At 45.7% G+C, this 71478-nt stretch overlaps 6 protein-coding genes and 1 pseudogene across 6 annotated transcripts; 1 reads left to right on the top strand and 6 right to left on the bottom strand.

The window, feature by feature from the left end:
• Nucleotides 1-7503: 7503 nt before the first annotated feature.
• On the bottom strand, nucleotides 7504-9833 carry LOC136538992 (uncharacterized). Its single transcript, XM_066530916.1, has one exon. The coding sequence runs from the start codon at nucleotides 9716-9718 to the stop codon at nucleotides 7820-7822; it is 1899 nt and encodes a 632-aa protein (XP_066387013.1). The 5' UTR covers nucleotides 9719-9833; the 3' UTR covers nucleotides 7504-7819.
• Nucleotides 9834-23102: 13269 nt separating this feature from the next.
• LOC136536640 (uncharacterized) lies at nucleotides 23103-23564 on the bottom strand. Its single transcript, XM_066528864.1, has 2 exons — nucleotides 23422-23564; nucleotides 23103-23337 (listed from the first exon to the last, which is right to left on the bottom strand). Exons 1-2 carry the CDS (start codon nucleotides 23562-23564, stop codon nucleotides 23103-23105), a joined length of 378 nt encoding a protein of 125 aa, XP_066384961.1.
• A 2440-nt stretch (nucleotides 23565-26004) lies between these two features.
• LOC136538991 (NADPH-dependent aldehyde reductase-like protein, chloroplastic) lies at nucleotides 26005-26727 on the top strand. The gene has a single exon (XM_066530915.1). It carries the CDS (start codon nucleotides 26005-26007, stop codon nucleotides 26725-26727), a length of 723 nt encoding a protein of 240 aa, XP_066387012.1.
• A 90-nt stretch (nucleotides 26728-26817) lies between these two features.
• On the bottom strand, nucleotides 26818-33348 carry LOC136538990 (plant intracellular Ras-group-related LRR protein 8-like). Its single transcript, XM_066530913.1, has 10 exons — nucleotides 33129-33348; nucleotides 32950-33044; nucleotides 32486-32650; nucleotides 31901-32011; nucleotides 31708-31808; nucleotides 30778-30915; nucleotides 30159-30207; nucleotides 30006-30071; nucleotides 29171-29290; nucleotides 26818-27177 (listed from the first exon to the last, which is right to left on the bottom strand). The coding sequence occupies exons 1-10, from the start codon at nucleotides 33283-33285 to the stop codon at nucleotides 27055-27057; spliced, it is 1125 nt and encodes a 374-aa protein (XP_066387010.1). The 5' UTR covers nucleotides 33286-33348; the 3' UTR covers nucleotides 26818-27054.
• Nucleotides 33349-37629: 4281 nt separating this feature from the next.
• Nucleotides 37630-38417, bottom strand: LOC136538989 (NADPH-dependent aldehyde reductase-like protein, chloroplastic; annotated as a pseudogene).
• A 923-nt stretch (nucleotides 38418-39340) lies between these two features.
• LOC136536639 (uridine 5'-monophosphate synthase-like) lies at nucleotides 39341-41204 on the bottom strand. Its single transcript, XM_066528863.1, has 3 exons — nucleotides 40941-41204; nucleotides 40771-40821; nucleotides 39341-39418 (listed from the first exon to the last, which is right to left on the bottom strand). The coding sequence occupies exons 1-3, from the start codon at nucleotides 41202-41204 to the stop codon at nucleotides 39341-39343; spliced, it is 393 nt and encodes a 130-aa protein (XP_066384960.1).
• A 22059-nt stretch (nucleotides 41205-63263) lies between these two features.
• On the bottom strand, nucleotides 63264-64311 carry LOC136538988 (NADPH-dependent aldehyde reductase-like protein, chloroplastic). The gene has a single exon (XM_066530912.1). The coding sequence runs from the start codon at nucleotides 64243-64245 to the stop codon at nucleotides 63460-63462; it is 786 nt and encodes a 261-aa protein (XP_066387009.1). The 5' UTR covers nucleotides 64246-64311; the 3' UTR covers nucleotides 63264-63459.
• Nucleotides 64312-71478: the final 7167 nt, after the last annotated feature.

Below are 71478 nucleotides of genomic sequence, written 5' to 3'. Positions count from 1 at the left end.
GTATAGGGGGGCTGAGACTTAAGATCGAGCGGTAGTGTTGTTCAGTCCCCCCTAAAATATTTCTTGGATCCGCCGCTGCATACCAGTGAATATACTTGGCCATGCAGCCCGAGGCCCGGTAGCCCGGCCCACGGCCCGCTAATTTGACCCGACACGAGTCTGGCCCGGCACGAGGGTCTCTGGGCCCGGGCTGGCCCGGCACGCAGCTACAGGCCGTGCCTGGGCCGTTGCGCAAGCCCACGGGCTGGCACGGCCTGGCACGGTAATAAGCCGTCGGCCCGAGGTCGGCCCGGTAGCAGCTCCCGGCTCCCGCGCGGCCTGCTAGCGGCCCAGCGGCCAACGGTGCTTTGGCCTCCCGGCCTCCCCCTGTCATATAAGCGCGAGGCAGGCAGGCAGCCGGCGCCCGCGCCCCTCACAAACCCTAAACCTAAATCACTCGATTGACTCCTCTCCTCTCCTGCTCTTCACTCTCCAGTCCACTGCGCCGCAGCCGCCGCTCACACTCTCGCCTCGCCATATGACCGTATCCACTGTGCCGTCGTCGACCCCGACTCCGGTGACCTCGAACCGCCGCTACCGGCGTGCTCCTCACCCTCTCTACCTCTCCCTTCTCCATCTACCTTTCTCCCCTCTAGATCTCGGTGATTATGTGAGTTTGTTGACCCCGTTTGTCCCTCCTCCGTCGGTCACCGTCCTTGCTGACCTTGTGTCGTCTTCTCTGGCCGTAGGGCCGTCGTCGTCTTCTTCTCCGGCACCGGGCTCCGGTTGCGAAGGTAAGCACCTAACCCTAACCCTAACCGGCTAACCCTAATCCCCATCTTTCTTCTTTTTTTGATGAGATCTCTAACTGATCTATTCCTTCCTCCTTCGTAGGTCGGTAGCCGATGCTTCAAGCTCTAGCTGCGGCATAGAGCGAGGAGCAAGGCGGCCACCCGCACCGTTGAGGTACGGTGCTGGAGAGGCGGCCATGGCTGAAGACGATGGCGAGCTTCTACCTGGCATGGCCCCTGAGGGCGAGAACGACGACGACATCCGTGATGACGCTGCTGCGTTGTTCGGTGTCGATCTCAGAGACGGCGATGGTGGTGAAGGGGCGACGGCGTCTGCGAACCCGGTCGGCTCCAACTCCAACGGCTCTGTTCCATCTGTTGCTGCTGCTGGTAATGGTAAGGTTGGTAAGCGTAAATCTCCTGTCTGGGATGATTTTGAAGAGATATTTGAGACTGTGAATGGAGTACAGATTTGCACTAAAGCTAAATGTAAAATGTGTAAGTCAACCTTGTCTGCTAGATCTAGTGCTGGCACTGGTCACTTGAAGAGGCACCAGAACTCTTGTAGGCAGAAAACTGATCAACGTGATAGGGTTCAATCTAGGCTATCTTACAATCCTGATGGTTCTGTGCATAACTAGGATTATAAACCTGAGGTAGCTAGAACTGAACTCTACAGATTGATTGCTAGGCTTGATTTGCCTTTGGGTATTGGTGATACAGATGCATTTGAGGAGTACATTCAACGTGCTCATAACCCTAGGTTTCATAGGGTGTCTAGACAGTCCACCACTAGAGACCTTCGTGCTCTATTTACTGAACGTCGTAATATGCTTAAGAATCATGTTTTGTCTGGTGCATCATCTGTTGCTTTGACATCTGACATATGGTCTGGAAATGCTAAGGAGGACTACATTAGTGTAGTTGCTCATTATGTGAGTGCAGATTGGGAGCTACAGAAAAAGGTAATTGGCCTCAGGTTGATTGAGGTGAAGCACACTGGTGAGAACATTTCTGAAAAAATTGCTTGTGTGGTTCAGGAATTTGGTATGATTGACAAGATTTATTCTGTTACTCTAGATAATGCTTCCTCCAATGCTAAGGCAATGGAGACTTTGACACCCATGTTTGCATGTTATTTAGGTTCTGATCCAACACCTACTTCATCAGATCCTAATAAGCGTAAATATAATCTTATGCATCAGCGTTGTGCTTGCCATATCATTAATTTAATTGTGAAATCTGGTTTAAAGAGATTTAAAACTTACACAGAGGATTTTAGAACTGCTATTAACTTCTTAAATTCATCTAATCACAGAATTGCCATGTTTAAGAATTATTGCAATGCTCAAGGTGTTAGACCTAGAAAGTTTGGTTTAGATATGGATGTGAGATGGAATGCTACATACCTTATGCTTAAACACTTGCTACCTTACAAGGAGGTTTTTTCTGTGTTCATTAATGCAAATTTTGGCTGCACATTGTTGACTCCAAGACATTGGCTCATTGCTGCCAAGATATTGGAGTTCCTGGAATTATTTTATGAATCAACATGTGTTCTATCTGGTGTTTACTATCTAACTAGTCCACTAATTCTGCACCATATGCTTGACATTGCTCATCATTTGCATGAAAGTGAAAAAGATTAAAATCTAATGGCTGTTGTCTATCCTATGAAGCTTAAATATCTTAAGTATTGGGAAAATATACCTCTGTTATATTCTATTGCTTTCATTCTTGATCCTAGAGCTAAGTTGAGAGGTTTGTTTAATGTGCTGGTAATACTTAAAGAGAACATTGGTGTTGATTATAATAAATATTATGCTAATGTTAAAACTGAAATTTACAAGTTATTTGCCAAGTATGACAGCAAGTATGGTTCTACAAGGTCTCAAAGGCCTGTACATCCTGCAGTCAACTCAGGTAAGAGGAAACAAGCATGGGGAAGGATCTTTGGCGGCCCTGGATCATCAGCTGTTGTTGGTCATCCTCCCCCTGCCTCTGTCTCCACTTCAACTCAATCTGCTGCCTCTGTTGCTTGTGAGCTCACAACTTATCTGGATAGTGACAATGTCACTGCATATGAGGATGATTTTGATTTGCTTCTCTGGTGGCGTGACCACAAACTAACCTATCCTATTCTTTCTATAATGGCAAGAGATATTATGGCTGTTCCTGTTTCTACTGTCTCTTCAGAATCATGTTTCAGTTTAACAGGAAGGATTATTGAGGAGCAGCGCCGAAGACTTCTGCCTGAACATGTGGAGATGCTTGCTTGCATCAAGGACTGGGAGCTGGGTGATAGAAGACTTCAACATTCTGCTGACAACCAAGAGCTGGCAGAGTCCTTTGAGAATCTGTATCTTGATGTTCCTGAAGATGGATCTGGGCCTCCTTCTGCTAGCACATCTGCAAGTGCTTCTGTTGCTTCTGCTTCTGCTGCTACCTGAGAGCTGAGAGTTGAGAGTTCAGTTTGAGAGAGTTGAGATTGAGACCTGTGAGGCTTGAGAGTTGAGACATAATGCTTGTATCTGGTATTTGTATTGTGAACATTTGAACATTATAAGAGCTGTGCTGCACTTTTTTTCCCTTTTTGGGGTTTCTCACAAGGGTGAGTTTTATCCAAAAAGGTTTTTAATGAGGCAGCATTGCACACAGCTCATTTCTATCTTTAAATCTCTGTCTTTTGTTGTGTTTGAGTCTTGCTGTTAAGTTGTTAAATAGTTAAGTTGTTTTTGTGATTCTGTGAATGACTTGTCAAAATTATGAATGTGCTGTTGATTAAGAATCTGATGAGCGGTTTTCTACAATTTGGGTTGTGGGCTGGCACGGCCCGCAAGTTTTGGCCGGGCTGTGCAGGCGGCACGGCCCGAATTTCAGCCCGAGGGGCCGTGCTTGGGCTGTCAACGGGGCACGAGGCCCGGTAAGGCACGGCACGGGGGGGGGGGGGGGGGCACGGCGTGCCGTGCCGGCCCGACACCAGCGGGCCGTGCCTGGCCCGTGCCCGGGCCGTGCCGAGCCGGGCCGGCCCGATGGCCATATATACCAGTGAAGCATCCCTACATAGCGACATCCATTGCCCAACTGTTCATGGATACAGTGGTTAAACTCCATGGTTTACCTTCCTCTATTGTAACTGATAGAGACACTGTTTTTGTCAGTCATTTTTGGAAGGAGCTCTTCAAGCTTTACAAAGTGAATTTGCAACTCAGCACAACATATCACCCACAAATAGATGGCCAGACCGAGAGGATGAATCAGTGTGTGGAAATGTATCTCAGATGTGCTGTTCAGGATGCTCCCAAGACCTGGAAGTCATGGCTTGCCCTTGCTGAACTGTGGTATAACACCTCTCTCCACACCTCACTGGGTTGCTCTCCATTCAAAGCTTTATATGGGTATGACCCCAATATTGGTGCAGTGCCCACAATCCCACCATCAACTTCTCCCACAGTTGCTGAAGTCATTGAAAGCAGGGAGCTTCATCTCCAGTCACTCAAGGAACATCTGGCCCGGGCTCAAAACAGAATGAAACTGAATGCAGATAACAAACACAGTGATGGTCACTTCAATGTGGGTGATCAAGTGCTCCTGAAGTTACAGCCATACACCAAATCCACAGTAGCAAACAAACCATACCCAAAGCTTGCATACAAGTATTTTGGACCTCATGAAGTTCAGGAACGAGTGGGCTCTGTCGCATACAAGCTGAAGTTACCAGAAGGCTCGATGATCCATCCAGTCTTTCACATCTCACAACTTAAACCATTCACTGCAGATTACACTCGTGTTTATGATTCTCTTCCAGGCGTAACTGACTCGGAGGCGTCGGCAACTAAACCACAGGCCATCATTGATCGCCGGCTGGTCAAGAAGGGCAACACAGCTGTCCCACAAGTCAAGCTCACCTGGGTTGGCCTACCATCATCGGCTGAAGACTACCACGTCGTCAAGCAGCGCTTTCCTTACGCTCCAGCTTGTCCTGGGACAAACTGCATCTCCGGCAGGGGGAGGTGTCACACCTGGAGCCGAGCAGTAGAAGGGTGTGCCACGAGAAGATGTCTTCGTTCTTTGCTTAGCGCATTTACCAGTTTACGTTTTCATTCATGCACTGCTTAGTGGGGCCAGTTGGCCAGAGACTGTAAGCGGCATCTAAATGCCTGAACCTGTAAGGGGATCGACATCCAGACATTCAGTAATAGATATCGAAAGGCAGAGGGGTTAACCTCGTCCGCTTCCTCCGTTCTCACGCGTGCGCTCACGTCGACTGCGATCGCCGGTGCGCTCACGTCGACGGTGATCGCCGGCGGTCAAGGGTGTTACAGGAGGTCGGAAGCTAGTGAGTCGTAGCTGCGCCAGGCACGGTCTGTTCACTCATGGCACGAGTCTATATAATGACTACGATCAGCACCCAGTCCTTTAAACTCAACAATACACAAGTCTGAAAACACTGCCGTTTCAAAGCACAAGCCATATTTCTCGTGTTCAGGTGCGTCCACAGCACAGATTGTCCCAACATTGCTGCTGATTCCAGATGCTGGAATGGTCCAGGTGTTGAACACACGGAAACGAGGAAAGCCGATGGCGATTTCTAACTTGTATCAATGAATTTACAGATTATCAAAAAAAAAAAAAAAATCAATGTGTTTAATCGATGTAGTTTTTGCAGGATTAGGCTAAAATCGCTATGAAGTCGTGTGGAAAACGGGCTCTGGGAGTCTGGGTATATCACAAATTCAGAACCAACCATTTGCAATTTGCAAATTGCAAATCACACTAATCGGCTCATCTCATGTTGTGGGCTTGTGGCAGAGACACGGATATCTGCAATTCGGCTGAGTAGCCTACAGGACCAGAAATTGCACTTCCCAGGACAATGAGAATACACTCCACACTAAAAGCACAATTGGCATCTCAGTCGGGCACATTCCATTGCTGATGCGAGCTGAGAAACCAACTGACCAAAACAAGGTCAACGAGCAATCAAGATGACAATCACTAAGTACCCGGCGAGCTAAACAAAGGATGGTTCTTCGTGATGGCTTGGACTTTGAAGATGCTCAAGTTTAACAGCATAAGGTACAGAGGCATGAAAGGTGAGCAATGCAGGTAAACTCCACGAACCAAATCAGAACCAAAACGACTAGGTATGGCCAAGATTTGGCTTGCCTTGTTAAGGTCAAGAACCAAACTGGCACTGGCCCAAAATGCACTGACAGAGAGATCGAGGGGCAGTAACTTGCTCATTTCAGAAAGGAGGAATGCAGGGTTTTGACATGGACAGGGTAAGTTTAGCTATAATGGCATACACTACTGACAACTTGCTATAGTTTCAGATGAAGATGCGTGGCAAAGACAGATTGGTTTTGAACAGATGCGTCACAGTTGAAGTGTAGAAATGGGGACGACCAATCCATAACTGTGTACGTGGAAGTAGCACTGCAGCTCAAGCCTTAAGTAACCGTGAATGCAATCGACTGGACATCATAAGTTTCTAGGTTTCCAGCTCACAGATTTATTGGTTTTCAGCACAGACAAGAAACTTTTAAACAAAGGAAAAAGTTTACATAAACATCCCCCAACTATTCAGGATGGACTACTTCACCCTCCAAACTATAAAACCGGATTTTCTACCCCTGAACTTTCCAAAACCGGTCAAATATCCCCCAAGCGGTTTTGGACGGTGGTTTTGCTATAGTGACGGTGGTTTTGTCCTTTTCTTTTTTATTTATTTCCGCTGAATTTTTGAAAAATCATAGTAAATCATAGAAAAATCATAAAATAGAAAATCCAATTTTATTGGACTCTACATGAGTAGATCTATACTTTTCTATAATATGATATACTTTAGTACAAAGTTTTTGTTGTAACTTTAGATCTATGCTTTTCTATAATTAATTGGAATAATTCATAGCTACAGCTTCTATTGTCCACTTATGGTAAAATTTTTATGGTGGACTAATTATTGTATGTTTGGACTCTAGTAAAAATTTCATACTCATTAGATCATGTATAACTTAGTTATAAATAAAATAAAGATTTAACAAGCATAAACCTAAATAAATCTATAACTAAGTTATACACGATCCAATGAGTATGAAATTTTTACTACAGTTCAAGCATATAATAATGAGTTCATGATAAAAATTTCACCACAATTGGACCATAGAAGCTGCAATTATAAATTATTTCAATTAATTACAGGAACTTTGTACTAAAACATATCATATTATATGTTCACTGTGTAGATCTACTCATATGGAGTCCAACAAATTGGATTTTCCATTTTATGATTTTTTTTTGTGATTTACTATGATTTTTCAAAGATTCAACGGAAATAAATAAAAAAGAAAAAGACAAAACCACTGTTGTTGTAGCAAAACCACCGTCCAAAACTGCTTGGGAGGTTATTTGACCGGTTTTGGAAAGTTCAGGGGGTAGAAAATTCGGTTTTACAGTTTGAGGGGTAAAGTAGTTCACCCTGAATAGCTGGGGGGTTATGTAGACTTTTTTCTTAAACAAATTAACATTTTTTTCACTCACCTAAAAGGAAAGGGTAAGCCATCACATGAACTTAACTGGTATGAATCTCATTATCTAAAAATGCTGGTACCGATCCTCACATGATTATCAAATACCAAGTGTTTCCAAACCAGGTGTACAGAATATTGATGTTCGTGTTAGATTGATTGAACTGAATTTATGTTTGTCAAAGACAACAAATGTGAAGAAAACACACAATTCATAGAATAGAGAATGGAGAGTAACACTGGTCGTGGTGGCAAAAACCAATGAGCTATATAGAAGAGATACAGAAGACAGCTGCAATAATGCATGTTCGTCTAATTGTTTCAGCACAAGCCCAATGCATGAACTGAATGTACTAATGTAAATCTGGAAACACAAAACAGTGGTATAACAAAAAGTGATACCGTCTACTTAGCTACAACAAGGCTAGTGGTGGCATAAGAGACGCCAACAACACAGTGGAAAATATCCTCTGAAGCATAATATTTCATAGTATCAGCTCAGCTTAGCACACCAAATGTTCAGGAAGAAGCTGGGCATGTATTCACGCCATCCTTGCAATCACGCGTAAGCTCGTTGAACGTCTCCACATGCCTCTTCCCCCTCAGGAATACCTCGGTGTCAACAGCAACCCTCATGTAACCATCAAATTCTACTGGCTTACCATTGCTCAGCTCCTTAGTTTCAGTGAACCACTCACTATTCTCATCCCACAGGTACTTGAAATCATCGAGGAAGTGTGTTTTATACTTTTCCTTAAGTGGGTCAAAGAACGATTTGTCAGGCTCATTGGTAGCAATGTACAAATACCGGCCAGCACCAACCTTATCGTTAAGTGACACAAGAATACTGTCTGGCGAGGTATCTCTATCAAGGTTTGGCCAAAGTTGTGTGTTCTGCGCTTTCTCCCCTCTGACAACATGGACCGAGTCAAAGTCCCAGTTCATCCGTGAGGCAATGGCAGATACAATCTCCATCAAGCGACGAGATTTCCAGAGGAAATGCCAAGGGCGCTTGATTACTCCCTCAGTCTCACCCTCACACACACGTGACCAATAGTTATCAGGCTCAACACTCCCAAACTTCCTCATGATCAGTGTGTCCTTGATGTCACGAAGTTTCATTGGGGTCATCCTGATGTCTTCAGTGTAGAAGTTCTTGAGCCTATCTTTCTTGTGCCACTTTCCCCAATCTTGCCAGAACTGGCTCTGGTCGATCACCGATGCCGATTCCTTTAAATGCTCAAAATCAAAGTAGAGCCTGAAATCTCTGTCTTCATCCTTGCCACTCGAAGTATACCATGCATTGAGGCAGACATTCAAGTCCATGACAAGAGTCCGGTTCAAGAACTGTGCCTCACCAAGCGCACACAAGAACCCCCAAATGAAATGGTTCATGCTCTTGCACCTCTCGCCACCACCAATGTAAATGAGGTACTTTCCACGGCTGAAATCGGACTCAGAAGCAACCACTGGCAAGCTGTCATTGACAGCCTCACCGACAACAAACACTGGCTCCGCTGCGGCCCCAGCAGCCTCATTGTTGGCAGTGTTCTCGTCCAGCCTAACCTGTGTCTTCGCAGGCACGAAGTCGGTCACTGGTGCATCCTGCTTCCCCTTCTTCCCTTTCTTCCCCTTGCGCCGTCCGTTGCGCTTGGCACCCACACCCGAGTGGTACTCACCCACGGAGTCGACGACGAGGGTGCAGGTGTTGACGTCGCGGGTGAGCGTGAACCGGCGGTAGTCCTTGTAGTATGTGGTCCGGCCGGTGCCGATGGCGTCGGCAGCGGGGCGGAAGCGCCAGGCGAGGTCACACTCCATGGGACTCCCCGGCACCGCCACCGGACGGCCGAAGCGGTAGAAGTGGAGGTCGGGGAACCGCTCGATGGCCGCGCGCATGAGCAGGTTGAAGAGTTCCCTGTCCCCCGTGCAGTCCACGGGCGCCTCCGTGTCGCAGGAAACCGCCTCCTCCGCCACCTCCGCACCCTCGCCCGTGGCGGCATCAGTGTCGACGGTGACGGCCCGCTCCGTCACGGGCTCCGTCTTCTCGGCCTCGGCGCCAACTTCGGAGAGCTTGATGAACGGAACGGCCTCCGCAACGACTTCGACACCCCCAGCGGCGGCCTCGCCGGCGGCGCCGGTGGACGAGGAGTTGAAGTCCTCCCCGGTGCGCAGCACGGAGTCGTCGGTGAGGAAGGTGGAGGTGGATGTGGAGGAGGTGAGGAAATCGGTGAGCTGGTGCGAGGACGGGTGGAGGAGCGGATCGTCGGGGCTGTGGACCGCCGCGAGGAGCGTGAATGCGAGCACGGCCGCCACGAAGAGCGCGAAGAGGAGGTTGCCCCCCGACCGCAGCGCGGCGCGCAGGTCCGGCACCCCGCCGCGCCACCGCGGCGCGGACAGTGGCGCCGCCCGCCCCAGCATTCGCGCGGATCTGGGTTCAGATTGGGAGTGTAGGGGGGGGAATGGGAGTGAGGCGGACGAGGGATCTGGCTGGATGGGGGCGAACGCCGACAAGGCGAGACAGGACGCGAGCCAGGGGCCGTGGACCGTGGAGGCCACTCCGTTGTTTTTTCCTTGTTTTTATTTACTGGGCACGCGGCCGCCGGCCAGCGGTAGCTTAACGGAGTTGCAACATTTGTCGGTCGGCCGGCCGGCCTGTTGACTGTTGCGGATTGCGGCCCAGGGGTTTCGGTCTGTTCTTCGGGGTTTGACGGGCTGCGTTGGGCCTGGGTTATCCATGGAACTTTTCTATTGCACCACCTTATAGCAAAGCTAATAATATAGCCGCTTTGCAACCTTCTCTCAGCTCACCTATATAGTAGTGAGCTCTTCACTTTTAATACATGGCCAACTTGTCTCTTTCACAGAGTTTCTGGGTTCTTGAGCCCAAGCTGGCTTACAACCCGCTTCTCATCTCTCTCCTTCCTTCTCTCCTCCACCTCAGCATTTAGCCAGCTTATAGCATGTTATTATACTCGCTCTTAGCACTGCTCACATGCTGCAATCCCCGAACTATTTTGTGCTATAATGGCGAGACTTAGTTTCTCTAGACCTCTGCCTCACGTACTGCAGTCCTCGAATTGTTCCATGCTCGGGGCTGAGGCCTTGGTGGGAGCAGTTAGGGTTTGTGTGTGCGACCAGATGTGATCATGGTGAAAATGGTAGCAGAATCACCAAGTTTGAGATTGAAGAGGAAGGATGTTGATGTGGACAGTTTGTTCCGCAACATGCATCTCATTGAGTGAAAAGAGATGGCATAGTGTTGGCGAAGGAAGAATGGTAAAGTCTGTCGGAGGTGAAGTCGATGGTGGCGAGATTGCATACTGAGAAGGCTTTCGGATCTTATTCTGCATGATGATAGTTGCTTGGAATACAACGTGGGAGTTCTCCATTCGCCCTTTGGGAAAGAACTTGTTCATAGCATATACAACTTGCTTAGGAGATTAGAAACATATAATGGAGGAATGGCCATGGATCTTACGTGGTTGCGCATTGATGTTAGAGGAATACAATGGAGCAATGTGTAGCGCTACTATGGTACCAAATCATGTTCTGGTGTGGATCAAAATCCACAAGATCCCTGTGTACCGCACTAAAATGATCCTAAAGCAGTTAATGACTAGGGTTGGGGAGGTGTTGAGTGTGGAGATGAAGGCAGTGAGTACCATGAAGGGCGATTTCCAATGGATGCAAGTGATGTATGTGAAGATGTCGTGCTTCTGCGCTAACTGCGAAAAGATTAGGCATGTGCTTCTGGAATGTAGCATGAGAGAATTTGTGTTGAAGGATCTGCAATTTGGTTTGTGGGTGCTAGCGAATGAAGACACATGGTGCCCGAGTACACCTATCATCTGTAGTACAATCTTTGATCATGTGGACAACAAGGGTAGCTGAGGCCATGAGAAACGCATGGAGGCTAGACTGCTGGTAGAGCGACCAGAGGTGGCCACATGTGGCGTGGATGGGACGAGGTGTGGTTTTTTTATGGGAGAAGGAAGCTAGAGATGAAGACAATAATGAATGCCACAAGATAAAATCTGCAAAGTTTGACATTGAGAGTGCATCTGGGTCCCCTAGTGGGTTTTGGTGGTTGAATGACAAAATAATTAAAGAACTAATGAGTTCAATGAGTCTCTAAACAGGTTTCACTACTAACTATCATATCAAACTCATGTCATATCTTAAATGGATAAGAAGCAAGCATATCTGATAAGCCAAAAAAAGACAGAGAAATGAACATGGTTTGGTCTCAATAATGATTTGCTTTGCATGAACAAGAGATTGATAGTGGATGGGTATTGATCAAGTATTGGAGAATGAGTCAGTAGTGGATAAGCAAAGAAATGACAAGCGGATGTAAAATGACAAAGGAGACATTATATAATGAATATAAGATGGTGTTAATATTGGCTTGCTTGTATGGACAAAGACTTGGAAAATCACTATGCATTGAAATTGATCAAGTTGGAAGAATAAAGAAGGAAATTATCAAGAGCAATGCTATTATGAAAATAGTTATTGAAATGAGTATTAAGGGTGTCAAGCCAAAACAAAGAGGATATAAGGAATCATGAATTGGCTTGACCATATTTGGAATATGACTTGGATATGGATAATGTTGATATGAGGCTTCTAAATAATGCTTAATGTTGATTCAAGATATGATGCAACTTGAGGGTGCCTCTATAGGGTGAATATAGCAAAGAAAGAGCTTCGAGAGACTAGGCGAAGGTGAAGAACTAGCAATGACTTGGTGATAGAGGGACCATGGCTAAGTTGAATAAGAGGGTACTTGCATTGAGTCAACGTACTAATCGAGCTATGATGAGTCTAAGTGCTCAAACTAGCTGAACTCTAAGTGCTAACATTGGAGAAACATATGGCACGACACTTGTACTTGTTGATCTTGATGCTTATTCTTAGTTGGGAAGGATAGCCCTCTAAACAATCTTTCTAAAAGGTCCAAGATCATCGAAATCAGAGTTTATAGCTAAAAATTGTGTTGTCTTTTTGTGAGGTGACTTATGCTATTCTGGACAGTTGTGAAGGTTTTTGCGCCCAAGTGCAAAAGTTCTGCACTCTGCGGGCCTAACGACTAGTTTTAGAGTTCTAACACCTAGTTTTTTGGGAGGTGGGTATACCCATCCCATGCCTCATAAGTGTGTTGCTGACTTTGTGGTGGATGAGATCTCTATCCTAAGCTTTGTGAGGCACTTCTCAACCCTCTCTTTATGAGATTGAGCTTTAGTTGAGAAATCAAAATGTTGGGTTGAGATATTTGAGTTAGAGAGTAAAATAGAGTGTCGACAAAATATGGTCGGTAGTCTACCTAGGGGTATGCCTAAGGTAGTAGATTATCGATAGACATATGCGCAAGCTACAAATAAGATGGTGACGCAAGACAGACACGAGGTTTTATCCAGGTTCGGCGGCCGTGAAGGCATAATACCTACATCCTGCGTCTGATTGTATTGATGTATGTCAATAAGAGATAGATCCTGATGGAGATATCAACTAGGGGACCCCCTGCCTCTCCTTATATACTCTGGAGGGGCAGGGTTACAAGTAAAGTAGCCTATTTGGTGCTATACAATGTCTTGCGGTGCACGCCGAGCAGCGCCGTGTACGTCGAGCAGCGCCGTGCACACCTTGATCTTGTGGGCCGGGCCACCTCCGATGGTGCGGCCCAAGTCTTAGGGGCCATACCCCCACAGTTAGTCCTCGAGCCTGACAGTAGGTGATGCAGTCACGTGGTGCTAGGGTCATAAAGTAGAAGACCAGCTGAGCAGGCAACCAGTCCTCGGGCGTAGCCTCGAGATGAGAATAAGCACATTCACCGCAAGGTGAAGTGTGCCCACTTAGTCCCCGAGCCTACTAGAAGATGAAGAATGAATCTTGTAGTAGGGTCAAAGAAAAAGAAGTCTGAAAGCTTGCCGACGTCTTTCGACATGCGCGTATCAAGACCCCAGACGTGCTGCCCAAGATCAGCACCCTGATCCGAACAGCATGGAGCAGCTTGATAGCACACCGACGAGACATAGCAAGATGCAACCACCAAGGGAGCACCGAGGAGTCCTTGGTGTCGCTGGCGATGTCCGAGCACCGAGGAGCGAGGAGTCCCTGGCGTCGCTAGCGATGACCGAGTACCGAGGAGCGAGGAGTCCCCGGCGTCGCTGGCGATGACCGAGCATCAAGGAGCGAGGAGTCCTCGACGTCGCTGGCGATGACCGAGCACCGAGGAGCGAGGAGTCCCCGGTGTCACTGGCGATGACTAAGCATCAAGGAGCGAGGAGTCCCCGATGTTGCTGGTGATGACCGAGCATCGAGGAGCGAGGAGTCCCCAGCGTCACTGGCGATGACCGAGCACCAAGGAGCGTGGAGTCCCCGGCGTCGCTGGCGATGACCGAGCACCGAGAAGCGAGGAGTCCCCGACATCAGCGGCGATGACCGAGCACCGAGGAGCGAGGAGTCCCCGGCGTCACTGGCGATGTCCGAGCACCGAGGAGCGAGGAGTCCCCGGCGTCGCTGGTGATGACCGAGCACCGAGGAGCGAGGAGTCCTCGGCGTCACTAGCGATGTCCGAGCACCGAGGAGCGAGGAGTCCCTGGCGTCGCTGGCGATGACCGAGCACTGAGGAGCGAGGAGTCCCCGGCATCGGCGGCGATGACCGAGCACCGAGGAGCGAGGAGTCCCCGATGTCGCTGGTGATGTCCGAGCACCGAGGAGCGACGAGTCCCCGGTGTCGCTGGCGATAACTGAGCACTGAGGAGCGAGGAGTCCTCAGCGTCGCTGGCGATGTCCGAGCACCAAGGAGCGAGGAGTCCCCAGCATCGCTGGCGATGACCGAGACCCGAGGAGTCCCTGGCATAGGCGGCGATGTCTGAGCACCGAGGAGTCCTCGGCGTAGGCGGCGAGGTCCGAGCACCGACATAGTTGATGACGTCCGTGTGGTGAAGTGTGCCCAATTTGTCCTTGAGCACGAAGAATCCGAGCGCTGAGGAGTAACCGGCGTAGCTGGCGATGAAGCACGAGCGGCGAACAGTCCGATCAACTGGTCGATGATGGAGTCTATGAACCGAGCGGTCCGACCAGTTGATTGGTGGAGAAGTCTGAGCACCAGGTGGACGATGATCCTATAATACAAACATGTAGAACGGGTAGTACATGATGTAAAAATAAATGAACTCTAGAGAAAAATCAGCAATGGTGATGAAACGGCGTATGCAGTTCGGCGATCAGTTGGCATGAAAATATATTTATGTTTAATAGAAACCACCCGAACAGTTAGTGTGTAGCTAAGTCTCCAGCCCTAGCTAGCCCATAGTCCATAACGCCGAGCGCAGAGCCCGTGCACGTGTAGGAGGAACAGGCGTGACCAAGGAGCCGCTGCCGACCACCCATAACATAGAGGGCAGACGCTCGTGCACGTGTAGGGAGGAGCCGGAGACAGGGCTGTCTCTAGAGGCATTCGAGCATCAATGTGACTATTCGAGGGTTCACCTTGGACTTAGCTGTATGCCATCTTTAAGATGGTATACATGAAAGAAAAACGTTTGGAGAGCAAACATAGAGAAAATAGCTCGGAGAAATATTATGGCGATTAACGAAGATCGGAGAATATTTAGAAAAATATTAAAGCATCACTTAGCTTTAGATAGAACGTCTGGTCGGCGGCGTATGGCATTATCTGGTCGGCGTTGATGAAGTTGCCCGGCGCTCGAGCTTTCTGAACCGTCATCATGGCGACAGTCGCGGTTGTCATGGCGCCGTTCTTCGCGGCGATCATCATTGCGACGTGGCAGGTGGTCGGAGTAAGTAGTTCGGGCGACGTTGCCCTTGTGACGCTGGTCGGCGACTCGGGCGGAGTAATCGGTGTGTATGATGGCTCGGATGGCTCATTTAGATGGCTCGATGGCTCGATGTGCGCGTGCGTCACGTTTTATGCCGGCGGAGTGGGCTGTCCGCGATTTGCTTCCATGTTTTCACATGTTGATGTCACAGTCGCAAGGAAATTATTTCCATATATGCTTGATGCCATATGTGCGTGTGCACATGCAGGTGCCGTAGCAATCTGTAGTTGGCCTTCCTTCCATGTAGATGTATATACGCAAGCACATGCAATTAGCTTTGCATGGCTCTAGTAATTGGCTTGCATTCGTGGCATGACTCTGTAGATTAATAAGCATCTCGATCTTGGCTTGTCGTGAAGCTCTGGTCCAAGGCAAACATGGTGATGGCTTTCTCTGCATGCAGTCGACGCATGGTCTTGATTGGATCTGCTGGAATACTCCCATGCGGATGCCGTGTATTGGGCGTTTTAGGCTGCCGTGGAGGCCAAGCTGCGGGGTCAAGCAGGATATCTTGTGCCGGCTAGTAGATGGAATGAGTTCGTAGGGTGTAGATCGATGCTGTCGATTCGAGTCCACCGCTTTACTTCCATGAACGTCGGTTGCCGTCACAGGTTGCCTCGAATCATGGAGCCCATGACCGAAAGCAAGTCGTCGCTGGATGTTGAGTTATTGCAGACGACGTTGGTATGATTAGTGATCTTCCTGTACCACTTTTGCGATCTTCCCACCTGGTTCCGCATGGATCAGCACACACAACCCCTATCTGAATATGGTCGACAGTCTACCTAGGGGTATGCCTAAGGTAGTAGATTATCGGTAGACAGATGCGTAAGCTACAAACAAGATGATGACGCAAGATAGACATGAGGTTTTATCCAGGTTCGGCCGCCATGAAGGCGTAATACCTACGTCCTGTGTCTGATTATATTGTTGTATGTCAATGAGAGATAGATCCTAATGGAGATATCGACTAGGGGACCCCTGCCTCTCCTTATATACTCTGGAGGGGCAGGGTTACAAGTAAAGTAGCCTATTTGATACTATACAATGTCTTGCGGTGCACGCCGAGCAGCGCCGTGCACGCCTTGATCTTATGGGCCGGGCCACCTCCGATGGTGCGGCCCATGTCTTGGGGCCATACCCCCACATAGAGCAAGCCAAACCTTGCAAACTCGGTCTTTGTCAAGTTCATGAAGCATTTTTTACTCTTGGTATTTCCCAAAGAGAGATTTTCTTGATGTTGGTTTCCCCGTCTCACATATGGAGTGTTATGATGGAAGGAGAGTTGTGTTGGTGTAGGGATTCATACATCGAATATGCCAAAGCTTGATATTTCCCAGAGATATTTTCTTGATGCTGAATGTCCTCGTCTCACGTCTGGAGAGCTATCATGGAAGGAAAGTTGTGTTGGCGTAGGAACTCATACATCGAATAAGCACCAACGTCCTTCGCTCTATCATCCCTCACTCTCAACATTATTGGATTGAATTTAGAGTTACAAAACCTTCGTTTGTGCCACGTCACTCATGTCATGGTTTGGCTATCTCATCCTGTTCGTGTCGCGGCGTGCACGTGAGTGTGTTGCTCGCCTTTCACATCTCTTAAAAACTCATATGTGTAAACAATAGTTATCTATTTAAGTCAAGTCGATATCCTATCAATTTCTCATACAAAATTAATTTTTTTATTTCACTAACATTTAGTATGAGCCATGAAATCTATTTGGTTTAAAGTTAGAATAAGTCTTATTAAATTCAACAAAAAATAACTAGCTCATTACCATTGACACAAACGCTACACAACAAATTGCACATTCCGTTGTGATACACAGTTATGTTTGCTAATAATTAATTAAATTGGAGATTTATAACTATAGATTTTCTAGGTGTAGAAAAAAAATCGAGTGCAGGTGGATATCACGGGACCGATCCGAGTTAACCGTGCCACCACCAGTCCGTCACTCCCCATGTCATCGTCTTTATTATTTAGAAAAAGGCGCTTCCAGTCTCGACCTACTGAAACTGGTCAGTTGCCAAGTTGCCAAGCCGCTTCTGACGAGAGCCGTGACGTCCGAGCACCTGCAACAACCTATATAAAGAGCCTTTTCCATGTGTGTCATTATGAAAGATGCTTCATTTCTATATATCACCAAAAAGTTTACACGGACCCTGGTGTCATAATGCTAAACTCTTTTATCCAACACGCCATTCTGTCTAGTTTTGCTCCTAACGGTGGGCAACAGCGCAACCAAATGACTTAGATGCCCTTAGGCTTGAGAGGCTCTATGAACTAGTTGGTTTGCTTCTGTGCCATTCCCAGGCCAGTCCCAGGCCAAGCATTTTGGTGCCAAAGCTAGGGTTGTTGGCGCCAACGGAGCCCCTAGGCTTCTGCTCCTATATAGGTCCACTACCCTATATGTTGCCACTCATCCAACTTGAGCTCTATCTCCTTCACCTCTCTCTTGCCACAGCCATGTCTCAAGCTTCTAGCAGCTATGGTGGTAGGGTCAAGTGGATGATTTGCCCCAACTATCATGTGCTTGCCAATCGGTTCATCTCGATGACCAGGAAGAACAGCAACCATGTCTTTCATAAGTGCCCCTATTTTGTAGTTTGTGTTTCCTTCTCTGCTCATTTTTTCCTTTGCCTATTTTTTTGTTGTTGTTTGGTGACAATGTGTTGATGCTTTGGGTTTCATATTGGAGGCTGTCAGTATTATTAGTGGGAGGATGAAATGGAGGACACTGAAGTACAGACACCTATAGCCTCTGCTCCACTACAGGCAGTTCCCTTGTAGGCAGTGGCACCACCGGGTGGTTTCCCTACTGTAGCTCCTCTGGCCATCATCCAGGAAGGTTCCTAGGCTGCTGGAGTTGCACAAGTGGAGAATATGATTTACAATAGGGTTCTACAACAGCTTAGGTGGATTGAGAAGATGGTCTATGTTTGCATATTTCTTGCTTTGTATGCTATTTTGAAGTAGGTGTCTATGTGTGTGTGAGTAGTCATGGATGAATGGATGTATGTATGGATGGATGAATGAATGAATCAATGTTGAATGATGAATATGAAGATTGTTCATTCGTCCAGAATGCAACAACATATGAGAACAATATAACAACAATTAGAGTACTGCAACAGTAAACAAACATTCATCACATAACAGCAGCTACCTTACTGTTTTTCATCACAAAGATTTCATGTCACCACCATTCATCACATAGCAGCTAAGTTATTGGTTTTCATCTATAGCTAAGTACTGTCATGGCCATCACAGAACATTCATCATAGAGCAAAAGAACAGTCATGCCATTGTGGCAGAACCACCTAATCTAATGTCTCCTAGGAGTGCTCGTCTTCCATTAGACACTAAGTACTCAAGGGAGAACACCAAATTACGCGGTCCCATCAGGCACACCCCAAGGGAGAACCCGAAAATCCACATTTTCCATTAGAATCACAAATGAGAGAATAAAGCTTACATCATTCTTAACCATTTGTAACATCTCTTTTAATACAATATCAGAGTATAATATTTATTGTTATAACAGTGAAATGTAATCATATTATCAGAATTGTGAACAATTTAATTAAACGACGGAATCTAAATATGTGATCAGAATTTACAGCGAAAATAAATAGCTATCCATGACATAACAAAATATTGATATATAAACTATGACAACAGATTATAAAACTTTCATTTATAAAAATATTTAGTGAGAGTTATAAATAAAAACTATGATCACAGCGTAAGGAAATCCTCTCTGAGCCCACCAGGAGGAATCCACACATAAGGGTCAGCTCTAGCATCCACCTGTCACCTGCAATAGGGAGAAATAAAATCCTGAGTACTCAATTGTACTCAGCAAGACTTACCTGACAGAAGGAAAGAAAAGACTCCAAGGATATACAAATCTATCTGGCTTGTGGGTTTATTGCATCTGTAGGAGCATTACTAAAAGTGTGTCCTTATATTCGATTTTTATTAGTTGTGCATTAGTTCATTAACTAATCATTCTATGTAAGCACTTATGCTACTTTCAAGCAGTGGTAAGCAATCAGATTTCCACTTCTTTACATTTCCTCTTTCAGTTCTTACTACGATGCTAGAGTTTAGACAAGTCATACCGGATCGCCCGGTGATTCATGAATCAATGCCCCCAGCTGGGTACCCAAAAAACACATACTCCGCTTGTACCCCAGGCACAAGCAGGACCAACCTATCACCCTCCTATCATGGGGTCTAGGTCCCCATCCAAACTTGGACTCCAAGCCCCCGCTTCTAAGTCTCGGACTTAGTGCGGTGCAAGGACCTCTTCCATCCACGTCTCCAATCAGTCAGTTCAAAAAGAGCCGGAACCCACGATAAGAGAGCAACAAGTCTTTCAAGCGCCCATACCCAAGTATGTGCTCGGGATAATAAGTCTGTGACTTGCCTAGCGTCTTATACAACAGCCGGTCCTTAACCGACACAGATAGGGAAAGCAGTGTAACCAAGCTATGCCCTGTGGCCGCAGGACACAACTTCTTACACCCACCAATACCCAAACCATATCCCTGCCTAGTCACCATTTTCCTTTCCACCATTTTATATATTCCAAGTGATAATAATACAGTAATATATTTCCTATCTCTCGCGAGTGACAGGCAATCACTTGACTTCTATCAGAGTCCTGTAGCATAGCAATCTACACGATCCTATCATACTAGTAAGACTCATAGGACAAATATATATATATATATATATATATATATATATATATATGCAAGTGGGTTTCATTCAACTCCTTAAACTTAATGCACAAATATAATTTAAAGTGCGGAAAAATAGGGGTTATGCACTGAGGCTTGCCTGAGTAAAATATAACCAAAAGTTAGCTTTCCATCATGGCGACACAATCTCCAAAAGTACCATTTCTCTAGCAACTCCTGATGACTCCGTGATCCATCGATGTTTCTATTATGATATGCAATGCAAAGACATAATAAATCGACTGCAACCGTGACTCGTAAAATACGATTTACGCCTTTCAAGTTAACGAGCTAGTTCTAATGACTAACGTACTAATCTACGTATCAACATCATCGAGAAAGATATCATTTCCCCATAAGTGTTTTAATTATACAATTTCAAGGTGTTTCTTTATTCTATTCTATCGATTTAATCTTTATTCGAAATAGGACATCATTAACTACTATAGTAAACTAATTATTCTGGTGCTATAGAAATTACATTGAGCAGCTAATAATATTAGTAATTTACTGTAAAGTTTTTAGAGTCAACACTATCACTGATTTATCAGGGAAATTCCTACAAGTTTACATTTTAATGATATTAAGCATGTTAAAATAATTAGAGCAACCTTGGAAACATTTTAAAACTAGATGAACCAATTATGCTAATAGATAGATTATGATTTTAGGAGCCTAACAAAATTAGTTTTATAATTTTTGGAACCCTATACTATTTTATATTGATTTTACAAGTTAAACTAGAAACCTAGATTAGAAAAGCATTTAGAAAATGGAAAGGGCCGACGGCCACCCCTTTCGGCCCAGCGGCCTGGTCTAGCCCAAGCCAGGGCGGGGCTGCGCACGGTGCAATCAGCCCAAGGCTAGGAGGCCCGCGTGGGCCAACGTTTTTGTAGAAACAACCCTAGATTTCAACAAAAATAACCCACAGTCCTATCCACTATTGCTCTCTCTCTCTGACGCTTTCACCTAGCCCCCTAGGCTTTCTCATAATTCGAGCATACCAACCCTTGGTGACTCCATGCATGACGACGTAGCTCTGGCTGAGACTACCATGCTACGTCAGTCAACAAAGTGAGGCGTCGACTAAAGGAGTAGGTTGATGAGCACCGCGGAGCCAAGACAAAACCCTAGGTGCCGATTAGGAGCCGAACGGTGACTTCTAATGCTCTGACCACGCCGGTGGACTAAAAGCTATGGCGGCACGACTGTTCCAGCGACCTGAGACCTCATAGACGGAAACCAAGCTAGGGCAAGGCTACGCGTGGCGCAATCGGCCCAGCGACGACCCAAGGTCGGGAGGCCCGCGCGCGCTAACTTTTTTGCAGAAACGACACTGGATTTCAATGAAAATAACCCACAATCCTATCCACTATTGATATCTCTCTCTCTCTCCCTAACACTTTCACCTAGCCCCCCAGGCTTTCTCATAATTCGAGCGCACCAACCCCGGTGACTCCAGGCGCGACGGCGCAGCTCCGGCTGACACTACCCCGCTATGCCGGTCAGCAGAGTGAGGCGCCGACTAAAGGAGCAGGTCGACGAGCACCGTGGAGACAAGACAAAACTCTAGGTGCCGATTAGGGGCCAAACAGTGACTTCTAACGCTCTGACCAGCGATGCGAGCACATACACACATGCAAGTGGAGTCTCGGTGCAATGCACTTGAACCAAAATGGCCAAGCCTAAACAGAGCTCACCACCATCGGCTAGCGAGACGGGGTGGACAGGTAGCGCAGAGCAGGGAGTCGTCCCATCGCAACAGCGGGCAGGACCAACGACACAGTCATGACGCCTTGGCGCACGCCCCAGGACTATGCGTGGTAGGTGGAGCAGACAGCGAGGGCAAGCGCCATGTCGGCCAAGCAACAGCGACTGCGACGTCGGGCTCGACCCCACGTGATACGGCGGGCAGCGCACGCGCGTGGGCTCACATGGCTTGGCAGCATGGCAAGGAGCGGATGTGGCCAACTCAACCCGGCACGGGGCCAGCAGCCGCGGGGCCGACCAGCGGGACAACGGCTTTGGCCACAACCCCAACCAGGGCAGTAGCACATGCACGGTGACCACACCCCTAGCCCAAACAGCTAGAAATGGTGCTACGCACGCTTTTTAAACCAAAGGAAAAGGTACTTAGTATTTCGATTGAGGTTCAACCATAGCCATCAACCTAAAGTCGACACTAACAGCTAACTAGCGAAGTAAACCTCATGACCAGAGGGCGACCAGATAGGGAGATAAGGAAATGCCAACTTGAGTTCATCACTTGGGTGCCAAATCATGGACTAGGTTCCAAAACCTGTTTCACAGCGCATTCTATGGAGGTTTGGGCAATTTTGGAGAGTGCATCGCGACCTCACACACCACCTCAATCTACACCACGCTCACAAGCTCACTTAGAAACAACCAATAGTGCAAAAACATGAGGCGAGTATTTAACGTTTTTGTTAGAATTTAAATGCCAAAGATAGCATTGTCAACTACCCTTTTAGACAAGTTACCGGTCGTAGTTAGAACTAACAACCACTACACTTTTGCCAACCTTTTTAGGAGATCCAAACTCTACTAACTCCAACCAACAAACACACCATGCAAAGGTCCATACTTTATACTAAACCATAGGAACAAGACATTTAAGCACTACCTAATAATTTTATGTAATATAATTTGCCAAAGAGAGCATTTTAAACAACAACTCGTTGTTTGCCGACTTAGCCAAAAAGGGTGGATTTAATTTCCAATTTGATTTTCAAGCTTCTAAGAAAACTAACTAACAACATTTATCCTCCAAAATTAAAGTGACATGTTCCTCTACATATCTTCCCCATCAAACTTAACTTAAGCAATATGCACAAGTTATATTATTTTTGTTTATCAAAAAATGTTTTTCATGCCAAACAATTAACACCACTTATTCTATTTTCCTTATTAGGATCTTATTAGCATATTTTTACATTAAGTAAACTAACTCACTATATTCATTTGATTCCTTTCAACCACAAAAGCGAATCATGTAAGATTCACCTTATCATTTCATGTGTGCTAAAATTTAAAACTTCGAGGAACTCGTTTCGTTAATTCCTCCTTGGCCCTAAACTTGGTGCTAAGTAAACTCATAACACCAGAGGGGTTACAGCCATCACATAGCAGGTGTTTTTCTAGAACAACATCACCAAAAGAACATTGAGCAGGCACCTTTCACTATAGCTGGAGCTTCTTCTTGCTTCTGGTATTTGAAGCAGGACTGGCTAGGCTGGCTACTACAACTTGGAGCTTCTTTGGTGTAAGCTTCTTCTTGATCCCTATCTTCCTCCTTGGTGAAGCCCAGGGCAGCACAATCTCTAGTGGCTCTGTGTCTATTGTAATGGAGTCTTCATGGAAAGGGGCCAGGTGCACAGTTTGGATTGGAACTGGGTAATTGGAACCAGTTCCAGACCTTGTGGCAAAAAGACAGAGTGTGCTTTAGCATTAGCAGTTATAATAGAATTGTTGTGATCAATTAAAGAGCTGGTAAACATACCTATTAGACACACTGTTTGAACCTGAGTTTGATGTAGTAGTGGTAGATGCCCCCTTGCTCTTCTTGGCACCAGAAGAAGAAGATTTCCTTTTCCTTTTCTTGTGTGTAGCATTGACCACTGCCTCATTGTGTGGGAACACCATCTGGGATGGAGTAGCAACCAAAATGCTAGTCTCTGTGTTATAGCTTGCTGCTTTTTTCAGCCTTTTCTTTGGAAGACCCTTGCATAGGAAAAGTTATATTAGTTAACTAAGTTATTAAAGTTGTACATGTATTTGCAAAGTAATTTAGTTACATAGTTTACCTTTTAGCCTCCATTGCAGCTATATCTTCTGGATTCTCATTCTTGCAAGTGTACCAGTGATGCTCTAACTCATGGCAGATGGGGCACTCATGTTTCTTTGCCCTCTTCTTGCTGCTGTCTCCCTCAAGTGATGATTTTATCCTATTCTTCCTTCTACCTCCTATGGACCTAAGACAGAGAGGGTGCATGAAAAACCCATGAGTAGCTTTGGCCACATGCTTTTGTCAGGAATTCAAGGGATGGAACCCTCATATGTAGCTCTGAATTTGTTGACAGAGAAGTAATCATCCACATGGTCTTCTAGTTTTTCACCAGGAATTAAAGTAATGTAGGCTATTGCATGCTTGTATGGGATTGAAGTAATGTATGCATCATTCAACCTCCTTTGCAGTTCTATTGCACCTAGAGTTCCATCTTCCTTCAGCCAATCAATCACCTGACTACACACCCAGAACTATGTTACACCTACACAAATTCCTTGCCTCCTAGTGCTCTGACACTCATGAGGGTAGGGGTTCCTTTTTACCTACAAAACAGTCAAGTAATGCACTTATTACAAGCCACACAATGTAAGAAAAATAGGGAACAATCAATGCACTAACACATTACCTTAATAGTGTGCCCATCCCTTAGAGTTAAGGCATGAAGTCTCCACCTGCAGCCCTCACTCTGCTATGAGTAGTTCACCCTATACCTCCCTATATCACTCTTCTCAATGTCATAGTTTAACTCATGTTTAACAGCATGAGTAGCTAAAGCAATCTTAAAAGCATCCATGTCTGAATACATTGTTCCTACTGACATAGGAGGGTCCTTCTTGTCATAATCAACATCAGGCATATGTTCAGGCTCCCTATCTTTAACCATATCATCTATGTCTTCTACTTCATCATCAAAGGATTCATCATCAGAGTCTGTCTTAGAGGATTTATCGGCACCAGAACTCTCACCTTCCCATTCTTTAGTCCCACCTTGGCTTTGAGGACTGGGAGGAGGTGGGGGGTATTGAGGACCAAGGTCAATATACAACCCTTTCTCATCAACATCCAAATGCTCATTCATTGGGTTTGGGTTAGCCAAATATTTAGGTTCAGCAGATTGAGTGTGTGTGGCATGGCTTGGTTCTGCTAAGCTTGGACAAGCAATTGAAGGGGTGAATGGGGGTTCAATAGAGTTCACAGTGCTACAAGAATCCCAATCAGGAATCACAGGGGGCTCACTGCTTGGGATATGATATGCAATGGTCAACAAGCAGCATTTGAAAGCCTTATGCTTTGCAAATATTTCAACTAAATCTTGGTTAGTGCAGACTTGGATGTTCACTTTACTATCCATGTAGAAATAAAACAATCTCACTATGTCACCGTAGTTACGAGGATACTTGTCGACAACTTCAGCAACTAGGTCTGTGAAGTTAGTGCGGTTAGCATCCATGATATTGTTCAATGAAAACCACTGCGCACGAGAATTGGGAGCAACAATCCGGATTTCTAAGTTGTAGTTACTTTCTGCGTCCATCCTACAGATGAACAAGGAGCACGCGATTACAAACACGGGGCACAAATGCAGTGCACTAAATACCAATCAATACTGCAAACACGGGGCACCACGAAACCAAGGGGGGAAGCAGTCAACTCACTCGTCCCGAAGCCAATCCGGTCGCTCGCCCACGCCCTTGTTCCCCGCCATGCCATGCCTATCCTCTGGATCCACGCTCTACTACCCCATTCGTCGCCACAAGCACGGGGGATTCGTCGTCTTCTCTCCCAGCCGCCGCTACAGCCTTGGCCGCCAGATTCGTCGTCGCTAGGGTTTCTCCGCCGCTAGGGTTAGGGAACTGAGGGAGTCGAGCGAGAAGAGAGAGTGGGAGACTGAGGGAGATGCCGGTCAATATCGGTCAACACAGCATCCACATATGCCCGTGGCTGAAAGGGTAACATGGACATTTTTCTTGCCCGGTTCCACGTGTAAGAGCTACCAAACGGTTAAAACTAAACAGAATGGAGATGGAATGACGTGTTGGATAAAAGAGTTTAGCGTCATGTCACCAGGGTCTGTATAAACTTTTTTAGTGGCACGTAGAAATAGAGCATCTTTTATTATGGTACACAGGAAAAGGCTCCTGTATAAAGTAGGGCCCGCGCCAGTCAGCAGAACTCGCGTACAGTAGACACACACGACACGGGCAAACCGCACACAAGCAAGCAAACCACAGCTCCACATCGTGCTCGCCATCTCACCGACTGTGCCGACGGCAACAAGTCAGTGAGGAGCTAGCCATGGCAGCAGCGTCCACCACGCTGCCACTCGACGGCCGCGTCGCGCTCGTCACCGGCGGCTCCCGGGGCATCGGCCGCGAGGTGTCCTCCCACCTCGCCGCGCTCGGCGCACGCGTCGTGGTCAACTACGCCTCCAACCCGGCCAAGGCCGAGGAGCTCGTCGCAGAGCGCGGCGTCTCCGACCCGGCCGCCGTGCTCGCGCTCTTCGACCGCGCCGAGGAGGCCTTCGGGTCCCCGCCCCACATAGTGGTCGCCTACGCGGGCATCATGGACGCCAAGTACCCCGCGCTGGCCGACACCGCCGTCGAGGACTTCGACGCCACGTTCGCGGTGAACACGCGCGGCAAGCTCCTGGTGTGCCGGGAGGCCGCCCGGCGCATCCCTCCCAACAGCGGTGGACGCATCGTGACGTTCTCGTCGTCGACGGTCGCCGTGCTGCCACCAGGTTACGCGGCGTCCAACGCCGCTGTGGAGGCGATGACGAGGATCCTGGCCAAGGAGGTGGCGGCCAAGGGGATCACGGCCAACGTGGTGGCGCCGGGCCCGGTGAACACGGAGCTTTTCTTTGCCGGGAAGGATGAGGCGTTCCTAGAGAGGGTGAAAAAAACCATAGGGCGTATAGCCGAGACGACACAGATCGCGCCCGTGGTGACGTTCCTGGCGAGCGAGGCCTCGTCCTGGGTGAACGGCCAGGTTATCAGGGTCAATGGGGGCGTCGCGTGAGTGCGCCGCCCGCTGAAAATTGACGGTGTTTATCTCGTTGTCTGCCACGGGTTTTTCCAAGGATGTAGGTACATGTGTTGACAGTAACAGTAACAGTAACAGTATGTGTCATTCATTGTATTTTTGTCTAAGTCTGGTTCCATAGTACCATGTTACAAATATTCAGCAGTGCCATGCATTTCTCAACACGTCTATCTATGTGACTGAGTAAAAAAGTTGATCTCATGCTCCATAAAAATGATCTTCAGTTCTCAGTTGCACACTTCTACGGTTGTTTGGGAGAAATGTCATAGCAAACGATTATGCTCACAACAGGCATGCAATCAATCACCTTCGCCTGTTATCATCATCCGCGCCTTCGTCAAACACACCAGATGAGCCGACACGGAAGTCGAGCTGCTTCTGATGTTTCTGCCTCCGCCGCTCGTCAAACTCCTCCCACCCCTCCACCTGTTTGGGAATTGGAACAGGTCAAATTGAGAATGCCACTGGAAAGTGCCTCTATCAGAGCCCAAGGCCAAAACTTATGCAGCCAAATTAGTCAGCTATACGCAAGTGCTGTACTTGTCTAAAAAAATATATATATATAAAATTTGCATCTCTACTAGGCCACTGCTAACAAATGATGATATTTAGTGTTCGCCTAAACGGCCTAAACTGTTTAAACGGCCGCTAAACGATAAACGGTGGCAAGCTGTTTTGTTTAGAAGGTAAATGGAAATTAAACGATTGACCGTTTAGATGGTAAAAAAAAGGGAGTAAACGGTCTAAACGCCCTAAAAAATGGAGGTAAACAGTTTTAAACGGCCTAAAAGACTGCTTAAATGGTTGTTTAAGCGAACACCAGATTAATCCAGTTGAGTTTTACATGCATAAATTTGTATACTTAAGTTTATTATATTTATAAATATGTATATTTGATTTCAAATATATATATTAGATTCTTTTTACATGCATAAATATATATACATACTAAAATAATTAATTTTAACTTACATAAAAATGTATAAATGCTAGAATAATTGATTTTATATCAATAAATTATAAATTTTGGCAATATTATGTAAAACCGTTTTGCCAAAGGGCGCCTAGTCCTAACGGTTAGGTGACCCAGCGGCACTCCTCAGGTCCTGAGTTCGACTCCCCATGAGAGCGGATTTCAGACTGAGGTTAAAAAAATCCCCTCGCCCGTCCTCATGTGCCAAAGCGCAGTGGTAGGCTCCGGCCCGGTTCTCATAGGGTTACGGCACCTCCTGCGTTAGGATGCGGGACGGGGGTTCGGGGGCTTTCTCGATCTGTGTGAGAAGATCTTCTTAAAAGGGAAACCCGGGGGCCGTCATAACCCCGTAGGTCAAGTTTTTTTTATTATGTAAAACCGTTTTGACCGTTTAGCTCCGTTTAAACAGTCTAAACGACCTAAACACTAAATGAAGGGTGACCGACTGTTTCCATTTAGCATTTAGGTGGTGTTTAGTTAGCCATGGGGAATGGGGTAAACGGCGTAAACACTAAATGAAGGGTGACCGACTGTTTCCATTTAGCGTTTAGGTGGTGTTTGGTTAGCCATGGGGAATGGGTTTCGGTTATGAGGATAGAAAAGATGGTGTGGGTTAGGGATCAGGATACCAGATCGTATCCATTTCCCACGTTTGGCTTTATCTTGGATTGGGATGAGTTATGAGCTGGGGCCCACAAAATTAAAAAAAAAAAACAGAAAAAAGTCGTTCTTCTTCCTCGTGAGATAGCTGCGCTCAGTTCCAGGCATCCAGCTTCGTCAGATCCAATCATGAAGGCACACAGTGCTAGCAGCTCCCTGCCGACGGCTCACCCCCACGCAGGCGGCGCATGAGAGGCGAGCGGCTCTTCCGTAGCTGCGGCCACCGGCGCGTGCGCTGTTTCCGTGCCTCAGAAGGTCACCGCATGCGAGGCTCCACGAGACGGCAGCGGCGGTGTCTCGCGCGCTTGGCGAGGCAGCTACGGCTGGCAGAGCAGATGGAGGCGGTGCAACGTGAAGCGACGGTTCTCTGCTCCACCTCGCCTTCAAGCTCCCTCCCTAGCTTGAGCCCGCGCGTGCCGCACCGCTCCCAACAACAAGGAAGACGACGCAGGTGCCGTATCCTGTTCGTAACCCACCCCTCCCAGCGGGATAGTTTTGGTGGGATACGAGGCTCTAGTTTCCCAAACCCAAACCCACTGTATTTCCCAATCCATAAAACCAAACATGGGTTATGAGGTCATTGGGTTATGATATCCCTTTCCCATCCTCCTTATCCCACGAACCAAACGCCACCTTAGGATAACATAGTCACTAAAATATAGGGTGTGACCATACAAAGCAGATCGCAATGCGGCAATGAAGGTAACAAAGTAGTATCAATATACTGTGCGAAGGGAAAATATGAACATGCACGGGCAGGCAGGCAGACTCTTAAGGAAATGGTACCTGTCGAAGAACATCATTTGTGATTTCTGTGCCATGGAGATCGAGTGTAATAAGCTGCGAGCACTTTTTGAATAATGTTGCTGGCAAGGACGTCAGGCCATTGTTCCTTATATGCAAAACCTGTTGAATAAATTTGTTTCATATAAAGAATGTTAAACACTGGTAGATATGTTCCTTACATGCAAAAGCTGTTGAATAAATTTGTTTCATATAAAGAATGTTACACACTGGTCGCTAATGTGCAACTGTAAATGAAAAAAAAAAAAAATCTGTAGCAAAAAAGGACACAAATAAATATTACCCTCAACTGATATTGTAGAAGAACCAGAAGCAGCATGGTACAAAAGTTTCGTCAAGTTAAACTGAACTGGTCTACTAATAGGTGTTAATGAAATAATAGTATTCAAGAACAATTGACTCTTTGTGACTGTCCCAGGTCATAAACCCAAAGTTCCATGCATGATATACTGAGAAACAAAGAAAATAACTCCGCTTTCATAAGGCCACAAAACTGCATGCACAAGTTTTGTTGCACACTATTAAATCTCATACATCTTGTAGTTCTGCTGCTATGCACTGGACTAATAACTTGGTGCTCATTTATACAACTTCTATGTGAACATACTTGCAATTGGACAATGAATATTTTGTGGTATCATCCATATTGTGAAAATCATTGCTATCTCACAATGAGACATTTGGAATTTTAACAAATTAAGATAACACAATATGCTAATTCAGCACTTCATTTGCTGTAAGTGATGATACATATATCATCTTAGTAATTTTATGTTTTTGTTACAAATGCACCTTTCATGCATCTAAAAGCACACACCTTAAGATTACAAAGGTTCCCAAAGGCCTCTGGCAGTTCAGTTAAGAGATTTGATGACAGATCAACCTGAAAAATTCAAAAATCAGGTTCAATATAGAGTGCTCTACAAGAATATATGAGGCAGAAGCAGGTCATATATGAGAGACAACACACCTCAGTGAGAGATTCACAATCTCCTATTGATGAAGGCAATGAAGTTATCCTGCCAACAAGTGTAAACGAGTCAAATGTGACATTCACCATAACATTTAAGTTTTAATTCCGTACTAGTATAGTTTTCATAAGAAGTAACAGAAAAGGCATTTCTTCTCCCAATAACATCTTTTTTCTATGATAGAATAGAACTCAACCTACTAGTGTTTGCACATTACTAACTATGAAGTGCACTAGAAAACAGAAACTGACTAAGGTCTTTGACTTTTTCTAGGCTGCAAATGTACTCTTTGGGTTACATAAATATAATAAAGTTGCATTAAAAATAGAATCAGCACTATATAGTTATAGCTGTCAGCAGACAAGTCTCAATGTTAGGACATTAATCCATCAAACCATCCAGACATGGTTCTTTTCAACCCTCAACATGCTTGACAAACAGTCAATCTCAAATGGGAACACATCAGTAACATCGCATCACTCTTGATCTGAAGCATTCCTTTACCAGTATGTAGAATAAACAAGAGTGCAAAATCAGAATTCAGCTATAAATACATAAAAATATGACAGAACAAATAAGGTACTGCAAGCCAAGAATGATTAGAGTTCTGGCACAAACCTATTGTTACTCGCTATGAGTATCTGGAGGTGCTTCAGCAGTCCTATTTCTATAGGCAAGTTATCAAGCCTGTTATTTGCAACACGTAGTTCACGTAGAGAAGTCAGCGATCCCAAAGTTGATGGCAAGCTAACCAGTCTGCAAGATAAAGGAGAAAGTGGATGATCACATTATCTTATTTTCATGTATAACAAAACATGCTTATCTGTCATCATGCTCAATAACACTAAGAAGATAAGAGATATTGTATTCTTTCTAATTAGAACTATGAAATATCCCCTTTTTGTACCAATGTGATACTTTACATGCATCTTGGTGGCAGGAGTCAACTGCGAAATTTTCTATTCAACGTGTTGACAGAAACATAAGTGAAATACAATGCGGCCATGAGGTTTAGTTGCTCAATAGGATAATTCAACTATTCCATTTAACCAAAAAAAAAAATCATGAACACATATGGACATCTTCAGAGAACTAATGTACTCCCTCCATTCCAAATTGTAAGTCGTTTTGGCTTTTCTAGATACATAGCTTTTGCTATGCACCTAGATACACAATTTGGAACGGAGGGAGTTCATGTTTAGCACAATAATCTGCACCTAACTAACCACTCAGATATATCTCCTGCCTGAAGGATTCTACAACACACTAAAGAAGAAGTTAGAAGCCAAGATTTAGTATGTGTTCTCTCTTATACTTCAACATATGGCATGCTCAGCTTTCTGACAGCTATTGGTTGATTTGCCAATACCTAGCTGCTAGCTCACAGTGGATGAGTCAAAGCAAAAGTTTGAGAATATAAAGAACAAAAAACAGTTTTGGAGAACATAGCTATAAACATTGCTTTATATCCACTGGCAACATCACAGAGTATTCATAGTACTCCTATGAATAACAGTAACATGACAAGAGTTTCAGAATCGGACATACTGGTTTTCGCTTAAAGATAAATTCAATAACTTTTGAAGACATGATAGACCTTCCCAGCAGATGCTATCATCAGCTATATCATTGGCAGTTAGGAGCAATTTCTGCAATATAAAATTAAGTCATGTACGCACAATTATAGTTCCTTATGGAAGGAGAAAATAACCCAATTCACTCGGTGGGAAAGAATAATTACATTCAGAGATTTAAGAGCAGAGATTTTGTGTGGAATTTCCTTGATACTGTTGTTGCTGATGTCTAATATTCGTATCGAGGGGCCACAATCCCAGACTTCTTCAGGCACTACCTATAGAGAAAGACACCCACAAAGATTTAAGTCTAACTTTGTTCAGAGGGACTTGGTACAGGAAAATAACCAAGTGATAACAAATCAATATCATTGAATCAATAACCAAGTGATAACAAATCAATATCATCGAATGCTTGGTGATAAAACTGTAGGCACCAAACTGAGATGCCATAACTAATTCAGTATATAGTTTATGGGTACAGATCATTGTGTCAATCATGACCAGAAATCTACAAAAGGATCCTTGCAAAATTAGTGTTAGACATTTTCTTCTAGGGTCTGTATGCAAATTGTAATAAAGGCGGTAATAAAGCATATAATGGTATTTCTTCATGACCAACATGCTGAGAGCACTTCCATTGGCCATGGGTAGATTTGTAGATTTCACAAATTCAAATCACAATTATCCTATGCAGGTATGCATCAACAGGACCTTCATAAAAGTGATTCAAACAAATCAGAATAAGATACCTTCAAGTCACAATCATTCAGCGCAACAACACCTGTTAACTTCCAGCGCTCAGATCGGCTTTTGGTGACAATTGCCTCTGGTTTTTGTGTTTGATTCTCCTTAACATTTGAAGGCCTTCTTACAGTTGTTGCTGAGCTACTGCTATTATTTGTGATAGGACCATCCTGTTTAAGAGTAGACAACGAAAGCAGATTCTGTAAACACTCCACATTCAATGGTGAAATTAAGCAAGTTACCCTATTGTCTATGGAACACTTGCCAAGTAACAAGGAGCAACTGAAATTTTCCTCCCTGCACTTCCAGGTACCAGCACAGCTCACCCGTAAAAAATCGAACTTATGGACACGCTCATGGACATCCTACTCCAACAAACTCAATGCTAAATATCTGAACTAACTAACAGAAAGACTAAAGCAGCACAGATATGGGGAATTAGGACAGATCGAGGTCACCGATGCCGTACCCCCTGATGAAGCCCCTGCGACGCGATGAGCATGACCTTGGATCCGTCCACAACTTGCATCGAGCTCAGGCTTGCGGCATCCTGGAGCACTTTGCCTGCGACCACGAGGGAGTGAGGATTGGCTACTATGGGAACGAATCTGCGGACTCAAGAGGTAACAAGGGTTTGGGGATCGGTGCCTTTGCAGATGAGCCTCTGGCCGCGCGGGAGGACATTGGTGAGCGGCTGGAGGAGGCGCTTCAGCTCCGCGCCGGAGGCCGCGGCCGGGACCTCCACGGGGATGGTCCGCCCGGCGAACTTGACCTGGACGGTGATGGTGGTAGGTGCGGCCTCCATTACCTCTGTGCCGTCAGTCCGTCACCAGCCCAAAGGCAAGCCAAACAGAATCCGTGAGTCCGCCCTTTTCGTTTTGGCTTGTCTGCCCATATTTTTTCCGGTTAAGGAACAGTACTTTTCTCTTACGGTAAACCAGGCGACCATACTTCCACTCATTAACCCCAAACGAGATATACTTTCGGCCCCGTTTCTTTTTCTTTTTTTTTATATCTTCTTCGTTTCTTCTTGTGTTCTGAAATTCAGTGACTAAAGTTTAATTTGTGTCACGTTCGACGTTCAAATGCTAATTAAAATTTTAGAGAACTAAACATGAGCTCATTATAAAATTAATTGTACATGGAACCAAACGGCCTTACTCTCTTCTCATGTCAAATCAAATTATAAAAAGTGACTTCCGCATCATTACTATAAAACATTACTTCGACAGTACAAGAACTTGTCTTATACTAAGTACACATAGGTCATCAAACTATAAAATTAAGTTGCATCTTTTGGACACAATACTTATGGTGAGCATGTAAGATACGTACAAGAAATCTTTAAAGGTAACTATTTATAGAAGTAGGATGTGTGTAATTACTTTTATAGTGGTGAGCATGCACGTATATGTATTGGGTGTAAAACAAATGAGTCCAAAATATTCATTTTATTTTTCTTATTATAAGATGTATAGTTAAATACATGAACGGCTCTTGAAAATGCATCTTTTTCTCTAAACTTGTTAATTAGTACACCGCACTGGTTGGTACAGTCCATAAATGGACTTGCTATGCACTTATTAACAAGTTTAGGGATGTGCGGTGCACCTATATTAACAAGTTCAGAGACCTAAAACATATTTTTAAAGTTCGTGAATTTAAGTGGCACATGTTGATAAGTCAAAGGACCATGGATGCATTAATATCTATGGATATCCATAGCAAAAAAACTAGCATTTGTGAGGGGAAGGAGTCAGGTAGTTTGAAGTTTATTTGAGCATTACGGGTGTCACGAAGGGCCTTCAACTTTTAAAAGTATTTTTAAGCTTCTAAAATTATCTTGAATTTTTATAGATGTCCTAATAAACTCTCAAAACACCATTTTTAGATTCTGAAACTTATCCTTTTGGTACTTGAATAGGCCTTTGTGCGCCAACCTAGCATTCTCCCCTACAAAACCCACCCGATTCCAGCAAGAGAAGCAGGGTCCATGTCACCCTAATTTTTTCAGCCATCGGATCTCCGATTGTGTTGCCCAGATCGCTTGGAGTGGATTTTGTCGAAAGCCGCTTCTCGCGCTTCTCCTTGTGTTAGTGTTTTGTCAACCGACTAGTGAATTTGTATGAATGTCGCGCTGCTCCAGGAAGACGATGGGAGTATCCAAAAGACACAAGGAATTATACTATTTTAGGCCGGAGGCCTACGTCCATTCTCAGAGAAGATCGAGTGCATGTTCCTCGGTTGAATGCTCTGAAGTTCTTACAATGGGGGTTGCAAGAAGAGTGAAAGAGGTAGAAGAGTGGAGAGGAACTGCCTGAATGAAGTCTCGAGAGTCCGTCCTCCTTGGATTGATGCCCTGACTACCCTTATATAGAGTCTGGAGCTAGGCCGTAAGGAGGTTCTCCCGACCGTACGGTCGTGAGCCTGAGGGAGGGAAACTAGCTAGCTTGGCCGGCAAGGAAGGCCATCTTATCTTGGTGTAGCGCACGTCCGGGGGTGATTGTCGTCATGGTCTTGTGCTCACGTCGTGGTATGGGGGTGGCGTAGTGCTACTATGCCGACCGTGGCAGCACGGTTGGCACGGTGGTGGTTCGCCAGCCGTCTTGTGCGACATGGTCTTCGTCGTGGCCTTCGTCACCGCCTCCTAATCTTCCAAAGGCATCGTACAGGAGTTGGTAGCCGCCCCCAGGCCGTTGGTTGTATTACTGCTCGTGGAGCTAATGGCCACGATCTCGGGCTTTCAGGGTCGTGGCCTACGCTGGCCTAGATGGGATTGTACGCCCGTCGTCATACCTGGAAGTAGTAGTAGTAGCCCGTCGTCGTACCTAGAAGTAGTACCCCTGAAAGTCAAGGCCATAGCCGCGAGCCCCATCCCGTAGTGGGTGGGATTGTACGTCCGTCGTCGTACCTGGAAGGTGCTCACCGTAGCTGTCGTCCCCGCCTAGTGGTCCTCTCTTGTCTGCGGCGTGGTGTAGGGATGGCGCCTACTCCGAGACGGCTGTCTCCTTGGTCCTCGCGGACTGAGTAGGCGTGTCTATCCTTGTCTAGACAGTTGTACCTGGTGAGGCTCGACCCCTCCTCGCCCCTTCCAGGGGTTGGGACGAGAGAGAGAGAGAGAGAGAGAGAGAGAGAGAGAGAGAGAGAGAGAGGTTGTGCGGTGTCGTGCGGCGTCGTGTGGCATGTGGTGGAGGGAAGAGGGAGAGGTCATGGGTGACTCCTTGTCGCAGCATTCGACCCACGCCTGCACAACTTAGTTGGGCCACGCTGGTTCGGGCTTGCACGACTAAGTTGGGCATCGGTCATTCGGGCTTATACTAGCTAGCGTATCATGACCTCCCTAGTGGCTAACTAATCGGTGTCTTGAGATACTCGGGGTATCATAACCCCGACACCTTGGCTTCTCCCACTTCTCCTCTACTTCCCCCGCTTCTCTTCCAAATCTAGAGAAGCAAATATATATCCCAACTTTCGCTTCTCCATCCAGCTTCTCGCTCCCTCCTCTCTCATCTTCGCTCTCACTATCTCTCTCCAATGTGGGTAGGGCGACGACGTGAGCTGTGATGGCGGCACCCGCCCTCCTCCTCCTCCACGGCCCTCCCTCGCCTACCTCTCACCTCCGTTTCTCCCTCCCCTTCCTCTCTCTCCCCTTACCGCCCGAGGCAGCGGCAGGTGTGAGGCGGCGGTGGTCACGACGCGGCGATGCCCCTTGCGGGCGACGCGCTGACGTGGGTGGGCCTGGTGGCCCCCTCCGTCCCCCATCCTCCGCGCGGGCTCCTCAACGCCTCCTCCCGCTGGGGAACGTGTGCTCCTCTGGTTGCAAAACCCTAGCTACCTATACGCGTGCTGCAAATTGGTTACATGCTTGCTACTTCTTCTGATCTTGTTTCATTTTTGTTTTTCAGGATTGATTTTAACTTGCTTCCTTCTCTTCCTTCTTAGGGTTCGGAGTTTCAGCATCTTCAAGACAACATGTGTATAATTCCTAGGACAACTCTTATTTCCTGTGGCTGATTCCACAGTTTGGTTGAGGTACATCTTATGCAGAAATTACAGTGAATTTTAAAGATTTCGCAAATATAAATTTATGCAATGGATAGTCCAATGGCCTAATTGGAATTAGTTCCGCAAAAAATGACCAATAGGGGAATCATTCATGGGAGAGATGGCTGTAGACCTTAATCTGGTTGCCATCAAGCAGTTGGGGGTAAAAAAAAATCTCTACATAATCAGCTGTTAAGAATGTCTAATTCAATACCGAAAATATTCAATGTAGGTCAAATTAGGCAATGCACATTCATGTCTCTGTTAGGTGTTTTCTCAGTTGTTATCTAAGGAAAGTAAAGCTTGGTTATGGCTGCAGCGTGTATTATGTTTATAGCCATAACAGTTTAGAAACTTCACAATAATGTGGTTACTTCTTTCCTTGGATACCTGTATCTTGGCCGATGAATATGTATCGGTTTTCCACTTTTGTTGACACATTATCTTGACCATCGGACTGGTGTACCTTCTTTCTGCTAACTGAATGGATATTGGGAATAAGTACTTGCTTTGCCTAAAAAATAATAAATGGTCTACTTTGCAATATTCATGTGAAACAATTGCAACATATCTCTGAAAACATATGAGACACTTGAAACATACGAAACACTTGAAACATACGTTTGCAACATGCGTTTTCAGCATATCGCAACATCTCCGTGCTGCTCGGGAGAATGGAGGCTCATCCGCATGTGAAGTTCGTCGGACGCAGCAGCACGGCGGCAATGGCTGCGCGACGCGGCTGGGAGGTAGCAGTCGCGCGCCGCACCTAGCAGGCCCGGTAGCCGAGCGCCACGCCTGGCAGGGCCAGCAGTCGTGCGCTGCGATTCACAGGCGGCCGCGTGGCAGCCGTGCTTGGTAGGGCTGGCAGTCGAGCATCGCGTGCGGGAGCGGAGTGGAGCGAGGCGTATGTGAGTGATTTTTTTTTTAGAAACGGACAAGCGGATAATGGAGATGGTTGCTAGACGAACGACGTGTGCGGGAGTGAGCGGAGCGAGACGTTCGAACCTACGGACATCTTAGTTGTATCGTTATTTTTTAAAAAAGAACTTGTATGTGTGGTAGATGTCACTATATTTGAACACCTGCCGCACTTAGACCCTTATTAGACGAAACCGCCGTTGACCCTGATGACCTGCCCGTCCACCCAAGCCACGGCGTTGCTGCCCAGGAACGCCACCACCGGCGCCACGTCTGTCGTCTCGGCGATGCGCCCCATGGAGTGCTGCTCCACCCTTCGCACCGCAGGAGTGCCTCGTCCATCCCGGCCAAGAACAGCTCGGTGCGCACGGGCCCTGGCGAAACCACGTTCGTGGTCACCCCCTTCGCCGCCACCTCCTTGGCTAGGATCTTCGTCATCGCCTCCACGGCGGCGTTAGCCGCTGTGTACGCCGCGCATCCTGGCAGGAGCGTGCCCACAACGGACGACGAGAACGTCACGATGCGGCCGCCGCTGTTGGCTGGGATTCGGTTCGCCGCCTCGTGGCACACGAGAAACGTCCCGCGCACGTTCACCGCCAACATGGCGTTGAAGTCCTCGACGGCGGTGTCCGCGAGCGCTGGGTACTTGCCATTGAGGACGCCCGCACAGCAGACCACCATATGCTGCGGGGACCCGAACGCCTCCGCGGCGTGGTCAAAGAGTGCGTGCACAGTGTCCGGGTCCGACACGTCGACGCGGACGGCCACGGACTGGTAGCCGCGGAAGGCGAGCTCCGCAACGGGCTCGTCTGCCCTGGCTGAATTAGACGCATAGTTGACCACGACGCGCGCGCCGAGGGCGGCGAGGTGGGAGGACACCTCGCGGCTGATGCCGCGGGAGCCGCCAGTGACGAGCGCGACACGGCCGTCGAGCGGGAGCAGCGACGTGTTCTCGGCGTTTGCGACTGCCATGGCTAGCTGCTTGCTGGCTTAACCCCTCGCGGCGTCACGCACTTTAGTCTTGTGCTTGTGTGTTGGCTGTTGGCTCAGCACGAGTTTTGCTATGCTCCACAACGCGCGATGGCTGTGGATTTATAGAGGTTAGTATGTAAATGATCGTGCGTTACGATAGGAACGTGTAATACCACGATAACATATGTATGAGCGTGTATTATACTGTTATCTAAAATAGATACTGCAATCATAATGTTTCAACTAATTTTACATAAGTCTTCACGAAAGATAGATAGTTAAAATATAACTCTAAATTTGAATGCAAAATTAAAACATCAACATCAATTGTCGCATCACTTCATGCCTACGATACGTGAAAAATAAGCTTGCACTTCTTTAGGAATCAAGTGCTACGGAAAGATAATCATAACAAGTTTGTGTTTCACAATACATGTTTTACAATCTATAGTATATTGCCCGTGCTAACGCCACAATGACATTTTAGGTGACACAAATTAACAACCAAACACGGTATAAAATAAAATAGATTGAAGATTCACAGAAAAAGAAGCGATACAAATTTACAGGGTTATTGTATTATTTAATCCAAAAAGGATCAAACTTATATTGTTGAATACAACAAGAATAATTCATGCCAACTTGTTTATCCGTCAGGTTATCAATTTTAGGCCTCATGACAACAAAACCCTTCTTCACTAACGGGTGTCTACGGTGTACCATAAATCTCATGCGAAATATTTACACACCTATTTTTTGGTTTTAATCAATGGCTTGTGGCTTCTGCTCCTTCCCATGTCAACACCGAGTCCTTCAACTCGAACATCTATAAGTACACCGGAACGTGAAAAAAATTCAGCAAATGGTAAGCCTCGATGAGCAATGAACCTGAGCATGAAAACATCCATTGGTGATTGAAGAGCTTAGCTGTACCCGCTAGTGTCGGCGTGAACAAGCTCCTGCACCAGTTGCATCACCTTCATCCCACTGGTCTCAAGATTCTGATGTGTCATGTGAATCAATCAAGCCAAAGCTGTAATCATGGGAGCTAATCTGGTCCTAGGATAATCACTTAATCATTATGGCAAGAATTAAGAAAACCAAGTGTGAGCTTTTCATCGTCCACGGCTCCCTAAGTTCCAAGTGCGCGGAAAAAAATTCTCTGCAGTCGTGCTGTACCGCGGCGCCTGTGAAGCTCTGAGCGCACGCCATTCATGTATCCTTGTGCACGAATCTCAATGCATATGAGTCTGAACCAGCTAGCTACGCGTTCTTTCCACGTGGAGCCACAATGAGTAACCGTCTCTGTTCCTTCAGCTGGTGGGTGCAGACGCGTACGTGGCAAGCACGCCATCGGTGCTGCACGGGCTCTAAGGTGCAACACGATTACAAAGAATTTTTTTCCAAGTGCGCCACCAGCGCAAGTAGACCGAAAGAAGCGAGAAAGAGTACAGTAGATGACTGATCCACACCGATAGAAAATTAGCCACATTAATCTAAGCAGCTGATTACTGTTTACAGCTTGTATAAACAGAATTGATGTAAAATAACTGAATCACTTTGTTTGGCAACTGGCATTCCTCCAGCATCCGCATGCCAAAAAAAAAGGTTAACACCAAGCCATATAAGTAATGTAGAGAACAATTCTGTCATATAAAATATGGTAAAGACCAATCATTGATCTGACGACCAGGAGAATATGCCAATGTAAGAAATTAATATCCTATAATTACGAAACACAGTTGCACTAATAATAAACATAAAAAATACCTGGATTCTAAAAATAACAAATAACCCTATATCTGAAAATAAAAAATAATCAAGCATTTCTGTTTCTCAATCAATGGAAGGTTAGCATGAGTTCCTCCAAGCAAGGAAAAAAACTACAACTCAGACATAGATAAATTAGATGGCCAGTAATTGGTACTTGGATGAAGGATAGTATCCGTTTTGTACTTGAAAATTATTTTCAACATTTTTTTCATCGGATGACACAGGAGAACTGAAAAATTATTCAACATAACTGATAACTGAAGATAATATCATATTTAACTGGAAGAGCCTAATGTAGGAATTTAATACTAAATTATCTAGCCTGTGCTAACGCTGCTAAAGAACCAAGTAGATTGGCCTGGTGTAGGAATTTTGTCTTACAGTAATGGACAACCCATTTTGATTACACAAAAGGATACTGCATCTACATCTCTACTATGAGGACCGATATCTGATTTGTGATAGACAAAGTACAATTTTTGAAATCCAACTAGGCTATTATGGACACAAAATAAAAGAATGATGATCAGTGATACAACAAAAGAGAAGATAGGAAAGATGGTGTCACAAGAGAACATACTGTGTGAAGCTTGGCCCCAAAATCTAGTGTAAAATCAGAAAAGATATCAACCTGAGTATTCAACATTCAAATCTCTGGACCAACCAACACAAATGGAGCAAACAAATTAACACACTATTAGCAATAGTAGAAAGGCATCGCAAATACACAAGAACTAATGGCATGTATACCTCGTCAACAAGCTCAAGTAGCTCTTTTGCTGTCCCAACATCCGCTGCAACACACAAGTTGCTCTGCTTCGCCTCCCTCACCTCAAACAGCTTCCTCCCCATGGGGTTCGTGGCCAACCCCGCCCTCTTCGCAAAGGACTCCCTCCTAGCAGTAGCCGACGACTTGGGTGGTCCAGCAGGCACGCCGGGCACCGCACTAGAGTCGAGGAACCACCTGACCTCGGTGACCTTCTCCTCACCCACCTTCCCATGCCTCACCAACATAGCGAGAGGTAGCTAGCGCCATCCCCGCGTTGAAGGACTCTGGAGGCGATGAACTTCCCCACCCCGATCCCCTTGGAGAGGGAGTAGCCCGTGATCTTGAAGTGGTGGGCGCCGCCGTTCACCGTCTTGGTGACCGACGTGGACGTCGTCTCGGAGGGGGCTGAGGAAGGGGAGGTGGAGGAGGACGTGGCGAGCCTCGGGAACGGCTGCCCGCGGCGGCACTGGCAGCGGGGGAAGCGGAGGAGGGGACACCGCGGCAGACACGACCGACGCCCATCGCTGGGAGGCGGAGGAGGGGACGGATCAGGGCTGGACGCGCCGGATTCAGACGCAGGGGCGCGGGGATTTAGGCGAGCGGAGGGAGGAGCTTCGCCCGTGGCGACGTGGTGCCCGGCCGTCCGGCACTCGCGGCCTCACGCTCGGCGCCTCGGCGCCAGCACCCTGTCCTGTGCCGCCTGGAGCGGGGGAGCCACGGACCCTGCAGGCCGCCCACCGCACGTGCCTGCATGGCCTACCCCTGTGCCCCTTCGTCCGCCCTCGCCGTTCGGTGAGGTAGAAATTGCCGGAGGCTGTGGTGTCGCACGTGTACTCGTCCTGCCGGGTAGACGCGGGTCGCACGACCTATCGTCCTGCCGGGTAGATGTTGACCGTATGAATTTTTTAGTTATAGAGATAAGGCTCTGTTTGATGCCATGGTAAAATTTTAGCCCTGCACTTTTAGTCTTTTTTTGTCATGGGGATCTAAACTGGGAAGCTAAAAGTGAGCAAATGGTTAAAAACTGGGCTAAAATCTTTTGCTCCCAAAGAGGCCATAAACTGGGCTATACTCCCTCGGGGCGAGCGCTGGACGCTCCATACCCCTCACCGCTCACATGCATGGCTGTGCATGGATAATTAAATAAGAGTAAATCAGTTATTGTAGATTAGAAGACTAAAATTTAGCCCATAAATTCAAACAATCCAATAGAACTAAACTTTAGGGACTAAACTTTAATTCTTATACGGGTGATCCAAACACCACCTAAGTTATCCAAGGCAAGTTCGATCCTCGATCGGGTGGAACGTGACATAGGGAGTGACAATATTTCCCTCGGTCCATATCCAGGTTACCACTAACACGTTCCCATAGCACCGGGGTGGCTACGTACTCCAACACATCGGCAGGTTGATGACGTACAAGGTGAGAAACATATATATAGACGTAGGATTTTCTGTGAGTGTGCACACATTCCTATCCTATGGCCTTGTACTTCATATCAGAATTCACAATATGAAAACTGCCTATCTAGGGCCTTGTTTAGATTGCAAGTTTTTTCACTCTCTCTCCATCACATCAAATCTTTGGACATATACATGGAGTATTAAATGTAGATAAAAAAATAACTAATTACACAGTTTAATTGTAAATTACGAGACGAATCTTTTGAGCCTAATTAGGCCATGATTGGACAATAATTGTCAAATACAAACGAAAGTGCTACAGTGCCAAATACTAATTCTTAACCTCAATCTAAACAAGGCCTAGCTCAAAGGTCACGAGATTAAAAAATACAGAAAAATTGCCTCATTAATAGAGCACAAAAAATATATTAATTGAGACCCTATTTGGCACCGTTATGCTTCACTAGTGAAGTCGTTTTTTTACTTTAGCTTTACCAGTGGAGCTAGAACTATTTCGGTGAACAACTGTTTGGCAAAACAACTCGGCATATGGAGCTCCTTAAAACATACTCTCTCATAGAGCCCCGTGCAGGGCTCACCACAGCTAGTCAAAGCTGTGAGAAGCTACTATTTTCTGCTCCATCTTCCATCCATCCTATGTGAGAGTATGTTTTAAAGAACTCCTCAGCATTTCATTTTACCCGTTTAGCACAAAATAACTTCAGGGATGAAACATGACGGATATTTCCCGATATTCGCCCGTCCCCAAAGGGTCAAAACTCCATATGGATAGTTCATATCTAAATCTAAATATTTAATATATGTACGATATTCGAATCTGAATACTCAAAATCATATTTCTGATATGTATACGAGATATCTGACATGATCCATATTCGGTTCTGAGATCCGTGAAAGAAATATGAGATAGAATACAAGATATGGGATAGAATGTAGGATCACTAGTATTCATATGTATCCGACCCGATTTCATCCTTTAGGCCCCGTTCGCTTGTCTGAATTCTGGAGGAATCTGGATGGTTTGGAGGAATGCTGGATGAATTTGTGAGAGAAAAACACTGTTCCGGATGAAAAAATAAGTGGATCAAGCCGGGTTTAAGGGCACGCGAACGTAGAGCTGGTTATGGAGTTGTGCCAAACGGGGCCTGAATGTAGCACTATACTACTCCCTTCATTCCAAACCGTAAGTCGTTTTGGTTTTTAATTTCTAGAGACATACTCTCTTCGTTCCAAATTATAAGACGTTTTGAGTTTCTAGATGTATTGCTTACTTTGTATCTAGACATAATGTATATCTAAAATGCATAACAAAAGGTATAAATCTAGAAAATCCAAACATCTTATAATTTGAAATGGAGGAAGTATTTTTTCACTATAAATCTAGACATAGTGTATATATGCATAACAAAAGCTATATATCCTGAAAATCCAAAACAACTTATAATTTGAAATGGAGGTACTACATTATGTTCACCAAAAGTCTATTTTCATCTCTTTGATGAATACACAGTCATGGTATAACGTGTATTCATGATTTTGTGTTTATAAATTCCTGGGATTTTCATCTCAATGATGTCAGCTTTCCGTTCATTACTAATTCCTGTGTGAGACTACAAGAGACAAGCTAAATCTGCTTAGACCATTGGTTGTGTTCATTAATAAAATCCTTCACATAGCATAGTCCTGTTTTCTTAATTACCATTTTGGCTGGACACTCTCAACAACTAAAGTTAAGTGGCTTTCTCTTCTTATTAATCACTTTGTTCATGTGCTTAACTTCACGGAACCTCTGACGATTGCAGAGATATTTCATTAGTTATTGAGTCTCTTTTTATGTAGCATCTCCTCAAGGTAAACCCTTTCTCCAAAGCTTAGCTATTGTAGAACTCATAACCTTCTTCCTTGCTACGGAACGTCTTGCTGACAATTTCATGATAATCCAATAGAGCCTGTTCACTCAGATCAACCATCTTTTCATGCATCATCATACATGTAGTTATGCTAAAAGTTGCTACACAAATAATAAATGAGCAACACTTAAAAGGATTAATACACTATTCAAATATTTGATAAATTTGCTACTAGTGCCATTTTTCATTTTGTTTCTCACAATGATTATAAAGAACATCTAAACTACATTCTACTATGCCGCGTCAGGGAATAGGGATATGTTGACAACCAAATTGGGCACATTTTTTTTTAGTTAAAGCTAGATAGCATGCTTAGACAATTTATTTGGCCGGATTAGTTAGATTTAAGTTTAATTTGGTTTAGTTATCAAATTTGATATTGTGATTATTGAAACTCTCATGATATGTAAAGTGACTAACCTGCTGGCTAGTATTGATAATGGCTGATTAGTCTAATTTAAAATTAATGACTAGAGTATGTTTTGGGCATCTCACTTGTTTAATACATAAATAAAGCTGATTAACTTTAGTGTTAATCATGGCTGTTATATATTAGATTAATTGGGAAATAATTGTCCAAGCAAGAAGGCCGGAGTCTGGATCGGAAATATGATATTTGTGTTTATTGGTATTTGGTTTCGTTGCTTAATTATGTCTAGGGGGAACAGAGCAGCAGGAGACGTGTGTACATGTGACATGCATGCAAGCAAGCTTCGTCCAGTATATGGTCTTTTACCACTTCAACCCAAACAGGGAATGACGCACGGAGGAGAGCCAAATTCTCGGCAGCAGACGTACGTTCCTGGAAGCTGGATCACCGAACTCGGCAACGGCAACAGCGAGGGAGATTCAGATGATCAAAGACGCAACAATCCGGCCAACGAAGTTAGGTAGTTTGAAATTTATTATACATTTATATCTGAGTATTCTGGATGTCATACAGGACCTCCAACTTTCAAAAATATTTTTTAGATCTCAAACTTGTCTTAAAGTATCATAGACTAGTACAAGGCGCGCGCGTAGACAGGCAACGGGAAAGATTTCGAATATGGAGGATATATAGACTGCAATATATAATCTTTACGGGAGAAAGTACATATTCATATATTTACATGCATATTAGCTGTCGTATGGTACAACTGCAGATGTACTCAGTGGCGATACATCAGTAGATGAGCCCATGAAATGGAGCCATAAACCAAGTAGATGACCATAACTTGCTTCAGTGGCATGTCACTTGAGCTCACTGCATGGCTGTGAGTTACTGCTGCAGTTTATGTCCAGGCCGTTTCCTTCAGGTGAGTCCATACAACCTACGGAAGATGGAAAAAAATGGGAGTATATATAATCATGTCTCAGAAATGTAGCAGCATTGCATTGCAAGTATTAAGTCTCAATATTTCCATGTTCTGAACATAATATGTATCCATTTGAAAAGAGCGGATATGATCATGTCTTACAAATGTAGCAGCATTGCTAGTATTTAGTCTCCACAAAACAGAGTAAAATAAGTAGACTGAGCATGGATCTGATAACAAAATAATTGTTGCATACAACACAAATTGTAGCCTTGCAAGTGACATGTTTCATGAGAGAAAGTCAGCTTATAATAAATGTAAAAACTCTATGCTAACAGTGCCAGATAATGGAGTTAAGTAAGCGCATGGAGTAAAGTTAGGGCATAGAGTATAAGTCCCATAACTGTGAGGGAATTGGCCATAGACCATAGAAAATAAACCTCATAAGTCTCTTTTTTCCGCTGCAGACCTCAATGCAGATCTGAATCAGGAAAACCATAACAGAATATTAAAGGGGTCAAACAAAGAGGATGAGATGGTAAAGCGAATAGGGAGGTGTGTAACCTTGGCCTAGGCAATATCACAGATACATGGTGTGGTACAGTATAAGCAAGACCCCAAACATGAACCTAGACTAGTACATCCTTGCAAAACAAACAAAAAGGAGACGAGGACAGGTAATGGGAATCAAGTAAACAGACCAAAGTAATAAAGGAAAGTTAGAATACCGGGATGTTGCCACAACACCAATAGGTGAAATGGCAGCACATATGCCGATGTCTTCTTTTCTGGCAGGCGGTCCAGCAACTTCATATGTAAAGGCAACCTATGGAACTTGTGACAAAACAAAGAAGCAAAGGAATATCGCATCATTTCATAAATGCATCAATAAATTCTAACCAAAAGGATCTACAGTATTTTTCTCTCACAGCAAAACAGTTTCAGCCGGCTTTAATACCAGCCGAACAGGCCCGGCAGCCTAACAGGGCAAGCATGTTTGAGCCTTCATAGACCATCCCAGAGGACTATATGCTTGAGCCTTCACAGACCATCACAATGCATAAATGATCTAGCATCAGAAGCACCCCATAGTCAGGTAATCAGCAAAGAGAAGAGAAATAAGAGTAAATTAGCAATGCAAGAAGAACCAAGGCTTGTGCTAACTACCAATTACAAACATGATAAATTTTTGCTGAGGGAAACAATATCTGTCAGCCTGTTCGGGAGGCCGTATCGTATCGTGGATTATTTACTGCTGGCTGGTTTGGTGTGAGAGAAAAACACTATTACCGGCTGGAAATTTACGATCGTTTACGAACAAGCGAACATGCTGTGTATCATCAGCTAATGACGTGCATAATCATATTGAAGGAAAATAGTATTATTAGTCGCCAAACAAAAATACACCAGCGCTGGCCGAGTGTGTTTAGGGAAAGAAAAAAGCTCAGAGCCTGTTTCAAAGTCTATAAATCACAATTAAGAGGCGATGTAGTTGGCCTTGAATGATCCAGATCAACAGGAAGCAGCAAGCGGCATCAGGTTGGCATGACAGCCATTCTAACGTACTCCACCAAAGGGCAATAGGTTTCGATTTTTTTCCTGGATCAGGGCAATAGGTTTCGATTTTTTTTCCTGGATCAAAACGCAGCTGGAGAAGCCTATAAGTTGTCAACCTGCATAAACCCCATAGGCCATTGCAGGTGCTAAGATCAGGAAAATTAACCCATGTGGTATTATAGTTTTGTAGAATTCACATAGATGGTATATGATATATGTCAGTTGAAAGAAGCACAAGATCACAAATAAAATAAAGTTAGTTGAATAAGATCATTATTTAGGTCACTGACTGATTTTGTAGTACAGTCAAAACCTAAATCAATCTCAAAGATAAACGTGTCCACAGCATACAGTGAAAGGTTAAAAGCAGCCAATTTCATGGTTTTGGATGTAGCTATGACGTACTCGGTAGTAAACAAATAGGAGGCATCAGAGTAAATATCGAAGCTTTGTCATATGTGCTATGTCAAACACCAATGCCAAAAACTGGGAAACCCTGCTAACGAGAGAAACAAAGACAAAGAAGAAATTATTGAAACAAAGATAGAAAGAAGGAACAACTTAATAATTGCGGTAGAAGGTTTTGCTAATATTTTTTTAAAAAAGACTAATAGGCTCGAGTAACACAGATAGACTACTATAGTACATAAATGCGAAGCTAACGGCCCTGTTCAGCTTACCCCATATTCGACTTGTTCAGCTTCTTTTTTTCAGCCGGAACAGTGTTTTTCTCTCACAACAATTTAGTCGGAATAATGTTTTTCAACCAGTTTCAGCCAAGTTTCAGATCAGCGAACGGGGCGTGATTGATGTTGGCTACGGGTGAGAAATATCAAGAATGGCAAACACAAAGGTGAGAAATTACCACATAGGATCGTAAGTTATTGCTAAATAAATGTTGTCAGGTCAACTGTAGTTATCACAGATCCTATGATCGTACATAATAACCAAATAATGTCAAGGCAGCTGCAGCTATGACAGTTCAATTAAAACCTATATGATGCCACACCATGCTTTAAAACTACAGACTTTAAGAACCCACGCTGCTATTAGCATCATTCCATGAAAGTCTGACAATCAATATATGTTAAAACTTTCACCTCTTCAGTACTATCTTCATTCAGCATATTTAACTTTCCTAGTGAAAACCGAAAATCAAAGTATTCTGTTGTGAGAATTTCGACGAGGAAATAGACAAATTAAGTCCAAGAATATGGTAGACGTAGAATAGTAACAGTAAAAAAGCATGGTTATTTCAAACACACAAATGACTGGATCATAGTCAATTCATGTAGGGTAATGGTTCGACCAACAACATAGTTTTTATTATCGGAAGTAAACGGCTATACCTCTTTCGTGAATCAAGTATTGATCTGTACAAATCTACTGGGACTACAGATCTCTGCAGGTGGATAGTGCAAACATGGATTTAGAAAAAAAAAATGAACAATTTTGCTAGACAAACATAATCAAATAGGTAGATTATTGAGAGTGCCATTGGTGCAATAATAAAATAAATAATAAATATGAGAAAGGATTAGGGAAAGACCAGATTCCTAGGACTTTAAGGGAAACTTCTGTAGCTTTCTGATTAATATAGTAGACTAATATCTGGAAGGATTACATTCTAAACAGGATGACTCACCGCCAGCACACTACCAATTTCATTTTGAATCCTCCAATTCAAAGCTGCAATCTATAGAAAAAAGATATCAATAACTAAATTCAGTAATCACTTCACCCACACTTGAGAAACTTGTATGAATGTTACCATTTTATGAGCCGTTGATACGTTCCACTCTCTAGGCTTAAGGAAACGCACCAGTGTTTCTTTGGGATAGCCCTGGTGCACATTCTGAAATAAACGAAGATATGCTCATATTTGTTTCCCAGAATCACTCAACAGGTTACAGTTTAAGCTGATGAGCAAACAATCATGTATTATATCAAATGACACTGAAGCGACGGTGGCAATCAAACATTTTGGGAAATGTAATCATATCTATATAGTGAAGCATATGAACATACTTGGATATGTAGGTAGCACAGACTATGGAGCAAGACTACCAAAACACTATGAACTAAGGTAGTCTCTGTATGGATTTTCGTGTTTCCAGCAATCGTGATAATGAACGAAACGCATATCAGAAACAAAATGCTGACTCCATTCCCTTAATATTTTCCTATGATGAATCCAAACTTATAAAGTCTGTTTGCAACTACCCATCATAACGAAATATGTGAAACCCTAAAATGGGTTGCAGGAAGATGAACCAACTAATAATCAATCATTCTTCGTATAATGGTTAATGAGATTTACTTAAAGTTTGCAGGTCTGGTTTGTTGCACAGAAAATCACTTCTTGATCACAATCTCGAACTTCCCAATAAAATAAACTTATATTAGACATTTTCTTTTACAGACCTGAAAATTTTCTTGATCACATTTTTTAAGCTTCTCTTCAACTTTATACCTGTTATTAGTAAGAAGTACTATTTACGGTTGGGCTAAAAAGAAAAGAATGGCAAAAAGGAACCTGTGGAGCACTAACCTGCAACAGTGAGTCACTTTTACCATTGCTTAAGTATCCAATGGCAAAAAGGAACCTGTGGAACACTAACCTGCAACAGCGATTCAATTTTACCATTGCTTAAGTATCCTGCAAAACAATGGTTTCAAAAAATTGAGAGTGAGCAGTCTTCTATATATCTCTTAATAACCAACAAGCAATAAAATGTGTAAGGAAGACTCTAACCATAATGCAAAAACACAATATAGAAGGGAAAAATAGAAGGCAAGGAAGGAGTATGACTGCTCACCCAAGGTACAACACACGTTGCCAAAAGGCCTAAGGAGTATCAGCTAATGAACAATTTTCCTCCAGATATTTTAGATATGTGGTATGTCATCTGCACCTGATGTACAACATTGAAGTATTTTACTCTGTTCTTAAACCCTGTATTTTCAAAAGGAAAAAATGGTAGAAGAACATAGCATAATATGGTACAAATTGCAGACGAAATTCAAATCTCTGAGTGAAGGCATTCAGATAAGCAGGTAAAAATATGGAAACGTCACTAAAAGGTAAAACTCCCGAAGCCACAACACGACGAAGTCTCATTAGTAACAATGTGCACAGTTCATCAGTACCATTCTCATGTAGGCAAACCTAGCTATTTTTGAGCCTAGAGCTGGAAGAAGTAGATTCTAACCAAAGCGGATATAGCAACAGGGGCCACAAGATCGGACGGCCGTGGCTATTTTGGGTGATGTGGCTGCTGTCTCTTCTCGAGGAGCTGACGCATTCTTTAGAGGAGAATGTTCTAACCTCTCAAAACACTGTTTTTAGATTTTTGAACTTGTCCTAACATGTAATTTATTAGGTACCTGAACATGCCTTGACTCGCGTTGTACGCCAACGAAGTGTGCTAGATTGCTGAGGTGGATCCTTGTGGCTCAGTTCTTGACCATTGAGTCCCATCCAAGGGTAGAGCCCACATGTCGGCCTCTAGCACTTCGTACCCTCCTTCTTGCCCTTCTATTCTCTCTCCAATACAATAATGCTCTTAGTGAAAGGGGAAGGTGGATAGCGTCAGTGCAAAGCCTTTATTTTATAATAACTTGATGTGATGTACGCATTGTCGATCTACTTGGAGCTAAAGGAAAAGGAAAGAGGGGCATAGAGATGGGGTCCTAGAGGTTGACACGCGAGCCTACCCCTGGTGTGGAACCTATTGGTCAAGACATGAGCCATGGGCAATTCATCATGGCATATGTCACTACTGGAGATGGTCTCTTTGACCCATTAATCCTCGGCAAAGGCTTTGCCGAGGGCGGTCCTCGGCAAAGAGCTCTCGGGGAATTTTGAGTCGACGAAGAGAGTCTTTGCCGAAGGCTGGAGCGGCACTCGGCAAAGAAAAGCAGCCGTCACGGCGCCAGCGCCTGGGACGGAGTCTTTACCGAGGACCGTCTCCGGGGGCCCTCGGCAAAGAATTATTCTTTTTTTTTTGAAAAATCTTTGCCGAGGGCCTCCAACCATAGCCCTCGGCAAAGACATGTGTAGAATTTTTTCAAAAAATCTTTGCCGAGGGCAATGAGACGGCCCTCGGCAAAGAATTATTCTTTTTTTAAAAAAATCTTTGCCGAGGGCTTCCACGAAGGTCCTCGGCAAAGAATTTTTTTTTAAAAAAAGTCTTTGCCGAGGGCCTCCAACCATGGCCCTCAGCAAAGACATGTGTAGAATTTTTTCAAAAAATCTTTGCCGAGGGCAATGGGACGGCCCTCGGCAAAGGACCCTTCTTTGCCGAGGGCCTTGGTCATTGCCCTCGGCAAAGAGGCAGAAATTTAATTTTTTTTGTTTTTTGCATTCCATCGACACAAGCATTTCATATATATACATATATATATCACACAGAACCCATTTTCTCACAATATATCACAACCATAATTGTGAACCACAAATCACAATATATTACAACGACAAGTCACATGTTCATCATCATTCACATGTTTATTACGACAAATTCATGAAATCCAAGCACAAGTCAGAACCATAAACCACAAATATTACAATAAAGTCCAACCACATCACCTAGCACTAGTCCTCATCAAGGTAGCCTATGAGACGGTGGTGAAGGAAAGGTGGGATCACCCGGTGACGCACTACCAAATTGATTGGAACTCGCGGACGAAGGCTGCACAAAGGAGCATAGATTGCATGTGTGAGTAATCCAGAAAAACAGTTTTAAAACTTAGAGATTGCATCTAGGAATCTAGAAATATAAAAAGATTAGACTCAATTGAAAATTTCGGCAGCACCTCCCCTGCACGGGGAGGTTTCCAAAACCTATAAGAAACAACGGCACGAACGCCGACATCCACAACGGCATGAACGCCGACATCCACAACGGCACGAAGGCCGACATACATGCAAAGCACAAGCGAAAAGTGAACTTTCATACTTACAGGAGTAGCTGTAGGAGTAGGAGGTGGAGGAGCTAAAAACTGCACAGGTACACCCGATGCTTGCCCAAGACTTTGCATGATCACCATCATCTCCGCCATCAGCTTCTATGCGGCCTCGAACACGACCTGCTGGGCCTGCAGCTGTGCGGTCAGTTCCGCATTCTGCTCTTGACTTTGCCTTTTTGTTTCTTGCAGCTCGGCCTGCAATATTTCACTCCAATATATCAGTAATGCAAATCTAATTTAGGTGTGTAAATATCAACGTACGACGAGTAAAACAGGAATTACCTGGAGTGCCTGGACCTGCTGTAGTGCTGGAGAAGGTCGTGAGCATATGGGCTGGCTGGAGCTCGTGCTCCGTGCTCGAATAGCGTCGAGGGAGGGAACAATGGTGGAGTCGATGGCGCCATCTGCAATCCATAGCCGCCCGTGCTTCTTGCCTCCTCCGAGCCTCATGATCGTCTCTGCATCAATGGGCTCAGTGTGCACATTGTAATCTTCCCCATAGATCTCCTTTACCGAGGATGTGTACTCTTGGACTTTAGTGTATACGTTCGGGTCGGAGTACACCTAGGGCGGGGCAGCCGGGTCGAAGGAGACAGAGGATGACACCCTGCCCATGTGGGACATAGCCCACACAGAGAACTCTGAGACCTCCTCGTCCGGGTGCGCAGCCTCCTGCGAGAAAGACGGGAAGATGGTGACAAATCAAGCAGAATTGAGCATCAAAATAAATGAAAGAAATCACTTACGTATGCTTGTTTGTATCCGGGGAGGCTGTGGCTGCCTTGATGGTGAGTTGGATCTTGCCTCATCAGACGCTGTTCCCGTAGCCTCTCGTGCGTGCCAACAAAGTCCTGTGATAACCACTTGTCTACGATCATGGCCCAGCACTCGGGATACGATCGGCACCACCAAGGAATCACCTACAAGTCATTGAGTATTTGACATATAAGAAGATGAAATTGAACCTACTTAATATCAAAACAAATCATTATGAATGTTATTCGCCTACCTCAAGGTACTGGTCCCGGGTCAGCGTAATCAGTCTTGCTTGAGGCTTGGGGAGGGACTGCTTAAGTACCGACCTGTAGTAGTCTATGTGGGCTTGAACGCACCCATGGTGGTGCATCTCGGTGATGTACTTCCTACAAGCTGCAGCAGCCGCTCGATCCGCCTGGGCCTCAAGTCCTTCTTCGGCCTTGAAAAATTTCTGCATACAAAACCGATGTATCCATTCATTATTTCAATAAAACATTTAACCAATGAATGAGATGTATTAAGCAATATTGTGCGAGAGAAACTTACCCAAAACTCCACCAATACCCGCTCCTGCTTGTTGCGGTAAGTGTCATCCGTGACCAGCGCGTACCTATCCTAGTTGGAGGCCGGCTCCTGCACCACCGGCTCTTCGGATAGTTGCACAATGCCGGGGTACCATTTCCTGCACAAAACACCAAGGATGCTCATGGGGGTGTGTGCTAGAGTACCTGACAAAACCAACCAGACCTTGCACAAGTGATTAAGAAAATTTATCAGTTTCTCTTATGATTTCCAACATATCTTATGAAGTAGTTGTGATAACATCTATAGTTACTTACCTCTTTGCCATAGGCTGAATCACTGGGCGGTTGTGAGGAAGCGAAACCAGAGGGAGGCTCGTGGGACCTTGCTCGTAGGGAGTCCGGGTAGCGGTACCCCCTCCGTCGCCCTCGAGCCCCTCGCCTCCCTCACCCTCGAGTGCCTCGCCTCCCTCGCCCTCAAGCGCCTCGCCTCCCTCGCCCATCTGCTGACCCCTCTCGTCCTCCGACGAGGATGTGGCCGTGGCCGTCACGTGCTCCTCCTCTAGCACCTCATCATGTGGCGAGGGAGGAGACCGCTGCCTCCTACGGCTGCTGCCCCTGGTCCTCCTCTCGTCACCTCCTATGGACGCTGCCCCGGACGATGACCCCTCACCTCGAAGGAGAGGGTGGTCTCTCCCGTAAACCGAGGGCGTGTCACGGCGTGGATGTCTGCTCGCCATCTTTGTTCAATCACCTGCAATCATAAAGAATGAACAAGACTAATTAGTACATATATTAGAAATAGATTCAAAATATATAAACAAAACACAAATTAAAAAAACATAGTATTACATGTACTAGGAATAATCTTCATAATTGGGATCATAGGTCTCATCATCACTGTTAAAATTGTCCAAATGGGCAACACTATCCGAAGGTTCTATGTTGTCATCGTAGTCATTGCCTAGAAGTAATCGCTCAAGCATTGCTATGTCCTTGGCATTTACCACCACATCTCCATCGACCTCGCCATCAACCATTTTGTTGTCTACTTCCATTTTGATTGCTTCGGGTAAGACTATCTCAAACGTGCCTGGTAGCCCATCTTCTTGATAGAACTGTCCATCATATGTGTTTGCATTGAAGTTGTAATCATCATTGTTTGGGGTAGGTAGTTTACCGTGTGGAGATACCTAGTGCACAATAGCCCAACCCTTAAGATCCTCTTTGTCTTGGTTGGCGTATCGAGTATAATACACCTGCACGCCCTGTTGAGCCATAATGTAGACATCTTTTCCAGGATAGATGGAATCTTCTCGAATCTCGACTAGCCCAAGATGAGGGGTTCGTCTCGTTGATCAAGGATTAAGCCAGTGGCATTTGAATATGATAGGTTTAAGAGGTTTGTCTCCATGAAATGAGAGTTCATAGATTTCCTCAACTCTACCATGATAGTCGAGGCCATCAGTGCCGGGCGTACGAACTCTGCTATTTGTGGTTTTTTGTTTGGGCCGAATCTGCTCATAACTTATTGTGTGGAAGCGATATCTGTTCACGTCATAGCCGGTAAATGACTTCACCCCAATGTCACAACCATTTGTAACTTGTTTCAACTCTTCACTCATGGACGAACCGGTCTGGGCCTGCAAGGTGAAGCATGATAGATCGTTATATTAATCAAACGTACGATCACCTTGGATGATCGAACGTACGATCTAAATTGGACATTACCTTTTGTTTGAACCAAGAAATAAAATCAGGCCTCCCTGCTCCCGCACCCCGCGAAACAAGGGTGTCTTGTTCATGCGAGGTAGGATCCCTTGATTGATGCCAGAATTCACGAACAAATTCCCTGTTCGAACGAGAATCAATGGGGTTGGATGCAGAATAGTGACGGCGTATTGAAACAAGTTCGTTGAGAACTTACTTGATGAATGGCTGCACCTCGGTAAGGTTATTCAACACATATAGCATGATACTACGCCACTCTTCATTTCCCAATTGCTTCGGGGTTGATCCACTTACGCTGCCGAGTTGGCCTTGGAAAAGGCTGAGGGTTGATTCATTTTCGCCAGCATTGTAATGAGGGAGTGGATTATGATTGCTAGGAAGGTTCAGCTTGTAGTATTGCGTTGTGAAGTTTGCCACATCCTCCCGAAGGCATGCCTCTGCAATGGAAGCCTCAATTCTGGCTTTATTTGTATATTTTTTGCGAAGAGTCTTTAGATATCTCTCGAGTGGATAGCACCAATGGGCCTGCACGCCCCCCCTAAACGTGCCTCTAAAGGGAGGTGCACAATCAAATGCTGCATCGGCAAGAAGAAGCCGGGTGGAAAGATCTTCTCCAGCTTACAGAGCAACATAGGTGCCGCTTTTTCCAAGTCTTGAGCGACGGTCCGAGATATCTCCTTGGCACAAAGCTGGCGAAAGAAAAAGCTCAACTCTGCCAGCACTAGCCAAACATGCTCAGGGACATAGCCTCGGACCATCGCAGGAAGAAGCCGCTCAATCCATATGTGGTAGTCATGACTCTTCATCCCGTTGACTCACAGAGTGCCTAAGTTCACTCCCCTGCTAAGATTCGCTGCATATCCATCTAGAAACATTAACATCTAGATCCATTTTAGTACTTCCCTCCTTTGATCGATTTGCAAGACAAAATTGACCTTAGGCCTTTTCCAGTTCTTGTTTCGGCCACTAGGAGGCTGCATCGCTTGATTCGGTCTATCGCACAACGTTGCAAGGTCCACTCTAGCCTTAACGTTGTCCTTAGACTTGTCAGTGTCCATGAGAGTTCCCCAAAGTGCCTTGGCGATATTCTTTTCAGTGTGCATTACATCAATATTATGTGGCAGAAGAAGGTCATCGAAATAGGGGAGCCTCGTCAAGCCAGACTTATGAGTCCACATATGTTCCTCACCATATCCTACAAAACCACCTTCTTCATTGGGCATGAGAGCATCTAGCTGAGCACGAACCTCGGCACCAATCCTCAAGTGTGGTTTAGGGTCTGTCACTTTGACACCTTTCGTAAAGCTCTTGATGTCTTCTCTGAATTCATGGTCTAGAGGGAGGAACTGACGATGCTAGTCAAATGATGAATACTTGCCACCCTTCTTCAACCAAATGAACCTCACAGCTTCCTTGCATATTGGGCATGGGAACTTCCTGTGAACACACCAGGCGGCAAATAACCCATACGCCAGGAAGTCATGCAGGGAGTAGTGGTACCAAATGTGCATTTTGAAGCTTGTCTTTGTAGCTCGGTCGTATGTCCATACCCCCTTCTCCCAAGCATGGATCAATTCATCAATCATAGGCTCCATGAACACAGCCATATTACTCCCTAGGTGTCTAGGAATTATCAACGACAAGAATACGTTATGCCATTGAAAGGAGATGCCGGGAGGGAGATTGAGGGGGATAACAAAAATGGGCCAGCATGTGTATGGGGCAGCCATCATTCCATAAGGATTGAACCCATCTGTTGCCAGCGTGACACGTACATTACGGGCCTCAGCTGCTTTGTCACGATGTTTGTCATTGAAGTACGTCCATGCTTCAGCATCAGATGGATGTACCATCTTCCTAGGATTGTACCATTTGCCATCTTTGTGCCACGTCATCTGTTTCACGGATTCCTTGATCATGAATAACCGTTGGATCCTCGGTAGGAAAGGAAGGTGCCATAGCACTCTCACGGGGATCGGAAGCTGCTTTTTCTAACCATCACCAGAGTCTACCTCCAGGTACCTGAAGGATTTACACTTTAGATAGTAATTTGTGTCCTTGTGTTCTTTCCTAAATAGGACGCACCCCTTCGGACAAACATGTATCTTGTCATACGGCATCTTAAGCATACGAAGGAGTTTCTTTGCCTCGTACAAGTTCATCGGCAAAGTGTGCTTCTCTGGTAGCATGGTGCCAAACACGGCCAACATCTTATCGAAGCCTTCTTGACTCAGGTTTAACTCGGCCTTCAACCCCATTACGCGTCCAACCGCATCCAGCTGAGAAATTGTTGTACGCTCGTGAAGGGGTTTATGTGCTGAGTGCAACATTTTGTAGAAGTCCTTTGTGGATTCCTCCATCTCCTCCTTCTCACGTCGTTCAGCGAAGTGAGCTTGGTGGGCGTCATCTAGCATGTCTGCTACCCCGGCATCATCATCAAAAGCCTCGAGGCGTGCTCTCACCACCTCCGCTCTTATACGATCTGCTTCACCATGGTAGATCCACTGCTAGTAGTCAGACATATAACCATTGAACATAAGATATCTACCCATGGTCTTATCGTCTACCTTTCTCCTGTTGTCACACTTGCTGTAGGGACACCAAACTAGAGAATGTCCTCCTGCTCCTGGGCCAAATGCATGTTTCAAGAAACGATCTGTCCCCTTCACCCATTCATAGTCGTAGTCACTGCCGCTTCTCCAGCCCGTGTACATCCACTGACGGTCCTCCATCCTTTAACATTTACATCACAGAGTATTGTGACCATCAATTGCATCTACGCGGTATTCCTAATGTCTAATAGGTGAGGATATGTCCTAATCCCACCCGCGGATGCATAGATGAGGTCAGTTTCTAGGCTCCGCTCCTCTTCGAGATAGAATTTTGGCAGCATCTCCCCGCTATTCTCCCGATACACGTCCTGCCAGGGAGAGTGTGTATCCAGAGAACAACAGGGAAGAGCTACCGAAACTCAGTCTCGGACCGGAGCAGACCATGGAAACTAACCCATCCATGCATCCGCGGGCTGTCCAAAAAACATGGACAATCCGAAACAGATACGGTCGTAGATATGCAAAGATCCGCATACCTACGACCGTATCTCTTTTAGACGGGAGATGCCTAACTGGGTTACGTGATCTAAGACAATGATCGGGAGGAGGGCTTATTTATACCTAGGGTGGCGGTGGAGTCAGGCTAGTGGGGCAGTGGCGAGTCGGGGCAGTGACGAGGCGATGCTGTGCAGGCAGACCCGCAACGCCGACGAAGAGGATCGGGGTCGCCGAGTCCCCTCTGACGTGCTCTTCTCTACAAAAGAAGAAACACAATACTATAAGTTGAAAATTTCGGCAGAACCTCCCCTGTACGGGGAGGTTTCCAAAACCTACAAGAAAAAACCAGCACGATGGCCGATAACCACATATTAAGGGAACAAATACGGCACGATGGCCGATAGCCAGATATATATTAATCCACCACCAACACACCACCACCTCCACCACCATGACCACACCACCACCACCACAACCACCACACTACCACCACCACCATGACCACGACCACACCACCACCACCACAACCTCCACCACCACGACCACACCACCACGACCACACCACCACGACCACAACCACCACACTACCACCACCACCACCACGACCACACCACGACATCCACCACAACGACTATGACCACACCACCACATCCACCACATCCACCACACCACCACATCCACCACAATGACCACACCACCACCACCTCAACGAACACACTACCCTCCTTCTCCACCTCCACCTCCACCTACACCTCCACCATTGCACGCCACCACCACCTCGACCTCCACCTAGACCTCCTCCTTCACCAGCATTGTACACCATGAAGCGAGGGAAGGGCATACCTGGACGTCGGAGGGACGTCGGAGGCCGCGGATAGGGCGAGGGTCGCAGCTGGGGCAGCGTCAAGGGGTCGGGGCGGGGCACCTCCTCCTCCTCTCTTCTCGGCCTCATCTCTTCTCCTGTTCCCCTTCTCCTCTTCCTCCCTTTCTCCCACCTTCTGCTCGGAATGGGGGCAGGCACGGCGGACAGCGTGGATGGGGTTGGCGGGTGGTGCGGGGTCCTTCTCCTTCTCTGGTGGCTGGCGAATGGCGCGGAGGTTCTCCTCCTCCTCGGGGCGGGCCGGTCGGCGGGCGTGGGCGGGCGGCACGGCCGGGGCAGGGCACCTCCGACGGGTTGAGGCGAACGGCGGGGTGGGGCTCCTTCGGTGGCCTGCTGCTCCTCCCTCCTCTGGCGGCCAGGGGCCGGGGACGCGCGGGGTAGCGGTGGCGGCCGGGCGTGCTGCGGCTGCCGAGCACGGGGCGGCGCGGGGCCCATGGGGTAGCGCGGTGGTGGGTGGCCTCTAGCGGCCGGGGGCCGAGCGCGCGCGGGGTGGCGGTGGCAGCCGGGCGCGTAGCGGCGCGGGGTGCGCGGGGCGGCGCGGGGCGTGCGGGGCGGCGCGGTGGTGGGCGGCGGGGGTGGGCGGCGCTGGGCGTGGGGTGGCCGGGCGAGCTGCAGTTGGCCGCGCGGGGCGCGAAGCAGCGGCAGGGCGCGAGGCAGCGGCGGCGTCAAGCGTTCTGTGGGCGGGGAACTTGGGCTCTGGCCGATTTACGGTTGAGCCCTTTGCCGAGGGCCCAGATCCAAGGCCCTCGGCAAAGATTTTTTTATTTTTTTTAAATATTCTTTGCCGAGGGCCATTGGTCAGGCCCTCGGCAAAGACCCCCTTTGTCGAGGGCCAGGCTAGGCCCTCGGCAAAGATTTTTTTTGTCCGTGGGCGGGGAATTTGGGCCGCTGGCCGATTTAGGGTTGGGTCCTTTGCCGAGGGCCCAAATCCAGAGCCCTCGGCAAAGATTTTTTATTTTTTTTAAATATTCTTTGCCGAGGGCTATTGGCCAGGCCCTCGGCAAAGACCCCCTTTGCCGAGGGCCAGGCTAGACCCTCGGCAAAGAGTTTTTTGTTTTTTGGTTTTTTAAACCCAGTTTTTTTGTGGTGCTATAATACATTATTTAAATCTCAATTTTAAAATTTGGGCCAAATTTGACTTTTTTTGATATATTTCCCTAATTTATTTCTTTTCATTGATTTTTTTTGAATATTTCAAATTTGAACTGCAGGTGGATGGAATAATGCAATTTAGTGATTCGGAAAATGTTATTCATGGTATTTGGTGTATGTTGAGTCCCTATCCACGAATTCGCATCAAATTTCAGGCATCTTCTTCACGTGACATGACGAGGAACTTGTCGGAAAAGTGTTTTCAAATTTTGGAGATGTCTGGGTTTTAGGCATCCGACATTAATATAATTTAAAAACATTTTTCCGACAACTTCCTCGTCATGTTACGCGAAGAAGATGACCGAAATTTGATGCGAGTTCGTGGATAGGGACTACACCAAATACTATGAATAATATTTTCCGAATAACTAAATTGCATTATTCCATCCACCTGCAGTTTAAATTTAAAATATTCGAAAAAATCAACGAAAAGAAATAAATTAGGGAAATATATAAAAAAGTCAAATTTGGCCCAAATTTTAAAATTGAGATTTAAATAATGTATTATAGCACCAAAAAAACTGGGTTCAAAAAACCAAAAAAAAACTCTTTGCCGAGGGTCTAGCCTGGCCCTCGGCAAAGATCCCTTTGCCGAGGGCCTGACCAATGGCCCTCGGCAAAGAATATTTAAAAAAAATAAAAAATCTTTGCCGAGGGCCCTGGATCTGGGTCGTCGGCAAAGGACCCAACCCTAAATCGGCCAGCGGTCCAAATTCTCTGCCCACGGACAAAAAAAAAATCTTTCCCGAGAGCCTAGCCTAGCCCTCGGCAAAGGGGGTCTTTGCCGAGGGCCTGGCCAATGGCCCTCGGCAAAGAATATTTAAAAAATAATAAAAAATCTTTGCCGAGTGCCTGACGGCGAGCACTCGGCAAAGACTGACGCCAGTGGCCGCTGTGACCCATCCAGCCATATTTGGCCCTCGGCAAAGATTTATTTTGTCGAGGGCCATTTGTTTGTCGAGGGCGAGGCCCTCGGCAAAGGCTTCTTTGCCGAGGGTCTTGGGGCTGGCCCTCAGCAAAGACCCCCTTTGCCGAGTGTTCGAGATCTAGCCCTCGGCAAACCCAGAAGCCCTCGGCAAAGAGGACGTTTACTGTAGTGCGTCACATTGGTGCAAGGAGCGGATTAGCTACGACCTATTTGATCTAGATTACATACGAGACAAATTTCAATGACATGAAGATATATTTTGACGCACATGCATTTTTCTCTTTATATATATATCTCCGATAATACAACTTATCACCGCTAGCTAGTGAGGCGATTCAAATATTTTTCTTAACTTAATTAGGCTCTTTACAATGTAACATGTCCATCAAAGTTCGCGTCTTCAACTCATCATGGATGTTTATGTTTTTGACTAATTACTATTTCACTAATACATGACACACTTATTGACAACTCATTATGATACTCCCTCCATACTGGTAACTCAAGTTGTTTTGGACAATAACATAGTCTCTAAAGCATAACTTTGACTTCTTGTTTTTATAAAAGTATTTATTGAAAAGTGATATGTATATATTTTTATGAAAGTACTTTTCAAGGCAAATCTATTTATATGGCTTTCATATTTTTAAACTCAACAACTTAAAAGTTATTCATAATTTATATTTCTAATGTTTGACCCAAACCTTGTCTAAAACGACTTGAATTACCAGGATGTAGGGAGTAGATGATACACTTATTGACATCGATTTGTGAGTTTCGCGATCTCAAGATATATCAACACAGTCTCTCCTAGACCTAAGTAAAGATAGGTTAAATAAATGTAGGTGGCTAACGTTCTCTTTTCTATGTCAGCCTCACTATTGCAATTGTACTTTTAGAACACAGCAGTAGGCCAATCAAATAACGGCATAGCTAGCGTCCCGACGCCCACGCAGCCTGCCCCTCGTTCGCTAATTTGCCCCGCTCTGCACGTGCACCTCGCCCCCGTCTCTGCGCTCTCGTGTTCGGATGACTCACCTCGTATGCGCAGTCCATCCCCATCCACCTCATTCAACTCGTGCCCATCCATGTGCCGTTCGTCCTGGCCCGCACGCGCACCCCAACCACCGTAACTCTCCGAAAACATGAAACACGTATAATATAAATAAAACATTTGAAATGCGACATACGTCTGAAACAGATGAAGCATCTGGAACATACATTTGCAATATATGTGTGAAATATATGCAACATCCAGATGAAACAGTTGCAACTTGTAACATGAAACACTTGCTGCAACATAAGACTGAAACAAATGAAAACATTTGGAACATACTATTGCGACATATGTGTGAAACATATGGAACACATCCAGATCAAAACACTTGCAACATATGTCTAGAACAGATGAGATATTTTGAACAAAAGCTTGCAACATGCCTTTGAAACACTTGTAACTTATGCAACATGTGCAACATTCTCGATCTACTTTTGCAACATCCATATGAAATAATTACAACATACCTCTGAGCCGTCTGAAATGCTTGAAACATACATTTGCAACATATGGGAGGGGAGGCCTGGGCCGGCCGATTCCGACCATCGGGGAGGAAGTCGCGCTGCAAGGGGCGGCGAGCGAGCACCACTAGCATCCGACCGCGCTCGTGGGTGCCCTTGTCCCAGCCGGGGATGACCCGAGGCGCCCCGGCACGTGCGTCCAGCGGCTATCGGCAGGAGTGGATGCGGCGAGGCATCCCAACGGTGTTGGGGTTTAGGGAAGAGGCCAGGGAGGCGCTCTGCTATCAGTGGACGAGATAAAGAGTTGGAAATGGGGAGAGCGGAGGAAGCGTGTGCAGGATGGGGCATCATGGGATGGCTGCGGCGGGCGGGCCACGTGATGCGGGCTGGGTATGCAATGGCGAGGCGAGCGACGGGAGGGAGTAAGTGTCATGGGCGAGGCGCAGGTCGCAAGTGGGAGTTAGAAGTGCGGGCAAAAGCATCGAGACGAGGTGTGGCACGCGCCGTCCACACGGACGGACGTCCGCGTGAAAGCATTATTGATCAAACTAGACACAAAGTGCCTTTATAAAGGTTGAGGTACACTGTACAAACACCTTATATAGGTTGAGTTACACTGTACAAACCACAGTAAGTACACTCCTGTACGACCGTACTTTTATATTTTTATAAAAAAAAACACGCTCTATACGCTACACGCATTTTTCAACTTGTGTACGTGTGTCTTATTGAAAAAAAAAACACTTGTGTGTGTGTGGTAGATGCCACTATATTTGAACACCTGTCGCGCTTAGACCCTTATTAGACGAAACCGCCGTTGACCCTGATGACCTGCCCGTTCACCCAAGCCGCGGCGTCGCTGGCCAGGAACGCCACCACCGGCGCCACGTCTGTCGTCTCGGCGATGCGCCCCATGGACTGCTGCTCCACCCTCCGCAGGAATGCTTCGTCCTTCCCGGCCAAGAACAGCTCGGTGCGCACGGGCCCCGGCGCGACCACGTTCGCGGTCACCCCCTTCGCGGCCACCTCCTTGGCTAGGATCTTCGTCATCGCCTCCACAGCGGCATTAGTCGCCGTGTACGCCGCGTATCCCGGCAGGAGCGTGCCCACAATGGACGACGAGAACGTCACGATGCGGCCGGCGCTGTTGGCTGGGACTCGGTTCGCCGCCTCGCGGCACACAAGGAACGTCCCGCGCACGTTCACCGCGAACATGATGTCGAAGTCGTCGACGGCAGTGTCCGCGAGCGCCGGGTACTTGTCACTGAGGACGCCTGCGCAGCAGACGACGATGTGCGGCGGGGACCCGAACGCCTCCTCGGCGCGGTCAAAGAGCGCGTGCACAGCGTCCGGGTCTGACACGTCCGCGCGGACGGCCACGGCCTTTTGACCGCGGGAGGTGAGCTCCGCGACGAGCTCATCTGCCCTAGCGGAATTGGACGCATAGTTGACCATGACGCGTGCGCCGAGGGCGGCGAGGTGGGCGGACACCTCGCGGCCGATGCCGCGGGAGCCGCCAGTGACGAGCGCGACGCGGCCGTCGAGCGGGAGCAGCGACGACGTGTTCTCGGCGTTTGCGACTGCCATGGCTGGCTGCTTTCTGGCTTGACCCCTGGCGGCGTCACGCACTTGTGTAGTTGTGTACTTGTGTGGTGTCTCGGCAACAAGTTTTGCTATGCTCCACAACGCGCGATGGCTGAGGATTTATAGAAGGTATCATATAAGTTAGTCAAGGCACGTGCGATCGTCTCTCGGGTGGAATGTGACATGGGGAGTGACAACTCACAATATTAAATATTTCTCTCGCTCCATCCAGGTTACCACTAAGAGCAAGTATAATAAAGCCACATAAGCGGGCTGTATACGAGTTCACGTTAGAAAAATCCTTGCTGGATGAGAGAGAATGAAAGAGAGAGACGTGAGCCGGCGCTTCGCTTACCGCCCGGCTGAGCACGTCCCACGAGAAAAACGCCTGCTCCCAGCTGACGTTGACCGGAAAACTGGCGTTTTGCTTTGTACCGAAGAATCTCATTCGCTGTGCGCCTGCTCTTTGCATGTCATGCACATGCATCCAGGCACACCAATAAAGCCAAGCCATTATACTAGTGAAGGTGTTAACACACTTACATTATATTTAGCCGGCTGCCGGCTGTGTTACTATCCTTGCTCTAATGGGTGGTGACAGCCCACAAAATTAATTCTTTCTTGACCGGTATAGCACCGGGGTGACCACGCCAAGACTTCGGCAGGTTGATGACGTACAAGGTGAGAATATATAGAGTTGGTAGGATTTTCTGTGAGGGCTCATTCAGTTAGGGATCAATTTTGCTGGGAATGGTTCCTGGTCAGGGCTGTCTATAGTAATTACACTAACGTTCATGGCAGGAACGGTTCGCGGACCTGATTCCGTGGGAACCGAACGTGGCCTCAGTGTGCACACATTCCTATCATATGGCCTTGTACTCCATATCAGAATTCACAATATGAAAAACTGCCTATCTAGCTCAAAGATACTCCCTCCATCCCAAATTATAAGTTATTCCAAGAATCTTGAAGAGTCAAACCATCTCAAGTTTGACCAAATTTACATGACAAGATAATAACATTTATGATGCCAACTAAGTATCATTAGATTCTTCATTAATTATATTTTCATACTATACCTATTTGATGTCATAAGTCTTTGTAATTCTCTCTATAATTTTAGTCAAACTTGAGTCTCCAAGGTTCTTGAAATGACTTATAATTTAGAATGGAGGGAGTAGATTCGAAAAAAAACTGCCTCATTAATAGAGCACCAAAAGATCCAAATATTACATACTACTCCTTCCATTTCAAATTGTAACTCGTTTTGGCTTTTCTAGATATATATCCTTTTCAATATGTATTTTGACATAATATATATCTAGATTCGTAACAAAACCTATGTATCTCGAAAACTACATTACGTTCACCAAAAGTCTATTTTCATCTCTTCAATGAATACACTATCATGATATAACATGTATGCACGATTAAGTGTTTACGAATTCTTGAGATTCTATCTCAACGATGTCACTGTGAGACTTCAAGAGACAAGCTAAATATGTTGAGGCCAATGGATGGTTATGTTCATCAATGAAATACTTCATATACCGATGTCCTATTTTCTTGTTGAGTGCAATTACCATTTTGGCTAGACACCACAACAACTAAAGTTCCATGGCTTTCTCTTCTTATTAATCTCTTCGTTCATGTGCTTAGTTTCACAAAACCCCGGACGACCATAGAAATATTTCCTTAGTTGTTGAGTCTCTTTCCACGTTGCATCTCCTCATTGTAAACACTTTCTCCAAACCATAGCTATTGTAGAACCCATGACCTTCTTCCTAGATACGAAACGTCTTGCTAACAACTTGATGATGATAATCCAATAGCCTCATAAACTCAGATCAACCATCTTTTCCTTCATCTTACATGTTGTTATAATAAGAGTTACTACGCAAATAATAAATGACCAGCACTTAAAAAGATTAAGGCGCCCTTCGGTTTGGCATTCCCGGCCATTCAAGGCCAGGATTAGTTCCTCTTCAGTACAAATTATCGAATTGTTCCGGGTCCGGAATAGTTCCAGGCTATTCCTGGCTTCTAACGAACTAAGCCTAATACACTATTCAAATATTTAATAAATTTGCTACTTGTCCTATTTTTCATTTTGTTTCGCACAATGACCATAACGAACTACTAAACTACATTCTACTATGTCGCGTCAAGGAACATAGATACTCAATACTGTGCCGCTTCCGGCATAACAATAATAAGTCACACATACAACGCTTCTGCAGGCCAATAGATCGGCTGATTCTTTGGCATATACAAATGCATACTGAATCAATTTAATAGTACTAGAGTACTCCCTTCATCCTAAAATATCTATCGTTTTCGTTTTCTGAGAAACAACTTTAACAAAATATATATTAAAAAATATTAATATTTATGGTACATAATTAGTATCATTGGAAAGATATTTGAATCTAGTTTTTTAATAAATTTATTTGAAGATACAAATATTGCATGAATTTTCAAAAATTGAGTCAAACTTGCGTCACGGAAATCAAAAGCGACAAATAATTTGGGACTGAGATAGTACTAAACTATAATTAGAACTCTCACAAATCCAATAACTAATTCCTCAATATTATTCGCAGTGTAAGATTATTTGATGGGACAGATCAATATGACGGTGAACAGATGACAGATCCTAATGGGCAATTAACTTATATCTGCGGCAACAACCATAGTTTCAGTTCAATGGAACAAGAATCTGAGGCAAGTACCATCTGCCAGGGCATTCACTGCAATAAAAATACGATTCAGCTCGTCAACAGCCACCTATGCATTCAATTCAATAAGCCATAAAAGAATCATGTTTCTGCATGTTGGTTAATGAGGTGCTTCCTAATATTTAGAGGTTGACTAGTCATCATATATTTAAGAAGGAATTACTTTCTTCTGATTGCAGTCTAAATACCAGCTTCATATATAGTTTTGCTTTGTATTTTGAGAAGGTACTGCTCCCTTTCTAGTTTCTATTATCGGACTTGCTAGCGTCCGGACGTCTAATCCGGGGCGCTACCGTCCGGACGGTGCCCACACAGCGAGCGAGCGAGCGCCCTAGCATGTTGGACTCATGAGCGAGCGCCCCAGCAGCGGGCTCGCTATGGCAGAACCATCCGAAATAACACGCTTCCGGAGGCGCTCGTCTTCCACCAGACACTAAGCACCCCGAAAGCTAGCTACATCGGACGGTTCTGTCGAGCACACCCCAAGGGAAAACTCGAATAATCCACGTTTTTCCTCTAGGATCCAATAATGAGAACGAGTTTACAATACTTAGTCCATTTCATACAACTAGAGTTCTTAGAAATACATTATTATAGTACCAAGTTCAGAGTGTGGAATTTAAACAGTGGAATTACAATAAACATCTAACGGTAGAATACAAGGATCCGTCTGTGCCCACTAGAAGAATCCTCCACACAACAGTTACTCTTCAAGCTGCACCTGCAACAGGGGTAAATAAACCCTGAGTACACAATATACTCGCAAGACTTACCTGACTAGTGGGAATAACTTCCCGACTCCAAAGGATATGATAAGCTTTATGGTTTGCTGGGTTTCCTTTTTGCGGAAAGCAATACTAGTAGTGAATCCTTATGTATGTTTCTTATTAGCAGTCATGATTAGTTCATTACCTAACCATTCTATATAAGCACCTGTTCTACTTTCAAGCAAAAGTTGAGCAAACAGATCCATTTTACCATCTTTCATCTTCCAGTTCTTACTACGGTGCTAGACTGTAGACAAGTCGTAGCGGATTACCCGGTGATTCGTGAATCAATGTGCCCAGCTGGGTACCCCGAAACACACGCCCTCTTGTACCCTAGGCACAAGCAGGACCAACCCATCACTCTCCTATCAAGGGGTCCAAGTCCCCATCCAAACTTGGACTCCAAGCCCTCACACCTGAGTCCCGGACTCAGTGTGATGCTTAGACCTTCACCATCCCCTCCTCCAATCAGTTGGTCCGAAAAGAGCTGGAACCCACGACAAGAGAGCAACGAGCCTTCCCTGCTCACATAAACAAGTATGTGCTCAGGATAATAAGTCTGTGACTTGATTAGAACCCAATGCAATGGCCGGTCCTTAACCGACACGGATAGGGAAAATAGTGTAACCAAGCTATGCCCTATTGGCCCTAGGACATAACCTCTTACACCCACCAATACCCATACTATATCCCTGCCCAGTCTCTATTTCCTTTCACCATTTTATCATGAGAGTGATAATAATAATCACCTATTGTGAGTAACGGCAGGTTACTCATGCTACCAATAGCCTAAGCATAGCAACTACTCGACTCGTGCTAGTAGGACTCATAGGTAGGTTATCTATGCAAGTAGTTTCCATAAAATGCCTATAACGTAAATGCACATCACATATATATATATCCAATGATTATTCAAAATAAGGGTTATGCACTAGGGCTTGTCTTGGGCAGACGCGGTGTCAGCTCAGTCAGTCCATGGCGGCTTCAGGACCTCCTCCTACGTGAGGATCTCCTCCTCGTACTCTTCAATCACCTCCTCATAATCCTGCTCGCTCGCGGTCACGAAATCCACCATCTCGTTCTCTACATGCAAGCAATGACGATGCAACAGTCAATATTAAGGCAACAATAGTTCTTAAAATAAGAATACATCTACTAAGCCACTAAGCTAGCTCTAATGACTAAGATATCGAGTTAATCATCATTCCCATCAAACCAGCAGGGTTTCACCTACAAGTGCTACTTAGCAACTAAAATATATTCTTACTCTTATTAACGATTTTCTATAAACTACAACAAGGAGTACTTAGCTATCATATTTCTCAACCTATTCTAAGGCTACAAAAATTATAGTGAGCACATAATAATACAATGAATCTACTGTAAAAATTTTATGGTCAAAGCTATTATCAATTTGCCACAAAAATTCCTACAAATACTAATCTAAATAATACTAAACACTCACAAATGATTTAATAGCCTCACCTTTCACTCTTCCCTCTTTGCATCAGCCAGGTCCCCCAGTCACCCCCGTGAGCATCGGCGCGGTGGCGGTGGAATTGGTGCACCCACCGACCACCCGGGACCTTCCTTGCCCAAAAGAAGAGGCCGACGCTCACCTAGGGGTTGATGCGAGTCGCCGGGCGGAGGTAGAATGGGCGAGGACACCCTACAGCGGCGGTAGCCACTTTTCGGTGAGCCTTGGCACAACAGAGGTGATAGAAACAATGGATGAGCATCAGCAACTCACCCCGCAACTACCCGTGGTGGTGGCTTAGCCGGGGATGGACCGGGCGTGTCTAGCCACGTGCGCACGGCAAGCCTGACGATGGACTGCAGTGGCGTGGCCACGTCAGCACTGTGAGGGTGGCAGTAAAGGTGAGGCTTAGATGCGCACGGTGAGATGGAGGGTTGTGCGAGTGCAATGACGCAAGCAATTAGGCTTAGGGCGTGGAATTGAAGTCTACCCTCGGTCATGGCCGAGGCACGGCCTTAATGGCTCGCTAGTGGGAGATGACAAAATTGGCGCTTGGCTGGGCCACCATTAAGGCTGTGCGGGGTCGAGCGACGAGAAGACGGAAGGGCAAAGCTACAGGCACCAGTGATTGATGAGGTGACCGCCCCACTGGCACACTCGTGGGTGTGACCCGACGGTGAGAACAGAGGAAGAGGAAGAGATAGATGCGATAGGGCACTGCTCGGTTGGCCTTGGCAACAAGCGATCGGCCGAACATGTGTCTGCGCCTGCGACCGAACTACATGACACCTGGTTGGACCACATGCGTGAGCAGGGAGGGTAGGTGGGAGTAGCCTGCATGGTCGCAGCGCCATTAAGGTGAGGCGACGGCGTGAGCACGGCTATGGCACCCCATGTGCATGTGGTGGCAAGCGGCAGCAGCAACGCGGCGGCCTAGCACCAGTAGTGACAATGAAAAACCATGTAGCCGTGCGGAGATGCGACGATGGGATAGCGGGGCTAGTGAAGGGCGGTGTGCGCTGCAATGGTGATGCGACGGCAGCGGCACCAGTGGCCAGCAGAGCAGGGCAGCGCAACAGGGCAGCGTGTGCAACCACAGTAGCTCCTGCAATGGCATTAGCAGCAGCATGCAGCATGCTAGGCGCATGGTCAGGGTGGCCAATGGTGCCCCAAGCGCGCATTGACCACACACCCTCAGCTAACCGGCCCAAAACACGCTGTGAACGCTTAAAGCATCAACCACGACCCATCTAGCTCGGTTATGACCCAACCAACTCTGTCGAGCTGAAGATGGTACCTAGGGCTACTGAATGGAGCAACATACTTGGACCAAGGTAGACTAGAAAAGAAAATATGAACCTACCAAGTGGATGCTGTCGACCGGCACCCAAACAACATTTTTTAGCTTTTGTAGCAATTAATTGATGATCAAAGCACATACTAACTAAACCAACCCCTATACCATTAATAAGTACTTACTTGGATGCAACCCACCAAGCAAAAATATAGCACAAGCCTTTAGCTAAATTTTTTAGAATTAATTCACTAATATAGCATTGTCACACCGCTTTCAACTTTGAAAATTTGTTGAGTCTTGGGCTGAATTTTTGTCCAAGTTCCATTTCTAAGCTATTAGAAATACTATCTAACAATAATGTTTTTCAACAACTAGTATTTCATTACCATCTACAAAGTTTGTACTTTCAACTTTCTTTAAGTGTCGAATACATGTTTCATAGCATTTTTGCTTAATAAAAATTGGTTTTCAACCTTAAGTGACATAACATGACTATTGAATTAACTTTCGTTTTGCATTTTAGTTGATCGTTTCGAGTTACAGAATTTGATCTACACACTTTATTACATGCATTAACACATAAACATGATGCTCATGACATGTTTTAATAAATGATTTACAGTGTAACACTGAGGGTGTTACACTTGCGCCGCCCCGGACGTCGCCCATGCCGCCCCGAACGTGCGTCGCCAGCCTCTTTCCACGTGCAACACCCGATCTACATTTGAAACATCCATATGCAATAGTTGGAACATATAAAAGAAGACACATGAAACACTTGAAACAAGCGTCAGAAACACTTACGGAAAACGTCTGAAAACTCTTGAAAACCATTGCTAACATATGCAACATCTAAAAGAAACACTTGCAACATACATATAAAATACCTGAAACACTTGAAACATATGCTTGCAACATTTATGTATATGCAACATCCAGATCTACTTTTGCAACATC

Source organism: Miscanthus floridulus, chromosome 2, assembly GCF_019320115.1.
Source record: "Miscanthus floridulus cultivar M001 chromosome 2, ASM1932011v1, whole genome shotgun sequence".
Lineage (NCBI taxonomy): Eukaryota > Viridiplantae > Streptophyta > Magnoliopsida > Poales > Poaceae > Miscanthus > Miscanthus floridulus.
This window is presented reverse-complemented; position numbering and strand designations above follow the sequence as displayed.

Coding starts and splice junctions, on each gene's coding strand:
- LOC136538992 (XM_066530916.1), bottom strand. CDS start 9,718: ATGCTGGGGCGGGCGGCGCCACTGTCCGCGCCGCGGTGGCGCGGCGGG.
- LOC136536640 (XM_066528864.1), bottom strand. CDS start 23,564: ATGGTGTTCCCACACAATGAGGCAGTGGTCAATGCTACACACAAGAAA. Junction 23,338..23,421: donor TCAAACAGTGTGTCTAATAG/GTATGTTTACCA, acceptor TTTTGCCACAAG/GTCTGGAACTGGTTCCAATT.
- LOC136538991 (XM_066530915.1), top strand. CDS start 26,005: ATGGCAGCAGCGTCCACCACGCTGCCACTCGACGGCCGCGTCGCGCTC.
- LOC136538990 (XM_066530913.1), bottom strand. CDS start 33,285: ATGGAGGCCGCACCTACCACCATCACCGTCCAGGTCAAGTTCGCCGGG. Junction 31,809..31,900: donor CTGCTCTTAAATCTCTGAAT/GTAATTATTCTT, acceptor TTTATATTGCAG/AAATTGCTCCTAACTGCCAA. Junction 27,178..29,170: donor CAAATGATGTTCTTCGACAG/GTACCATTTCCT, acceptor ATTCCCAAACAG/GTGGAGGGGTGGGAGGAGTT.
- LOC136536639 (XM_066528863.1), bottom strand. CDS start 41,204: ATGTTGGTGAGGCATGGGAAGGTGGGTGAGGAGAAGGTCACCGAGGTC. Junction 40,822..40,940: donor TACTTGAGCTTGTTGACGAG/GTATACATGCCA, acceptor TTGAATACTCAG/GTTGATATCTTTTCTGATTT. Junction 39,419..40,770: donor TTGGGGCCAAGCTTCACACA/GTATGTTCTCTT, acceptor ATGACACATCAG/AATCTTGAGACCAGTGGGAT.
- LOC136538988 (XM_066530912.1), bottom strand. CDS start 64,245: ATGGCAGTCGCAAACGCCGAGAACACGTCGTCGCTGCTCCCGCTCGAC.